This window comes from Terrapene carolina, unplaced genomic scaffold (genome assembly GCF_002925995.2).
Source record: "Terrapene carolina triunguis isolate 2854851 unplaced genomic scaffold, T_m_triunguis-2.0 Scaffold227, whole genome shotgun sequence".
NCBI classification, from domain to species: domain Eukaryota; kingdom Metazoa; phylum Chordata; order Testudines; family Emydidae; genus Terrapene; species Terrapene triunguis.
The window spans coordinates 4,477,245-4,545,529 of NW_020664578.1; the positions used below are offsets into that span (position 1 = coordinate 4,477,245).

Genomic DNA, 68,285 nt, shown 5'->3' on the forward strand with positions numbered 1-68,285 from the left:
CCTCAAAAAATGAGGCAAAATTTGGGTCATGGGCTGAGATCCTGAGCACTCTCAGCTCCCATTGAAGTCACTAGGTGTTGTACCTGCTCAAGATGTGGCCCTTAGTTATCCTGAGATTCTGTTTACAAGGGCTTCCTGTTTGAAGAGGGATGGCTTAATGGTATAAGCCTCAGTTTTGAAATAGCAGGACTGCTTGGAACTACATGTTTTAACCCTAGAAGGATTGGCATGTCCCTCCAGTCATTCTTAGGTATATAAAATGAGTTCCATTAAGATTACTGTGCATGTATTTCTTGGGCGAGTCCTTATAAGTAAAGACTCCGGAGGACCTGCATAGATTTTAAACGTTCCGTAGCTCTTAAGAGTTTAAGGCCTGTCCAGGTATTCCACCCCAAAACTTTCCCTTGCCTGTTGACCCCAACACTTGTGTGGCAATTATCCCTCTGTATTGGTGCCTTTCACCTCAGAGGTGGCTGCATTTCATGAGAACTGTGAAACTTGTCTTAAGTGGCCCACTCCAATGACCAATGTAAATCTTTGGCTTAACAGAGTGGATCTTCTAATAAATGTGTAAAAGAACTATACTCTAAATTATATTTCTCCTTGGGAATGGATGTTTTCCTTTGCCCCCTTCCATTTGCTTTGGTGTCTTGGCAGGAGGAGGTTGTGGTCTGATTTAGACTCTTTTCCAGCATCAGTTCCAAGCTTCAAGTGCTTTTTCTGTTTTCTTTAATTTAAATCTAGGTGATACAAGTAACAGAATCTCAAAGGATCAGACGCTGGTGAGTTGGAAAAGACTTGTGTTGTAATGTGCTCTTGTATTACAAGTAGCGATCAGGGTGCTGGTGTGCTAGGCTCTGTGCAAACATTAAAAAAGATACTCCTTGCTCTGGAAAGCTGCCAATCTTAAATTTTGTTGAGCTTCATCATGCTTCCTTGAGAAACTTGTAGGACAAACAAATCATGTTGAAGTTGCAACTCCTCAAAAAAAAATAAAATTGTATATTGAAAAGTGTCTTCATTTCTACCTCCTTCTTCCCTCCCTGTAGCTTCGAGAAGCCATGGCTGCAATGAGGAAGTCTGCCCAAGATGTTCAGAAATTTATGGAAGCTGTTAACAAAAAAACAAACGCCCAGGACCTGCAAAAGGGTGTGTTTGTATGTGAGGGAGTGAGAGGGCAGTCCCATTACTGGCTTAGCCATGTGCCCAGGCTTTTTATCTCAACCCAAGACAGGTCACTGCTGTTCTGAGATAGAAAGTGATTGGGAGGATTGCAGTAATCCATCTCTAGAATGTTACAGAAAGACCATTGTCTCTTCTTTGCTACTTGTCTGCTTGAAGGAACTATCAGGTGGTTCGTGCCCCAACTTTAGGTTTTGTCTCTTGACAATCTTTTCCAAACCCTAATAGAAATAGCAACACTCTCGTAACACTGTGTTTTTGTTAAAGGGCTTAGTTTACACCTAGCCCTGCAGGGTTTGCCACCCAAACATTGCTGAGCTGGAGCGTGAGAACCTGAAAGTGAAACTAACTAGCTTAGGCTGAGTGAAATAGCATAAATGATGGAAAGCTAATGAGGTTTCTAGCTTGTCAAGCTCTAAGCTGAAGTGGTTTTTAGTTGCATAGGTAAGAAGTTTGCTTTGAAAAATGATTTCTGACTTATCTTTTGTTCTCTCCTGGACAGATGGGCTGTCCTCTCCACCAATCTCTGTAGGCGTGTCCCAGCAGGTGGGCTCTGCACTTGCTGGGGGTGACCTCAGCAATGACGGTGACCTGGTGGTTGGTATGCGTATCCTAGGCAAGAAGAGGACCAAGACGTGGCACAAAGGAATTTTGATTGCAATCCAGGCAGTAGGTGAGTGAGGCCCACAGTCTTGGCTGTAAACTAGCCAGCGATGTCTCAAGGTGAATGCAACATGCTAAGCGTCATTTTGAATTTAGTGACCAACATGTGCTAGATTTGCAGTTTTCCATGTGCAGAACAAGTACAGCAAGGGGAGTAGCAGTGCAGTTTACTGCCATGTGGCCTTGTCAACTAGATTTGGACTACCATTTTATTTGACTTGCAGTGGCCTGGTATTGTATGTTGCAGTGGCAACTACACTCCCATCTGGCCTGGCTTTGAACTTGCTACCTACAAGTTAAATGCTATCTTAAGGTTTTGTGCTGCTGCATGTCACCATATCTGAGCTCTTCATATCCTTAGGGCCATCCTATCTTTCCTTCAGATGAAGAGTTTCAATACATAGTCCTTTGCTCTCCTCACCAGCTATGCATCAGAGCAGCCTGTTTGGGGTGAAAATGAGTCTAAAGATCGGTGCCAGTCCACTGGTTATTTAATGTTTTCTTGTTGCTAATACCTGATGTTGAGGAGGGTACCTGAACCTTCTGTTTTAGCATAGCTTAGCTCAGGGTTCGTCAGACTCTGGAATCTTCTCTCTCAAGAACTTGTGTCCTTGAGATGGCAGAACTATGCTGTTAGGAACATAGGAATTACTATACCAGACCAGAATAGTCGTCCATCTATTCATGGGACCTGTCTCTGATACTGACCAGCTGCTTCAGAGGAAGGTGTAAGAAACCCTTCAGGAGGCAAATGTGGGATAATCCGTCCCCAGGGAAAGTTTCTTCCTGACTCCCATTGGAGATTGTTTTATATTCTGAAGCAGGAGGGTTTATATTTTCCCCAAACTTCTGTTTAGTTTTTACTACTAGAACTGTTCCTGCAGTTGAGCTAATAGTAGTAATGGAATAACAGTGTGTGTTCCGATATTTGCAAAAGCGCTTGGAGGTAACATGGGCTCTTTATTTAAAACAGAGGAGTTTCGTCGAGATTTCCTGCAGTCTAGTCCCAGTTTTATCACGGAGCGGATGGTGGGGCAAATCGTATCTCCTCACAGTTGTGTCGGTTTTCCCCCTGTGTAAAAGGGCATAATGCTTGTGTGTCACACTGGGGTGCCAAGGTTGAATGTCTAGGTGCTTTCACATCATTGGATGAAAAGATGCTGGATAAGTGCAAAATATTCTAACTAGGGATGATAAATGATGTGGTCTTGCTAGTAATCTTCTGAATTAAACTCCTCTTAAGTGTTTCTATCTTGGATCATAGACTTGAGTGGATGTTTTTGCCGAAAGATATGCTCTAGTTCAAAGAGTAATTAAAACAGGGAAGTCCTATGATTGTGTTTTATGCAGGAAGTCAGCCTGGATGATTGCAGTGGTCGCTTCTGGCTTTATAATCTAATCTGAGGTTCTTTTTGGTAGTGGGATCTCAGTGTGAAGTGACGTGGTTCTCATTGACCGTAGCCCTCTTTAAAATGCCTTTCAGGTGCTGGTAAGAAGTTCAAAGTGAAATTCGACAACAAAGGGAAGAGTTTGCTTTCTGGCAATCACATTGCGTATGACTATCATCCCTCTGCTGAGAAACTCTACGTTGGAAGCCGGGTCGTGGCCAAATACAAGGATGGGAATCAAGTCTGGCTCTATGCTGGTATTGTGGCCGAAACACCGAACATGAAGAATAAACTGAGGTATTAAACAACCTCCTCCTCCTCCATAGTGGTGGTCCCAGTCTCAGGGACAGGTATATGTAGAATAGTAAAACTATAGTGAAGTTGAGGCTGGGTCTCAGATTCTAAACCTTGTTGTGAATTTGGGCGAACCAGCTTTTTAGTGAAGTGGTTTGGATCTTTGATGCTTAATAGCCCGAGAAGCGTTCCCATTCCAGTAATCATACAGTCAGAATTCCTATTCTGTGTGCAACTTTCTTCTGAGATAGTCAAATCGCACCTGCTAATGCCATGACCCTCCTGCTACAAGGTCAAGGAGTTAGGGTATGCCTACACTGCAACAACAACAACAAAGTGTGTTCTTAACTCAGGTTAGCTAACCCAGGTTAACTAGCAGTGAAGGCATGGCAATTCAGCTTTTAACTCGGGTTAGTTGCCAGAGTCCAACTCCATGCTCCCTATAAGCCTTAATTTGATCTGTTAAGACGAGTTGCCGTGTCTTCAATGTTGGTTTTTAACCCAGGTTAGCTAACCCAAGTTAAGAACACGCCTTTTTCCAGTGTAGACATACCCTTGGTCTCCACACAGCCCAAAGCAACTGTTGCCCTAAAACACTATGATGAGAAATATAGGCCATGGAAGTATTAATGACCAGCAGCATTACCAGTATCACTTCCCTTGAGAAGCCCTTAAGGAAAAGAGATTGTAGGCCTAAAACAGGGTACACAAATCTACATCTAACTAGGCAGGGTTCTTTCTTCCAAATATGGTTTAGGCTGAATCTTCCTTAGAGAAGATTAATAATCAAACATGACTCGGTCATAAATTCCTGATGGTGCAAAGCTGCGTGCAACAAATAGTTAACTATCTAAAATTAACTGCGTTCAGAGGCTATATTGCAAATACAACTTATTTGATAGGTGATCAGTGATCTCTTTGTAATATAACTTCAACTAGATGCTGTTGTCCTAAAACTGTTGTGTAGTGTTACTGCATGCCATTAAACAGCTACCACGTTCCACTCTATAAATCCATAGCCCCTGTAATCTCAATGCCCCCTGTCCCCAGAAAAAGTGATTCCAGGGTTTGGTTCCTATTTGGTTTTGTTCTCGTCCCCTCCCCCCAAACACAAACTATTTCTAACTGCCCCTCTGCGTACCTGAACTGCCTAGAAAATAAACTCCTCCCTCCTGGATGCATGCTCTGGTTAGGGATGGGATGCCACTCGGAGGCCATCGATCTGTTGTGGAGCACACTCTCTGATGTCAGTGTTTCAAGGGCGCAGAGGTGCTGCTAAGGAGTGCTTTTTGCCTCTGGGGAGTAAGCCCTGTCTGTGGGAACGGCTCCGACTGCGGCGGCTTCTGCTCTTGGCCCTTGTGGTTTGGGGCAGAGAGCTTTGTCCTGCCGAATGGGAGGGTGGATCCTCTCTCTGCCATGCTCATATCCAAGGCTGGGAAGAAGTCCTGGCTGGGATCCCTGCCCTGCTGTTGCTCCTCACTGCTGGGGAATCTTTGGGGCCTCTCTGAAGGAAGCGCTGCTTCTCCTTTCCTCAGCCCCTGAGGCTAAATGGGAAGGATTCCCTTGTGCTGTGATGGTGTGATATCTCCACTGCTGTTCCGATCCATGGTGAGGAAGTGGAAGTATCAGCTAACTTTGATTGTAAGCTCTCTCGGGCAGATGTTTGTTCTGTATCTGTACAGTGCCTAGCACAAAGGGCCATGACTTGGGCTCCGAGGCACTACAGTAATACAAACAGGCTGTGGGTGAGGTGTCTTCAGCTGCGTTCATGAGCACTACTCTCATCACATAAGGCAGCTTCATAGCCGTATTAAATACATGGCCCCTTTGTCACACTTAATTCCAGGTTCCTGATCTTCTTCGACGATGGCTATGCTTCTTACGTCACTCAGTCGGAGCTATACCCGATCTGCAGGCCACGTGAGTTCTCGGTTTGCACGCTCCTATGCTTTGCTAGGGCTCTAGCTGGGTTCTGACCTAGCGTTGGAATTAAACGCCTTGCCTGGAAAGATTTGCTGTGCACAAGAAGCTGCAGAACGTAACAATCAAATTATTACTAGGGCTGTCAAGCGATTAAAAAAATTAATCTTGATTAATCGCACTGTTAAACAATAATAGAATACCATTTATTTAAATATTTTTGGATGTTTTCTACCTTTTCAAATATACTGATTTCAATTACAACACAGAATACAACGTGTACAGTGCTCACTTGATATTTATTTTTGATTACAAGTATTTGCACTACAGTAATCATTCTATTATGATCCCTCATTGTCTTTTAGACTGTCTTAGTTGTCTTGTCTGTTTAATGTAAAATCCATCTGGAATATCACCGGAGAGGCTGCAGAGGAAGGTCTTTGTAAAAGCCTTCTCCCCGCCTTTTTTCTTTCCTAATAGTAAAGAAGACCTGGGAAGACATAGAAGACGTTTCCTGTCGTGATTTCATAGAGGAGTACATCAGTGCCTACCCAAACCGTCCCATGGTATTGCTGAAGAGCGGGCAGCTGATTAAAACAGAATGGGAAGGGACCTGGTGGAAATCCAGAGTGGAGGAAGTGGATGGCAGTCTGGTCAAAATCCTCTTCCTGGTATGAAAGCATTCCCTACCCTTGGAACGGGGGAAGCTTGGGTTTATTTTGTTGAGATGTTTCCAATCTGGGGCTGAGGACTTCCCTTCTCCAGTAGGTCAGGCCACACAAAATGCGCTTCTCTGCCATGGAAAGTAAATGAGAAGTGTATTGGTTACTGACCACAGTTAGAAATGGGATGCAGGATTAAATGGGCCTCAGCTCTGATCCAGGCTGGCAGTTCCTCCGTTCTGCATGGAACATGGTCCGATAGCTGTAGGTGGGCTTGGAGATGCCACCTGAGAGACTTTTGTTTAAAATGAGAGCGGGTCAAATTTTCCAAAGCACCCAAGTCGTGTTCAAAAATGGCTTCGGCTCCTAGGTCACGTAGATGCTCCTAAAAATGTCTCATTTTCAGGCTCCGTATAGGATAGATGTGTGTTTTCAAATTGAAATAGATAACACCAGTTTTGTTTCTTATTTAACGGTCTATGGGAAGCTTTTCGTTCTGGCTTCTTTCTGACTGTAAACTCCTCCCAGCGGCCTCCTGAATCCAAACATAAGAGGACGGTGCTAGTGTGAGAAAACTGGTGTGAAACTGACCAGACGCTTAAGTGATAGTCTTGCTGTCCTAGTACACTACTGTTCCCCACCCCTCCTTCTGCTTAATTCCCTTCCCTGATTTCCTGTCTCTTTCCATGCTTATCTAGGTCTCGTGTGGCCTTCATAGTATGTGAAATCCTGATGATAAACACTAACCAATTTATCCTTCAACCACCTTTTAAGGCAACAAAGTATTATTCTTGGAACTGAGACTCAGGGAGATCACTTGCTCAGCATCCCCCAAGAAGTTGGTGGCAGAGCTGGAAATAGAGTCTAGGTCTTCCTGAGTACCAATCCAGTGCCTTAGCTGCAAGGCCATCATTTAAATGAAAGCGCCTACTTCCGAATGCAATCCTTACTCCCTCTCCTTACTGTATCTTTTGCCAGCTTTGCCATCTTCTACCTTTCCTTTGCATGAGTCTCCCTCCCTTTCTAGCTGTAAAAAGCTCACCCTCTCTCTTCTGTATTGTACATGCAGTGCATCTAGAGTGCATGCTCTTCTGCACGCTTTTGACACACTTGTCCTGTTGTGTGATTCAGAGCACATTTAGTGCACTATGATTTTTAAACTCTGAGTTTTAATACACTGTGGAAATAGTGTAACATGAATGCACTTTTGTATATATACTTCAAATCTTGACGTCCCCTTAAACACATACACTTCTTGTCTTGAATCTCAGACAGATGCTGTGAGTGTTACAATATTCTCTCTTTGCCACAGGATGACAAACGCTGTGAATGGATTTACCGTGGTTCCACGCGCCTGGAGCCTATGTTCAGCATGAAAACCTCCACGGCCTCCACTCTGGAAAAGAAACAAGGAGGGCAGATGAGGACTCGTCCCAATGTTGGTATGTCACTCCCCCAAGTGTCTGTCTCAGGGCATGAACCTAAACTGCTTTCTCAGGCAGGACTCCTATGGAAGCTTTGACCAAATCAGGGCTACAAGATTGGCCCATCATTCACTAGTTTTAAGACTTGGCAAGGAAATTAGTTGCGTTCAGAGTCCAGTCTGTTGGAGATAATTGGCAACACCGGTGTCTTGCAGCACTAGAAAATGGGATTCTTGCTGTCTTAACTTTGCTAATGTGGACTTAACCCTTCTTGAGTCTACACATCTCCCACTAGCTGCAACGTTGCTATTTGCTAGATGTTCAGTGCTGTGGTTGTCGGTCTGAAGTCTTTCCAAAGAATAGATTTGATTGTTTAACAATCTGTTGTTCACAGTTCAATTGCATATTTTTCTGTGAGCGGTAACTGGAATCTACCAATATCATGTAGTTAATTAATGCACCAATCTTTGAATCATAGAATATCAGGGTTGGAAGGGACCTCAGGAGGTCATCTAGTCCAACCCCTTGCTCAAAGCAGGACCAATCCCCAGACAGATTTTTGCCCCAGATCCCTAAATGGTCCCCTCAAGGATTGAACTCACAATCCTGGGTTTAGCAGGCCAATGCTCAAACCACTGAGCTATCTTTTGGCTGAAGTAGAGATTCTCTCTTCCACCAGGTGCTGTGAGGAGCAAAGGGCCCGTAGTACAATACACGCAAGAATTAACAGGAACCAGCACCCAGTTTAAACCTATAGAACAAATCCAAGCAATGTCTCTAGCTGCACCGTCTGTTTCCCCACAGCCTGCTGAGATGGAGTAAGTATCTTATTAATTCTCTGCTTTCTCTCTCTGCTGCACCCAATAGCTCCAGTGCTTAGTTGTTCCTGGCTCCATCCCTTCCCATGGGAAGGAGTCTTCTGGTGTGGGTTTCTTCCATCACTTGGCTTATTTCTTGGTTGCACAATTGTTTTAATTCCAATGTGGGGAGACTGTAGATAAAGGCTGATGGATGAGTATCTTGGGGCGGGGAGGCTGACAGCACAGTACCCATTGAGCAAAGCTTCTTGTCCTTGTTCAATCCTAATGCTTCACACTTGATGTATTTCCAAGTTACAAAGTTTGTTGCTTCTCTGAATTACTCCCTCATGTCACGATCCAGGCATTGGCCCCCTGCTGCTTTGCATTCCTCAACTTGGATTGACCGGCTCATGGACCTCACTGACTTACAAGGCACTGAGAATTCAGAATCCTTGGTTGGTCTTGATGGTCACGGACCAGACCTGATCAAGCCAATCTCCAACCAAATCCAACGTGCACCTTTTGCCGCAAGAGGCACGTGTTGGCCACCGTCAGAGGCACATCCTAGTGCCGGAGGAGGACTTGACGAAGGAGAGAAGCAGCAGTGCAATGGAGATTGTGGGTTGGAGAATGCAGGATTTCCTGAGCACGTGTGTTGGGACTTCAAGATAAACTTCCTAGGAGAAAAAGATGCTGTCCCTGTTCACTTTTGTCACCACTGTGGATTTCCCATCAGAATTTATGGACGCATGATACCCTGCCTACATGTCTTCTGCTGTGACTGTGCCGCTTTGCACGGGGAAAAGGGAGATAAGAAGTGCCCAAGCTGTAGTGAACCAGTGCAGCAAGTTGAGCGTTACACACGAGATTCTTTCCAGACGTAGCAGCATGCAAGTAACACAGTCTCTGCCGCTGCCTGTGGCCCCGAATGCCAGTGTAATACAAATCCTTCTGCCCTGAACATAGTGGCCAACTAGCGAATCCACACCACTCTAACCCTAACGCTTTCCCAAGGCTTGTGAATCCAAGCTGTAGTTTCATTCTTCCTCTTTTCATAGCCAAGGTGAGAGTCCTACTCCCAAGTGGTTGAAGAACGCAGAGTTTGGCTTCTCATTCTCCGCTCCCAGGGCCACATCCTCAGAACAAGACCGGGACTTCTTTGCTGCCATTAAAGTAATTCGAACTGAGGAGGCTACAGGATGATAAACAGCAGCGCCACCCATAGACTGATAGTCTATTACGCTAAACTGCAGGATAAAGACTTCCTCTAGCTGTCCGAGCTCACTCTTCTGTTATGGAACAGTCATTGCAGTGGCTGCAAGACACTCTGGGATCTTAAATCTTTTTTTATTTATTTATTTATTTTTAAAGATCCTGTCTTCGACGCACATAGTTGCAGATAAGTGGCTCGGACTACAGCTGTTGTTCTAAGCCCCTTTGCCTTTAGTGTGGCAAACTGCTGCAAAGAGGATAGTTTCTAGTATGAACTAAAAACTGACTCCGGACTTGGAGTATTGCTGCTGTTCAAAGGGACATGGCTGGGTTAAAAATCCTACTCGGAAAGACTTTTAAGATTATGATTATTAAACCTGAAAAAACGGCATCTTTGCCTTGGTGTCTTGTGTACTCCTAGTTCACTGACGTTGCCTGGTCTTGTTTTGATTTCTAGTCCTTCACTTTCAGGTTCTTGTGCAATGCCACAGTGTTGGGATTGCAAGTGCTGCAGGGTACCAGTCTCTTCTTCAAGCCATTTCCCCCTGGATTTATGTGTTCACAGACATTTCTCTTGGTCCTGGATTTTAGAACTTGTTTTATATAAATGTAGCCCCTCTGCCCCCCCCCATGGTTGACATACAATGGTTGGTTTCACATATGGTGCATTCCGTCAGTCGGTGTGTAATTTGGATTGGAAACTACCATCATCTCTGCAAAGAATGCGACTTAATTGCGCTCTTCTGAGCGCCCGGCATCTTCCGGTACAGATGTTCTACTTCACTCAGCAGTTGGGCTTCCCTTTTGTAATTGATTCACACAGCTCAGTCTAGAGAGGAGACCTATATTCCCCTCGCTCTTGCTGCTAGCTGAGATGGTAAGGAGAGCATTACAACTGGGACACTTCTTAATTTCTCATTGATGCTGAAAAGTGCCACCAGTACAGATCCCGAAGGCTCTGCTTTGTTTCTGCCAGCCTAGGGATCTTTGGCTGTCCCGGTTTCTCCGAAACGCCTGAAATTAGTGGAATAGTCTCAAGCGCCCACCCCACTTCCCAGAAATCCCCTGTGTGCCAACAACATTTCTAAAATGTAGTCTTTATATTCAACCTGGGATCCCTGTATCCCTGTACGTATTCTATTGGGTTGAACGGATTATACCATCACACAGAACATCTTTGCTTGAGTTTGTTTCTGGCAGGCAGCAGTGGGCTGAGCTCTGCCATGGGGTGAGCAAGATCACGAATTTTCATAGAGTTGTAGGTGCCAAGTTCGGTGTGTTAACCCCTGCCGCTCCTGTGAGCATCTGGCCTTGAAATCGTGCATCGTTCTTCTTCCTTTGTGTAGAAGCCCCGAAAGTCAGCTGGCTCAGTCCAGAAAGCAAGTGGCCAAGAAAAGCACGTCCTTCCGTCCTGGCTCTGTGGGGTCTGGACACTCTTCACCTGCTTCTCCTGTGCTCAGTGAAACGCCTCCCATGGGAAAAGCTGCAGTGAACCAGCAGTATCGGTAAGCAAGCTCTCCTCTGGTTTGCCTTTAACATGCATGCTGCAGAATCCCTGGGCTCGTGCATATTTTACACGAGACTGCTGTTTGTACAGCGCCTAGTACAGGGGTGGCCAACCTGAGCCTGAGAAGGAACCAGAATTTACCAATGTACGTTGCCAAAGAGCCACAGTAATACGTCAGCAGCTCCCTCCCAGCTCCTGCCCACCGATCAGCACCTCCCGCTCCCTCCCCGCATCTCCGGATCACCTGTTTCGTGGGCGCAGGCGGCTCTGGGGGGAACGGGGGAGGGCACTGCAGGCTCAGGGGAGGGGGCGGGAAGGGGTGGAGTGGGGGCAGGGCCTGTGGCAGAGCCAGGGGTTGAGCAGTGAGCACCCCCCGGCACATTGGAAAGTTGGTGCCTGTAGCTCCAGCCCCGGAGTCAGTTCCTATACAAGGAGCCGCATACACCGGACCCCTGCTAGAACTGGGAATCGGGATCCATGCACAGTACCGCGTTAACGCGGGGACCGCGTTACCATGACTACCAATGTAAATATTTACATTTGGGAGCCATGTCCGTGACCGCGTTCTAAAAGAATCCGCGCTATATAGGCGCATGTTCTAGCGAAGTTCTACTGGATTAACTTCTGAAGAGCCACATGTGGCTCTGTTGGCCACCCCTAGCCTAGTACGTTAGGCTCCTAGTCCATGACCAAGGCTCGTGAGTGCTGTGGTAATCCTAATAATGAAAAGACCTGATCTCTCTTTACGATGGTGCAGGTGTACTAGGCAGCTCCCAGTATAGAGTTGAAAATCTTGTCCATCCTCAGCCACCGTAGGGTCATCCCCCTATTCCCTGTGGCTTTTTGCTCAGTGTAGTCAGTGGTGCTTCCCTTGTGAGCCTATCTTACAGTGTCTCTGAGGAGGGCTTCATGTGCCAAATCAAGCTGGTGGTGTTGCTTTTCTGCAGGGGGCGGATCCTTAGTGTATCTTATTTGCTGTCTCTCTCTCTCCCCAGTGGAAGCTATTCCAGTGGCCAGCCAGGCAGCAGCGCAGTGCAGCCATTCCACGGCATGATGGACCGGGTGCCCAATGAGCCCTCCTACCGGGCCCCGATGGAGAAGCTCTTTTACCTGCCCCACGTCTGCAGCTACACCTGCCTGTCGCGGGTCCGCCCCATCCGGAGCGACCAGTACCGCAGCAAGAACCCCCTCCTCATCCCGCTTCTCTACGACTTCCGGCGCATGACTGCCCGCCGCCGCGTCAACCGCAAGATGGGCTTCCACGTCATCTACAAGACGCCGTGCGGGCTGTGCCTGCGCACCATGCAGGAGATCGAGCGCTACATCTTCGAGACGGACTGCGACTTCCTCTTCCTGGAGATGTTCTGCCTAGACCCCTACGTGCTGGTGGACCGCAAGTTCCAGCCCTACAAGCCCTTCTACTACATTGCAGACATCACCAAAGGCAAGGAGGACGTGCCGCTGTCCTGCGTCAACGAGATAGACACCACCCCTCCTCCGCAGGTGGCTTATAGCAAGGAGCGCATCCCGGGGAAAGGGGTCTACATCAACACCGGCTGGGAGTTCCTCGTGGGCTGCGACTGTAAAGATGGCTGCAGAGACAAGTAGGTGACTCTGTACCCAAGTCCTCAAGTCTCTGGGCCACACACTGAGGAAAGGCTCTGCAAATAGGCCTTGCTGCATGGCCTGAATGTTACCAGCTCCTGGCTTGGTTGCACAGTATGTGGGTGGTGGTAAGGAAGCAAATCTCAGAGGCCAGGGCTCCCTATGGAGAACACAGTTCCCAATTCTAGGGTACTTGGCTGGAGCCTCCCAACTGACTGCAGTAGCACTGCTGTCGGAAGGTTGAGACTTAAGTTACTGTTTCTCAGCCGATTCCCAAGTATTCTAAAATCCACCTCTTTATTCCGATTGTCTCAAAAATTGTTTCCCCTTGTGCGGGTGCAGGTTAGGGTTGGAGGCCGCTTGAGTGCGGGGTTCCCACGATCCAGCCCACAATAGCATTTTGTTTGTTCTAATTTCTTTTGCACGTATCAAGGTCTCAGATTATGGCTCTGATCTCACTGCCTCAGGATTGCTCTTGACTAGCGTCCTGCATCCACTGCTGCTTTGGGGAAGCAGTGTTAGATGTTTGGGGTAAAAGTTGGCTCTGCCGTGTGGCTCAAGTCGTCTGTGCACGGGCAGCAGGACAGGGGCTCTGTTGCAAGACAATCTTTGACGGTAACCTGCCATCAGAGTAAGTGGGGGGGCTCACAGTGATGTGCTGTGGCACCGTTTACCGAGAGTCCTGCCCTTGGCAGAGAGTCCCAAATGTTCAGACCCCCTCACGTGTATGTGACTTCTCTCGCAAAACTGGTGTAAAATAAATCTTTGGGGGGGGGGGATTTGTGATTTCAGATCTAAATGTGCCTGCCACCAGCTGACAGTCCAAGCGACAGGCTGCACCCCCGGTGGGCAGATCAACCCCAATTCTGGCTACCAGCACAAGAGGCTGGAGGAATGCCTCCCCACAGGGTGAGTAGAGTGGCACTGTGCTTTCGTTACGCTGGATTTCTGGGGCCAGTGTGGTCAATCTGACAACACATGGGAGAGCTAGGTGTACACATCGGAACTCCGGGCATTTGGCAAGACACGTCTGACTCTCATCACTGTAGTCATCAAGCACCTCACAATTTTAATCTAGTTATTCTCAACCAAAAAAACCAACCCCACAAATAGGGCACGGCATCATTCCTGTTTTACAGAGGGGGAAACTGAGGCCCGGGCTTACGTGATTTGCACCTCGTCTCACAGGAAATCTGTGATGAAACAGGGAATTGAAGCTGGCTCTCCTGAGTCCCAGACTAGTGTCATAACCAGGGCACCATCCTGCCCGCAAGCAACTTCCCCATAGTGCAATTCTTCCTTTCATGTGTTGTTGCAAAACGAACTTTGCCGTAAAGCACTTTGAGCACCTCGGATTAGACTGTTCAAGTCCAAGGTATTGCTAAAGCTCCATGGAAAATTGGTCCTAGCCACGGCACCAGGGAGGGGTTCAGCGTCTGTGGCAGTCAGATGCAGCCGGATGGATATTCTGTGACCTGTTCAGATTCACTGCAGAATGTGGTGAATGCAATCAGTGGGCGCCGTCTGTCACATGGCTTAATGCTCTAACGGAAGGCACTCCGGTACCGTGGTGATGGGCACAGTAGAAGAGTTGCTAAATTGTAGTGGACCAACAAGTCAACTGCAGTTATTTTTATAGTAATGCTGTCCCTGAATTCTCCATGTACTGCTGATTTATTTATTTATTGGTATTAGTAACACAAATGCATTGGAGAAAGCAGGGGGCTTCTGCACCACAGTAATTTATGCATTATTTCATTCTACAGCGGTTCAGCCTTATTACGTGGGGTGTCTCAAATCCCCCAGTACGTCACTAGAAATCACTCACATCTTATGGCAAGCGATTTACTTTCAGATGCAGGGTTATGTCTGGACTTCTGTCCACCTCTACCTCTAATAGGGATAGGTCCAGTGCTCTTCAGCTGTGAATGGGGGAGGGATAGCTCAATGATTTAAGCATTGGCCGGCTAAACCCAGGGTTGTGAGTTCAATCCTTGAGGGGGCCATTTAGGGATCTGGGGCAAAAGTCTGTCTGAGGATTGGTCCTGCTTTGAGCAGGGGGTTGGACTAGATGACCTCCTGAGGTCCCTTCCAACCCTGATATTCTAAAACTGTCCTCAGCGGGTTTTAAATTGGTTTCTGTAACAAGCGTTACCAATGCTATGTGCCCTCTAGAGCTGAAAGTTGGGATTTCCCCACTTGTCATAATATGACATCTACAAAACCCAGGCAGTGCTAAAGTAACATGGCAAGATTCAAATGGAGTGTCCTGGCCTCAACTCTGTTTGGTGGTGTTTTAGGAGCTCAGTCTGGGCTTTGAAACTTGCAGCGATAACCATCTGCTTTCCCTTTCCCAGAGTCTATGAATGTAACAAGAGATGCAAATGCAACACGAACATGTGCACCAATCGCTTGGTACAACACGGACTCCAAGTCAGACTCCAGCTATTCAAGACTCAGAACAAAGGCTGGGGAATCCGCTGCCTTGACGATATTGCCAAGGGCTCTTTCGTCTGCATCTATGCAGGTACAGCTGCCATGGCGCAGTGGTACTGAATATCCACCTGGAAGTCCTTTGGTTAAAATGAGGCACGACTAACACAGCTCTCTCTCTTATGAAATGTCTGCTCCTACTAGACTGCGCTGCTATCGCCAGCAGTCCCAGAAATCAAATACTAACCTACCCTTTCTTAAACCAAACAAATCTTTATGTAAAATGACACCAGCATTAGGTTTTCTTTTTACAAAATGTCAGACTCGAACAGAATTGTCACAAACCTCCTCGCGTGCATGTTCAACTCATTTAAGGACGCACAGCAATTTAAGCCCTGCTTTTCCCCGTAAACAAGGAAATACAGAAACCATGGTGACTGCGATGCCAGTATTGAGAAGGGAAGCATTTGCTAAGAGTGAAGGCTTCCCTTGCGGCATTCATTCAGCAGCATGGGGCATACGTAGCTTCCTGTTCGTTTAATCAGTCTAGCACTGGGTTGCCAATAATTGAGTGTTGATGTTGCCTCCTTGCTAGTTTCTTATACGAACTTGTGTTCTTGGCCTACATGAGTCCAGATATCGTAGCCAGTATAGAGACTGGACACTCTGGCTAATCAGTCCTCTCCTCCAAGAGTCCCTGGCTGGGTAGGGCTGTCATGCAGTCATTAAAGTGCAGTAGGTTTAACAAAACAAAGAAAGTGCCTAAAACAGGGTTCTCCTTGCTGGCTTTACAGCTTGTTTCAGTGACCTGCCGGAGAAGCTCCGCAGTAGGGCTGACTGGAAATTGTGCCTCAGAGACCTCACTCGCTATGGGCTGGGCTGGGCTTCCTGGCTGTACTCTCTTTCCCATGACACACCATGGGCTCTCCTCTTGCTTGTGCTTGCATTGTGGGAGATGTAGTCCCTCTGGGGTCCCGGCATGTAGAGGAGAATGGGGACATGAAGGTCCTGAACTCCAGCTCCAATGAGGCCCCATGGCGGCATTTCAGATGAAAAGTTTTCTTTCCGTTTTCTGGTATTTGGCTTTTTAACAAAGTTGAATTTTTCCATGGAAGCCAGACACTTTTTTTTCCCCCACTTAAATTGTTGAGTCAAAACCCAATTATCCAATGAAAAATAGCTTCAGTGGAAAACTCTCCATCTCCCTGCTCCCTGATTTGGGGGTCAACCAGGGTCCGTTCAGGCACACCAAGCTGTGTTAACCCCCCTTGATTGGCCACAGGCGTAGCATGCTTTGTTTTCAGAGCACAGCTTGGGTGTAGGCCCAGGCCTTGGGAGTAGGCCCAGGCCTTGGGTGTAGGCCCAGGCCTATTTCCTTTTGAAGGGGTAACACACCCACTAAAGTTCAGGCCGCGCTCGTTTTCCAGGGAAAATCCTGACCGACGACTTTGCCGACAAAGAAGGGCTGGAGATGGGGGACGAGTACTTCGCCAACCTGGATCACATTGAGAGCGTGGAGAACTTCAAGGAGGGCTACGAAAGCGACGCCAAGTGCTCCTCCGACAGCAGCGGCGTGGACCTGAAGGACGAAGAGGAAGAGAACACCGGCACCGAGGAGCAGGAGGAGTCCAACGAGGACAGCTCCGACGACAACTTCTGCAAGGACGAGGATTTCAGCACCAGCTCGGTGTGGCGCAGCTATGCCACCCGCCGGCAGACCCGGGGCCAGAAGGAGAACGGCCTGTCTGAGACAGCCTCCAAGGACTCCGGCCTCACCAGGCAGATCAGCCACGACGAGGTCGCCGTGGCCGCCGCCTGCAAACTGCCCGTGTCCGAGGAGACCTCCAAAAACAAAGTGGCCTCCTGGCTGAGCTCCAACAGCATGTCGGACAGCTTCCAGGACAACGATAGCGCCTCCTCGTTCAAGATGAACGAGGCCAGCGAGGTCAAGGCAGGCAAAGTGGAAGTTCTGGGTGACCGAGAGAAGCCCTCCACTTCTGGGCTTGGGGGCAAGGAGGCTTTTGGCTTGGATGCCGACTCAAAGATGCAGAAGAAGGAGGTAAGCGAGAGGCTGTTGTGATGATTCTCTAAGTACATGGCATTCCCCGTCACTGGGGAGTTGGAGCATCATCACCCCTCTTTATAGATGAGGTGCAGAGAAGGGGAATGCCTGGACCAGCCATGCCACTAGAGCATTCCTGGATCCCAAGGCTGTGTTCAGCTAGGCTACGGTGCCATTTTGTACAGCCCACCTCGCCTTGGTATCTGTGAGGTAGGGAAGCATCCCCATTGCATACATGGGAAAACAGAGGTGTAGAGAAGGCAAGTGCGATGCCCAGGCTCAAACAGGGAGGCTGTGACGGAGCCAGAAATAGAACCCAAGACTTCAGTCCCGGGTCAGTGCCCCCTCTGCTAGATCAGTGGTTCTCAACCAGGGGGTCCGAGGGCCCTGAGCAGGTTTCGGGGGGCCGCCAAGCAGGGCCAGCATTAGACTCGCCAGGGCCTGGGTCAGAAAGACGAAGTCCTGCTGCATAGGGTTGAAGCCCAGGCCCTGAGCCCTGCCACCCGGGACTGAAGTCAAAGCCTGAGCCATGTAGCTTCATGGGGGCCCCTGTGGCCTGGAGCCCCAGGCAATTGCCCTGCTTGCTACCCCCTAACGCTGGCCCTGGCTTTTATATGCAGAAAGCCAGTTATTGCGGCACAGGTGGGGCGTGGAGTTTTTATAGCATGTTGCGGGGCCCTCAGAAAGAAAAAGGTTGAGACCCCCTGTGCTAGACCATCCTTCCTCCAGCAGACACGTTCAGCACGTTCAAGGGATTTGCAGCACTGAGTGGAGAAGTGTCAAAAGCCCCAAGTACTAATTTACATACTACCTAATGACTTGGCTAAGCGGCCACGAACAGGAATGTAGTGTCTAAAGGGTAGAAGCGTTGGGGGATTGGAGTGATCCAAGGGCTATTACTTGAAGGAATGGGATTAAGAAAGGGGAAGATTTAACAGGGAGCTCTGTTGGCGTGTGGAATAGTCTCCTATGGGAAGTTGAAGTGCCATATTGTAAAATACTTAATCCCCGGCGGACAGATTTAAGGCTCAAACCTGGGCTGAGCAGGGTGAGTGGACTTTATGGAAATGAGATTGAAAACTAAGCCCTTGTAGAAGGCTGGAAAGTCCCAGATGAAGGTGTATCCAGTGGAAACCAGTCCCCCGAAGAGTCTCTGTTTATAGCACCTGGGTCTGATGGCTAGTGGGTTACAGTACTTTAAGTCTCTGAGACACTAGATATATGTTCACAGAAAGCGAAATGCAGCCTGCAGAAGAGGGGTTTAACTGTCTCTTACGTTTTTCACTTTGTAGGAATCTGAAGAGCCAAACAAGCTTTCGATGTAAGTGTTGAAATATTTGAATTTGAGTGAAAGGTTGCAGCTCACCAGTGCGCGCTAGCTACCTTTACTGCCACAAGCACTGTCGCAGGTAGATGCCTCCCAGGTAATTAAGCTGGCCTCCGTGTGCAGCCAATGAGGGAGGTCCATGGTAGCTGACTGATCTGCACAGGGAGTGAGAAACCAGCTCTGTGCCAACAGAAGGGGCCGGGAAAGCTGCTGCGTTACTACCGAGGCTGGTGAAGCCCTTGCGTGTTAGGCCCTGGAACTGGACTGGCTAGATTAGCAAATTACACAGTCAGGTGTGACCGTCTCTTACCTTCTCCAGTTCTGTGTTAGAAGCTCTCCTGGGCATCAGGGCGATGCCGAGTATCCCTAGGCAGGCTGGGGAGATGGCTAGGAAGCGGCGTGGGTGACTTGTTTTGTTCTTGCTCCCTCCAGGGCATCCGAGCCCGGCAAGGTGTATGGCTATAATCCAAGCCCCATGAAACTCGAGGGGATCCGGCGGCCACCAAGCAAGACGATCATGCATCAGAGCAAAAGGCACTTGGCTCCTCCCCAGCAAACAGCTGACGTAAGAATCATGCTCTAGGGCCTGAGCTTTGAAGACTGGCCTGTGCCTTGTGCGGTTTGCACTGCAAAATTGCAGGCTGGCGTGAGGTTCTCTTTAAACTCAAGTCCTTTACGTGCTCCAGCCTGATGAAGAGCCACCCCCAGTCCAGTGGATTATGATTGCTAGTCCCTTGGGGTTACGTCTTTCCAGGGTTTGCTTTGAATTGCAGGCCCCTGTATTTGGGTTTTGAAGGTTCTGGGAAAGCAGCTGTAGTGACTTGGTCTAAATGGGGTGAGAGACCCCGCTGTGGGGACTCTTACGTGCGTGGGGTTCAGATGATTGCCAGAATTAGTGTGAAGAAGGAATTGTCCCCAGGGCATGTTGACAGGGATCGTAGGTTTCCTTATGCCTTCCCCTAGGACACTGAGCATCTGTTGGGGTCAGATAGACCTATCCCATGTAATAGATCTCTTGCAGTTCCAGCGAGCATGGATTGGCGTGGGTGGATCTTGGCGCTTTCTGACTTATTTCTTTTTGTAAGAGATTGTTCGCTCCAGGTTGGGCAGACGATCACTTGTGTTCTGTGATCCTTAGCTCTTTGTGTGTGTCGTATATTTCATACAACATTGGGCACTGAATTTGGGGTCTTTTTTCATCAAAACACTTTCTGCATCATTAACCCCTAATTGCAGAACATAAAGGTAGCTATTGTAAAAGTTGATTAAACCAAAGTTCTGACCATTAGTGGTCATTAAAGAACTTCTTTCACTGAGCAAGGCAAGGGGTATTATCTCTGTGTTCTGGTCAAATTCCACCTTGGAGTTACAAACCAGCCTCTCAGATTTCAACCTGAACATTATTCTTTTCCCATTTAATAAACTGTGGACTGTAGTGCTGCTTTGCACTGTTAGCTGCACATTTAGGTGGCTAAAATCCTTCCTGTCCAAATAGTCTTCAAGCCAAAAGGTGCTATAGACATTTTTCTGAAGTCTCTAGGCCCGTTTATCAGGGTTTCTGGGATCTGTTCCTGCCTTTTCCATGTGTGTATTTAAAATGACTTCCCAAGGGTATCGGAAGTTTTAATGAATGAAAGGGCTTTGAGGGTTGCTGAAAGGTTCTGTAGAAAGGCACAATATTTAACCTCAGCTCCTTGGAGGAAGGAGAGTTAATAGAGGCTTTAGCAGCATTCTGGAGAAGGTAAAAAGATGCTTTTGGCCTGCATTGCAACCCCTCTGAGCCGCTGGTACACGTGCGTGTTTACAGGATGTGCTGACGCTGTCAAGTAGCACGGATAGCGAGGGGGAGAATGGCCAGCCGGCAGCAGGACAAGCACAGGGCAACACGAATGATAGTGATGACATCCAGACTATTTCCTCTGGCTCAGAGGAAGAGGACATCGACGACAAGAAGAATTCCTCTTCCGGTCTAGGTAGGTGCAGCAGCGGCATTTTGCTAAGGAGTAACGGGATTGAACAGGGAGCTCTGTACAGAGGGCAGATGCAGAAGAAGAAACTGTGTTCAGAAGCGACAGGAGGTGTTAATAATGTGTCTGTAGTGCCCTGGGCAGAATAACCGTATCTACATATTACACTGGTCCCAGTGCAGCTGACTACAGACTAAATTCTGATCGAGGCCTAAAGTTTCTCAAAGTGACTGGCTTTGGGTGCCCAACTTGAGACACTTTAAAAGGACCTGACTTCAGATGAGTGCTCGGCACTTCCCGAAAATCGGGCCCCTCTTAAGATACCTCACAATGGGCACCCAAAATTACTCCGTCTGGACGTTAGGCCTGAGATTCTGAAGAAAGATCGATTTGTTTTCCTGTGGATTTCTGGGCACGGACTGGCGTTGAGTGGGGAGCCCAGGACTCCTGGGTCCCAGCTTCAGAGGGGATTCAGGATTTTGTCCCAGCTCTAGAAGCTGAATCCTGAATGGTCCATGAGTCTTGGCTGAAACAGGACAATTTGTTAGCAGGCAGTGCTGGTTGAGTTGAACTGATTTCAGCTCCCCAGCTACCACTAAAGTAACGTCACTGTCTTAGACCCCTTTAAGGAAGTGAGAGGAACTCACGCGGTGATTATTTCTCTGTTTTGGCAGGCCCCGTGAAAAGGCAAGTGGCAGTGAAGTCCACACGGGGTTTTGCCCTCAAATCGACTCACGGGATTGCCATAAAGTCGACCAATATGGCATCAGCTGACAAGGGGGAGAACATGCTAGTGCGCAAAAACACCCGCCAGTTTTATGACGGCGAAGAGTCCTGCTATATCATTGATGCCAAACTCGAAGGAAACCTCGGCCGTTACCTCAATGTGAGTTTCCTGTTCTTACGCACTCTCCCAGGCAGTGCTGCAAAGGGTGATGTGCGTGTGTCCTCCAAGAGCATCAACCGTGCTGTCTGGTTCTCAGCTTCTGTTTGAGTTGAGCAAACGTTGCACAGGAGTTTCACTTCTCTTAGGTATCCTTGTGAATCCGAATCTAGCCTCAAGTGCAACTTCCCCCTTTGCCGTACTCCGAACTTCAGCCCTGTCCTGGAGGGTTTACTCTTCCTGGGAGACCAGTGCCTGCCAGTTCTGGTGGCTGTTAAGTCAACCGCTATCCACTAGGAACTGACCTGAGTTCGGTGTCGCTTCAAACATCCGTTACTGAGCTGTCCCAGTGCAGCGTGCTGGACTTGACCTCTCCAGGTCCCGCCCAGCCCTATATTTCTATCATTTAAAGGTGGACGTTAACCTGCAGCTTGTCTGCTTTAGGTTTGTACGGGATTCTGTTGTTTGTCGCTCTGTGCTCGACTCTAGACCAGCTTAGCAAGGAAGTGAAACCTGTCAAAGAAGCTGCTCCACAACCGAGCGTATTTGCTCTTGATATTGGGTGGGGGATGGAAATGCAAGAGTTGAAGATGGATGCTAAGTGCAGCTGTGTGAAATACACGCAGTACAAACACTACAGGCTCTTTACATGTTACAAGACAGAACATTATACAAAAGCCATTCCTTTGAGTAAATGTCCCTTTCTAGTCAATCTTGGGACTTATTCCATGTAGCGTGTGTGGTAAGACAATAGTAACCCAATGGCTTAAAACTGATTCAGTGGCTTAATTAGTGATCTACCTGTTTTTAAAAACACTGCATCCCACAGTCGGCTTGTTCCCTGCCTGCCACAAGTGCCTGGTCACAAATTGGCTTCTCTTGTCCCTTTACAGCACAGCTGCAGCCCCAATCTGTTTGTGCAGAATGTCTTTGTGGACACGCATGATCTCCGTTTCCCTTGGGTTGCCTTCTTCGCTAGCAAGTAAGTGATCTGATGCTGCCCAGGCTGAGAAGTTTTGTTGGCTGTAGGGCTACGGCTGGAGACACTGGTTGCTTTTTAGTTCCTGTTGGTTCAGGAGGTTTAAAACTTCAAGACCTTTTCAGAAATTTTACTACTGGCTTATGCCATGAGGATTCTAATGGGGTCTTGTGACTAGACCTGGGACTGGGGAGTCAGGGCTTCTGGTTTCTCTTCCTAGCTCAGTCCCTCGCTTATTGTGAGCTTGGGCAAGTGACTCGTGGAGAGACTTTCAAAGACACAAGGTGCAGTTTAGGCACCCAACTGCCTTTGAAAGTCTGTGAGAGCAGAGCACCAACTCCCATTTGTGCCCTTTGAAAGTCTCCCCCGGGGCCTGCAGCACCAGCTCTTGCCAAAGTAACTGGGAGCTGCAAGTTCTCAGCTCTTGGGGGGTGGGGGGGAAGGTGCGGCCAGTTAATCGTTGGCGAAATTGCACCTGTCACAGGTTGTGAAGCTTAATCTCTCAAGTACTTCTGTGGCCTCCATTACTGTAGCACATGAGCACCTCAGCTCGTTGAGGAGGTAGAACAGGGCTGTTCTGCCCCTTGTACAGATGAGGACGGAGGCCCAGAATGGAGAACAAGGAATTAAACCCAGGTCTCTTGGGTCGCAGGCTAGGGCTCTAACCGCTAGACCGTCCTGCCTCTGAATCCTATAACGAAATGTACTGGACCAGCCTTCACTTTCTGTGGCTTTCCGGAGTCTTCCCAAAAAGCGCAAATGCAGCACCACTGTGACGTTCTGGCCGTAGCAGGGAAACCTCTCGGTCCATAGCCGCTGGCTACGCCGCCCTCTCCCCATCCACCTCTCGTCACGCAGGCTGCTTCTGTGCAAAGCTGGCGAAATGCTTATCTTCTGTCGAGGCTGCGGGCGCTGCCAAGGCACGGAGCTCGCTGATGAGCAAGCATAAGCTTTGCGCTGTGTCTGCTGGCAGCTACCCTAATCTCCCGGCCGCAAGGCCAGCAACTGCGTGCGCCAGCTAAGTAACACATGTGCCTCCCTTCCTTCTCAGGAGGATACGAGCCGGGACTGAGCTGACCTGGGATTATAACTACGAGGTGGGCAGCGTGGAGGGCAAGGAACTCCTGTGCTGCTGTGGCGCTATCGAATGCCGAGGCAGGCTGCTCTAACCACGCTGGTGCCCGCATCGTGAAGGACATGGGCTGCTGGCCCTGGATTCCCCAGGGCTCCAGTTGTTCTGAGCCAGAAAAAGGTTGATTCTCAACCACAGGCATTGTCCCTCCCCTCCCCGCCCAACCCTTTGTCTGTGAGGGTGACGTACTGTAGTTCATCTCGAGCGGTTTCTAATTACACTGCGTTTATTTGTAAGTGTAGCTGTTACAAAGCTGGTTACAGTAACTTGGAGTTGCCCTGTTCACTTGAAAATATGCCCACAGGTACACAGACCACAACACGATCAGGCTAACACAGGGGTCGCTTGGCTTTGTGTGCAGGGCTGAGATGGACAGCAATGTTCCCAGCATGCTACTGCTTTGCTGTGGATCTCGGTCTTCACTGGGTCATGCACTGATCAGGCATTCAGCTAGCTGTGAGACTTAATAGCGGTCAGCTCAATTCAAGTATGAAACACACTAGGCAGGCATTACAGAAGGGTCCCCTGCTTTGCCATCCTCCAGCCAGCCTCTGTTGCACCCAAGTCTGCCATGTCAAATTCCCCCATCCCCAAAAAACTAGGGCAACTACAGTTTAGAATTGGTGCCCTCTTCTTCTCAAAGGGAAGCATTTCAGAGAGGCCAGGGGTAGATCATCCAATCCAGGAACTGTATTGGGATTTTCCTGTGGTATTGCTGAACATGCTGTTAAAAAAAACAAAACCTGGTGGCTGTTGAAAGCAATAATGGATGCTTTCCTTAAAAAAAAAAAAAAAAACAAAAATAAATACCCCCACCCTGCAGTACAGCGTGAACTTGAAAGTGGCTTGGGGCCTGCTTGTGGGAAAGCATCACTTCCAGGAGTGGATTTAGACAGAGGCAAGCTGGGGGCTCAGGTAGTAGGCGAACAGGAGTGAGCACATGGGATCTTGCCTAGGAATTGGACACTGGGACCAACAATCACTTGTCGGTTAGTGAACAAACCCAGGTCTTTAAGGCACTGCCAGCGCCCATTATGGCTCGTACGGCGGGAGGCTTCTATACAGCTGCTCCCAGATGATACAGAAGTGGAGGGAATAAGATCAAACTTAATTGTAGCAAGGGAGGCTGTACCTACTCACCGCAGGCATGATTAACTCCGGCCCATAACTCCTCTGACTGCAGTAGACCTAGACCAAAGCTGATAAAGACGGTTACTTGCTGTAACTGGAGAACCCTTTGTAGTAGCCATGTTGGTTCTAGAGTATGAGCATGTCAAGGCAGGTGAGGTAATATTTTATGGGACCAACTTCTCTCACCTTGTCTAGCTCGAGGAAGCAAGAAGGGTATGAAACCAGAGGTTCAGGAGACTGGTGCTCAGTCACACAGCTGCAGATGCTTAGATTGTTCTAGGGCTAAGTTATAGCTCCAGCAAATAGCAGACTAACATCTGCAGCGCCAGGACTACAGCATGCTCTTCCCCCTGCCAGGTGAAGGCACACTACCTCTTAGAGCTTTGCATGACAACTGCCCTCCTCAGGGCAGTACATGTCAAATTCCTTCGCCCAGCCTTCCCTGCGGCTAGCGATGCCAGGGCACGTAGCTCACAATGGAAACCAATCTAAAAATATCTGCTCAGAGAACAGTGCATCTAATGGCAGCTGCAGGTTTGCATGAGGAGCTTGATCTCCTGGGGCTGGAAACAAGCCCCAAAGAGGCTGCTGCACCCCCTCCACACAACCTGGCTTTAGCAGGGTGAACAATCACAAAAAAAACAGCTCATTATGTCTGGGGCACTTAATTTATTTACATATGTACCCAAGATACAGAACAGTGAGCGTCTTAGTTTTAATGAGTCGGTCTCCTCCTAAAACGCTCTTCAAGTAGGGTATCTAGCGATGGAAACTGAAGTGGTAAAATCCAAGTCACTTTCAAAGTGACAGTAATTCTAGTGGGGCCTGGGCTGCTAGAGGACATACCTGCTGACACAGGCGGGAGTAAACTTGGACCTGCTCATGGGGTTTCTCAGGGGCCAGTCTAAGCTTTCCAAAACCAAAGGGTTATGGCTGCGGGTGAAGCTAAAAGTTGCTCCTTTCCTTAAAGCAAACACGTGATTTTAGGCCTCTTTTTGCAGGTGGAGGCGCTGTAGCCTGTCCAGGTCCCTGCACATCCAAAGGGGTTGAGTGACTTCCTTGTAAGGGGTCTCTTATTAAACTAAACCGTGCTTACAAAGAGATGCACTTTACCCTCCTAAACCTGTAGCAGGTTCTACTCAGCGCAGCATGTTTAGCTTAACACACTTTGGACCGTGGGCATTGTCACCACGAATCTGCCAGAATCAGCACATGGCATCTGCCAGAGCCTCTAGAGGAGATCCCTAGGCACCAGCTGTCAAACCGCAGCAAGGGGCACGGGCAAGTCCGAGTTCACAGTGAGCGTGACCGAACCAAGCTAGGGGAAGTAAACTCTTCCAGTTGCTCCCTCTTTCCAGCCTGCAGCAAGCCAGCTCAGGGCCAGACTGTCACCACCCTGCACGGCACTGAGCTACAAAGAACAGGCCCTTCTACTGAGCTAGTCAGAAATGAATGGGTCATGGGAACGGAGGGTCCCTGGACCAGCAAAGGGGGTCACTCCTGAGCAGAGAAAAGGAACTCCACCCTTGCTAATGGGGAGAGAGAGTTTGACCATGGCTTTTAAAGTGTTTTACAGTAATTACCTTTCCTAGGACATCTGAAAGCTCCTCTGCTCGCTGACTGTCCATTTGAGGGGCTGCATGGGAATCTTGCAATGCTAATGGAGAAGTGCTATGAATAGCAGAGTTAAATCAGTGGCTCCTTCCTCCCAAGCTGCCTGTAGGAACAGCTGCCCGTAGCCACATTAGTATTTCAACAGTGGAGCCTCAGAGGGGGTGGAGCAGGTGGCTTTTCTAGGAAGTGGGAGGCCAGTTGTGTTTAAAAGTAGGGCAGTAGAAAGCATGTGAAGTTCTGAACCCCCTCTCCAAGCATGCAACACCCACACTCTGGGCTTGGTTCCCCCAAGTGTTCAGGCTCTTCAATAAAGGCCAGACTTTCAAAAGTTCCCCACACCTCCCCGTGGGCCTCATCCAGGTTTCTAGGAGACCTCAAACCCCAGCAGGCTGAGTGAGCGCTTTTGAAAATCTGGCTGCTTATTTTGATGCCTTAAAAACGGGAGCTGATCCCTGCTAGCTTTGGGATGCTTGTAGTGAGCACGTTACCACCACAAGAGGACGCTCCTGTGAAAATCACACCAGCTCAAGTCTGGCAAGAGTAGCACAGCTGATATGAAAGCTGTCCCATGTGTTTCATACTGATCCAAACCCCTCAGATGGGGGGGTGGGAACAGGGTCACACTCCAACAGAAACCACCACGCCTGTTTTTACAGAAGTTTTAGTTTTTATTTAACTTTTAATAAATTTTAACTTTTAAAAAACTCAACATTTTGGTCTGAAGTTAGGTTAATGGTCCTTTTCTCCAATCCCTCTGTCTAGCCTGGAAAGTTTTATTGCCTTCAGCATTTCAGCCCCCACCGAATCTGTTTTTACATGAAAGACTCTCTGCGGTCCAGTTCCTTTTTGTACTTAGTCCTAGCTTTAAAAAAAAAAAAAATAAATAGAAAAAAAAAATCAGTTGCAAATTCATTTGTCCATTCATAGCCTGGGCGGAGGGGGGGGGAAAAGCACATTAGAAGGGAAGTGGAATAGATCGTTCTTAAAGGTGATCAGAACCAATTCTTATAGAGCAAAACAATGGGATGTATTAAATCCCCATCGAAATAGATACTAGGTAGTGTGTCTAAACCACACAGCTTCCTTCCAGCAAGTATCAATAGTGTTGTCTAATAAATCAGCCAGTAATACCCAGACGTTCATCTACTTAACTTAGCCTCCCCCATGGTATAACGAATGTCACCTGATCCCACAAGTCTGTTACTGTGGTGGTGAGCTGTAAACCGAGCACAAATTCCTTCTGGCTGCTCTTCCTTCCTGCTCCCCAGAGCAAGTCAGTGACTTTGCTCCTCATATTCCTTTGCTTTGCTGGGTGCAATGGGCACATCTCGGTCATGCTGGGGAGCCAGCCGCCAAAGCTTTGACCTCCATTCACTAACGGTGGCAAGTAGCAAAGCCAAAATGGGGACCAGGCCCTTCTTTCAAAACGAGACCCGTCCATCTTAGTCCCCGAACTCCTTCACTCCACAGCGGAGCGAAAGGCTCCCAGAAGGGCCTGAACTGCAGGAATGGGCTTAGCTGAAATTGACAGGATGGTCTCTGGCCTGCCTAGGCTTTGATTTCATGCCTTTGCTAGTACCCAAGAAAGCAAAATAAACTCCATGGAAACACTTATTTCCTCTACAGCTGGAAAGGAGTTTGGGGAGAGGGCTTGCAGTCGTTTCCAAAAAACCCAACAACAAAGGGGAACGAGCAAGTCTTTGCGATTGAATCCAAGCCCTCAGAGGACATTAGAGTTCTGCTTTTTGTGCGTTATTTCCACCAGCCACACAGCTAGGGGATTCCCTTCCAGAAACTCGAGAGGCGAGAACAGAGCAACTCGAGAGGCAATGAAACCATACCTCACCACTAAAACAGATTGGGAAGGAACTGGCACCAACTTTCTCTGTGGATGTGTGTGTGTGTGTGTGTGTGTAAAACACAAAAACAGAGAGAGCAATTTGCCATCTCTCCCTCATGTAGCAGTCTGGCTGTGCCTTCCACTGTCCACCTAGAGTTTGGGGATGGGGCCAGATAGTCGTGGAGAAGGGAATCCTTGCGTCCCAGTTTGGTTTTAAGGCAGCTGGGTGTGGATGCAGAGAGAAAAGACACTACTGTATGGTGGTGGCACAAGGCACTACCACCCCTCCTCCCACAAAGTTGGCACATTTCCATCTGCAGCGACAGGAAAGAAAATTGACCTCAAATGATGTATTCTAAGCACACATGTAGGGTTGGTGCTGGCACTCCAGGGTCCATTCCTTTAGCCTCCCCCCTAGATGGGTCAGCTATTTCCACTAGATCCGTTTTGAGGAGAAGAGGGAGAGTAACTATTTATAGGGGACAGGAGGGAGACCCTGGCACTACAGTCGGTGGCAGGGTGGAAGCTGAAGTTCTCTTGACGTTTTGGCCTCAGCTGATGCCCATGGTGGTGGGGCCGGGTGGCAAGCTGGCGACACCTCCACATGCGCCTAAAATCAATCGGTTTTCCGGTGGTTGTTGTTCAGGACGGGGTGCCCATTGGAAAGGGGCCCGTTCTTCGTCACTTCCTCCTCCTCCGTGTTGTCGGTCTCTTCGCGATCACTCCTCTCGTCTTCCACCACCTGGAGGGATTGAAAAGAAAGGGGCTTCACGAATCAAAGTGAAACGGGGCGAGCGGGGCGTCAGGACTCCTGGGGTCTGTTCCTAGCACTGCCACTGACTTGCTGCGTGACCCGTTTTGCTTCTGTGCCTTAGTTTCCCTGCGGAACACCATGAGCGGGGCTTAGTGAGGCCCATTCCGTCCACAGCCCTGCCCCTCCTCCATTAGTGCCAGCTGCACAGGTGGCTTTGTGAGCCAGGCACTTGACTGGGAACTGGGTGAAATCCTGCCACACATCTCACATGGGGGCCACCGCACACACTTCAGATGGTAACAGATACTGCCTGGAACGGAGCGGCACTCACCACTGCGATGTGAAAGGCCCCCTCCCCGTTTACCCCTGCGGCACACAGGTCCCACTGACCCCCTACTGCCTTGCCTTCCCCAGAGATGCTCCAGGACTTCGCTACTGAGCTCTGGCTTCTCCCTGCTCCATGCTGTTGCCCTAGCAAACTTCTCCCGTTCCTAGAGCACCAGCCAGCACGTGGCCCTACCGGCCCCGGATGCACCACTGGAGCCTCAAATCATGCTGCTGCTTAAAGCCCCAAGGCCCAGATCCTCATTGGGATTTAAGTGCCTAATTCCCATAGGACTCAGTGGGAAATAGGCGCCTGAATTCCTGAAGATTTGGACCAAAAGCTTTTCTCTATCCTCAAAAAGGCAATAGAGCCCCCAGTGCTCACCAACAACCCCCCCCCCACACACACACACCCCTCTGCTCCTCTGACGGGAATCTCTGCACTGTTGCACCACAAACAAACGAGCAACCCTACGATAAACACCCCTGTCTGCATCCTGTTATTTGTCCCCATTAATCAAGACGAGAAAACGCCCCCTGGCCGGTCTTAAAAATTGCTGATCTCTTCCACTTCCCCATCCTCCCCGGAGCGGTGGCTTCACTTTGCTTCCCTCCTGGCCCCCGGGTTCCAATGTAAGTGAAGGGTGACCTGGAAAAAACAAAAACACCCCCTCCTCCCTCCCTGCCAGAGAAAGTGAACCTGCCTTTCCAGTTATGAACTTGTGGGCCATGCGGATGATGAGATACGCCCAGAAGACATGCAGCGATTGCAGCACCACCATCATGAAGTTGAAGAAGTAATAGCCGAAGAAGGGCGGGTACAGGTCCAGAGGATAGACCACCGTGCAGTGCATGATCCTATAGGAGAGCACAGGAGACCTCAGACATGTTCGCTGTACTGAAAGTGGGGCGGCTACGCGACCCTCCTGGCTCGCGCCGCTCAGAAGCAAAATTGGCAGCGTGGCCTAGTGGCTAGAGGGCCAGACTGGCACTCAGGAGCTCTGGGTTCTATTCCCAGCTCTGCCACGTAGATGAAACTCCTGGATCATCCTCCAACAGCCAGCTTTTCCCGCCCCACCACCCGCAATGCTGTCCCAGGCCTAGGAGTAGCAATAGGCCACGGTCAGAGGCTGGGGCGCTTGCTCACCAGAAGGGCAGGATGATGAGGCGCGTGACGATGAAGACGGCGGCGAACACGATGAAGATGTTGTTGCAGGTGTTCTTCCAGCCGGCGTAGTTAAACATCTTGGCAGACTGGGGGCGAGAGGCCAAGGCCACAGTAAGTGCAGTGCCTCTGAGGCGTGGGAGATGTGAGCTGGGGGCAGAGCGTGGGCCTCGGGAGACTTGGATGAGTCATTGCGTCTCTCGCGGGCTCTCCCACTTGTCAAATCCTGCCTGTCTCCCACCCTCGTCAGTCTCGACTGGGAGCTCCTTGGGGAAGGGGCCGGGTCTCGTTCTGTACCTACAGCACCTTGCACAACAGGGTCCTGCCCTTAGCTGGAATCTCTAAGCACTAAAATAGAGCAGCACTGCTAACAGCAGCTGCATGGTTTGATTTTCAGGTAGGGCTTGCGTCTGGAGAGCAGCCCCCAGCTCCCAATGACAGATGTCTCAATGAAACGCAGTCATCCATTTCACATTACGTGTATTGCTGCAGCACCCAGAGGTCCCGGTGTGCCAGGTGCTGCCCAGTCACAGAGTGAGACGCTGTCCCCGGCCCCAAGGAGCTGAGAGTCCAAGTAGACCAGGGATGAATCACAGAATCTCCGGGTTGGAAGGGACCTCAGGTCGTCATCTAGTTCAACCCCCTGCTCAAAGCAGGATCAATCCCCAGACAGATTTTTTTTTTTTTACCCCAGTTCCCTAAATGGCCCCCTCAAGGATTGAACTCACAACCCTGGGTCTCTGGACTCCAGGGTTCTGTGCCGGGCTCAGTGGGGCAGCCCCCCCACCCCATGGGAGTGAGTCCCACTGGCTTCACGGGGACGCCAGGGATTCTGCTCTCACTGGCATCGTGGTCGTGTGGTGCATCAGCCATGGGGAAGAGCCACGGGGACCGGGTGGGGGGTTGCACTCACCTCCAGCAGGTAGTCGCAAGAGTCGTGCAGGGCCATAATCAGCGTCCCCGCCCGGATGTAGTTGGCGAACCAGGAAAAGCTGATCAAGATGATGGTGGCCACGTGGTGGATGATCTGCTCTTTGAAGTCCTGCCAGGAAGAGAAGGGAGGGGAAAGGAAGGGGTTAACCCCCCAACAAACAAGAGGAGGGGTCAGACCCCAGCCCAGCCCCTCCTGCCCCAGATACACCTGGCCCTGCCAAACCACCTACCCCTCCCCAAACACACCAGACCCTCCCTGTCCAGCACTGCCCAGACACCCCCAGCCCTGGACACAGAATCCTCTCTTGGAGGGAGGCAGATGTGCCCCCCCTGCGATATCCCAAAGGGGGGCTGAGAGGGGCTGCCTGGGGATCACCAAGCAACTACACCCATGTCGGGGGGGGCGGGGGGGGAGGGCCACATTCCTAGTACCAGGGCTGGCTTGGGGGCCATTGCTCGCCCTATGGAGCTAATGGAGGCAGCCCCAAGCAGAAGCCCTCTGACCCCAGCAGACCCTCCCCGCCCATGTCCTGGAGGCCTAGGACTGATCAGGGCACAGGGGATTCTCTCCAGACCCCCGCAGGGGCGGCAGGGCCAGCCCAGAGCCGCCAGATCTCTTCCCCATTCAGCGGCAGTCCGGGACTGGGGACGCACATGGATCTCCATCCATCCCCCCTGCACAGCCAGGCACGCGGGAGACAGCCTACCTTGCGCTTCACGTCCGAGGCGATGCTGAAGAGCAGGGACCAGTAGAACGACAGCTCGATCATGTAGTACCAGTACTGCGACGGCAGCGTGGTCTGCAAGGAAAACGGGACCAGAGAGCTCAGCGTAACAATGCTCTGCTGAAGCATGTGCGCGCGCCCTCTGCTGGATGGGATCAGAATGGCACTGCTGTGTGCCATAAGCCCAATTCTGCACAGAACGAATGGGGATTCTCCTGTAGCTCAAGCGGCAGAGACCTGAACTTTGGAAGCAGGAGGATCGGAGCCTTGACATCACCCTGGATTTCCTAGGTGGCCAGAGGCCACGTATCCCAGCAATTCCTCAGAACTCCCTCCAAGGAGATGTTAACCACCGAGTAGTTGCCAGGTAACCATCCTGACTTCGGAGCACGGGCACCGATGGACGTGCGTCCCAATGAAGCAGGGAGCCCGTGCTGTGTTTCATTGGCTGACCAGGCAGCTATGCTGGAGGCTGAGACGAGCCAAAACTCTCTCCGTTTGTGGAGCTGAAGGAGAGAAACAGCCGGCTCTGTGCAAGGGCGCTAATCCGACAGCAGGCGCGCGCTGGACTCACCTGGATCGGGTACCCTTTCCACACTTCCTTCAAGTCGTAGAACCAGGGCTTCTGTGAGGAAAAGCGGGAGGGGGGAGACAGGGCAGGGGTTAGCAGGGCAGCTTGGCCAGGACGGGACGAGAGACCGGGAAGGGGTCGAAATGGCAGATCTTACTTACATCCACTATGACGGCCATGCCAGCAATGAAAGCAATAAGGTAAAAGGTGAATCGCCAACTGGAAAAAGGAAGCAGATGGTTCTCAACAGAGGAGCACGGGGCGGGGTGAAGGGGAGAGAGAACACGTCATGGGAAGGGCAGGTAGGGAGCCCCAGACGCTGGGAGCTCCAGAGGGAGCCGGCCCAGGGGACACAGGGTTGAAGTGCCCGTCTGGGTCACCGGGGCCCCTTTCTGTGCCTATCTCGTGATCTAGCAGGGACGGAGCCTTGTCCTATGCCCTGTGAGAAAGCGGGGGCAAGCTAGCCTTGCAGCCGCTGGGCTTTAAGAGTCCCCTCAATCCTGTCACCCTCTTGCCTTTCACCTTGAAGCTGGAGCTGTGCTCAGAGCCCAGCTGGTCTGGGGAGGGAATAGGCTCCTCCGCTCCCATGCACTCCCCCCCACCACCAAACCTGCCTGCTCAGCCCAGTCAGTTCTGATGCAGCGCACGGGGGCAACAGGGCACTATGGGCTTAAGGGGATCACCCCAAATGGAATCCCGGGGCCCCCTCCGCCGCCGTTCCAGCGCTCACAGCCCACAGACGCTCCCTTCACCACCACTGGAGAACCACCCACCCGCCAACCCCTGCCAGGTCTCATTACCGTGAGAGCCCCAGGTCCACCCCACGGTGCCCAGCTCGGCAGAGAGCACAAGGCGGTCCCGAGTTCAAAGGGAGATGGGCTGCAGGGGGCGCTGCAGACACCAGGGTGCGACAGGGTCGCCGTTGCACGGCTGGGCGAGCGGCACCAGGCTCTTACCTGGCCTCCCGGAACTTCTTGAGCAAGCTGGGCCTGTCCTGGTTGCGCCTGCGTCGGAACCAGCGCTCCACCTGCCGGACCACGCAGCCGCTCTTCTTGGAGAGCATCTCGATGTCGCCCTGGGAGGGGAGAGACCCGGGGGTGGTTACCAGGGCGACCCAGGGGCTGGCTGGGCCCCAGGACCAGACGACAGGGTGGTCAGTGGGAGTCAGGAGCCACATGTGCCGGGGGAGGCAAAGGGTGTCTGCCTGGCAATCAGTGCTGTGCAATGGCGGCTCGCTTTGGTCTCATGAGCTCAGGTACTGGCCATAGAGAAGGTGCCAGGTGGGGGCATCTAGCCCGTGAACAACTCTCCAGGAGCCCAGACGGGCCCTGAGCCGGTGCTGCTGCAGCTTCGCTGCTCCTGAGCTAGCTAGATCGGGTCTGTCTACACCCGCTGCAGCCACAGCCCGCTGTTACCGTGCAGCCAGGCCCAGAGACAGGCTGGGAGCTGCAGGCCCAGGGAGCCGCAAAGGGGTTTGTTTTGAGCTTTCAGAGCCAGTGGCCACAAGGGCTGGGGGGCGCTGGTGCCAGAGAGAGTGAGAAGCTGAAAGCACACGGGCTGAACCAGACAAGTGCAGGGTCCCAGCTCCTCTGCAATCCTGACCCGCAGCCTGTTATCCTCGCACACACCGCTCTGCCGGGGCCCCTCAATCCTAACCGGTACCACCCTGGCTAGCCCAGCTCTGGGTTTGCCCCACACAGAGCTCTGCCTGGGCCCCTCATTCCTGACCCCCATCCCCTGCTATCCCAACTCCTCACACCCCCAGCTCTGCCGGTGCCCCTCACTCCCACCCGGCAGCCCCCTGCTATCCCAGCCTTAGGCCCATTAATCCCAACCCACATCCCCCCTGCTAATCCAGCCCGGGGCTCCCCCTCTGCCCCAGCAGCTGTGCCAATGCCCCTCAATCCTGCCTGGTACCTCCTCCCTGTTATGCCAGCTCTGGGAACCCCCTGGGCAGAGGCTGCCGCTCTGGCCAGCGACCTACTGGGGATGAGGCAGAGCGCCTGTAATGATCAGGAATGGACCCCCCCCCCACCGGGGGGAAAGACCAGTGCTTTAGCCTCTGCATCACTAAAGCCGCATGCAAAAGCACCCCCGAGCCCTAAATGCAGCCACTTAGCTCCTCAACTCGCCTCCTGGTTTCTTCCAACACACAGAGCCAGATTCATTTAATACCATCACATTAACGCCCCAGGCGCCCGGCTAGCCCCATACAGATCAGCTCCCAGAGGTGGGAGAGGGCAGCCCGGGACGCCTCGCCCGCAGCACCCCGGTGCAATCCCAGCGCCACGCTTGTCACAGGCTGCAGGCAATACAGCCCTCCCCCTCCCCCCGCCGGTAGCATGCACTGTACCTGCTTGGGGTGTTTTGTGGATGAAGCGTAGAACTTTTCTAGCACGGGATTTGGGGTGGCTTTTAATCGGATCTTCTCCTTGACGTTCAAAAGCCCGGCTAGTGGGGTAGCCACATATCTGGGGGTGGAGTGAAGGGGGGGGGGGGGAGAGGAATGGGGAGCACAGGCACAAAACACATGGTTAGAATAATGCTTTGGAACATGGAGGCCCTTCCCTTTGTGGCGATCCGGCGTTGTTATAACCTGGGGCCAGAGTCTGGAAAAGGGACAGCACTGCTGCTTTCCCCCATCTGTGCAAAGGGGAGGAGGATACGGCTCTCTAGAGTACAGCAGTTTGCCATCTACTGATGGGAAGTGCCACGGAAGAGTTAGGAGGAATTATTAGTGTGCGCAGCACCTGGCACAATGGGGCTGTTAGGTGCTACCATAATACGCCTAATTATTAGGTTATAACTCTTCAGGGCAGGAACCGTCTCACCCTACATTTGTGCAGCTTCTGGCAAAGACACATCCGTTACTGCTCGGCCTGTAGGCCCTACCATAACAAATCCATATGGACAATCAATTCCCTCAATCAATCAGAACTCCAAAGCCGCCTGTAAAGTCACTGACAAGAATTCTGCTGGGCAGTGGCCATTAGGTGGCAGTCAAATCCACATGATAGAGCAAACCTACCTGGGCCAAAGGGGTGCAGCTATGCCCCGCAGATGGCCCGGGAGGAATCTTAACATCCTTCCCATTTTACAGATGGAGAAACTGAGGTATGGAGAAGGGACTGGACTCACTCCCGCGTCATACAGTTGGTGAGAACAGAATCCAGGAATCCTGTCTCCCAGCCTCCCCATCTCTAAGCCCACTCCTCTCCCAGAGCTGGGGACAGAACCCAGGAGTCCTGACTCCCAGCAGTTGGAGCAAAGAGTTAAAGTCACCAATGTGGGTGTTTTGATCAGAAGACCTGCCAGAATGGAGGTGACTGACAGTTGCAGGGGAAGTAAAGGATTAAAAATCAGAGTGAGGGATCTGAAATGATGGCTGGGGAGACAGAGCGAAAGAAAAATGAATTGAGGGAAGAGAAGAAAGGCTCAGGGAGAGCGAAGTGAATGATATGAAAGCAAAGAGAAAGACTGAGTATGTCTAACTGAGGGGAGAGGAAAAAAGAAAATGGGTGAGAAAAGATAGAAAGAAAGAAAAAGTCAAGGGCTGTGAATCTTCCCTTTGCTACATAGAAAAGAAACATCTCCAGCCCCCTACTTCCCAGTCCAAGGCCCCTGCTTTCACCCCACAGGGGTTGGGCATCCAAGGTGGTTTGCTGACAACATGTGGGGAGACATCCCCACAGAAACCCAGCCCCCTCCTCCCCCAGCTTCACGCTGCTCCTCCCATCCAGCTGCGATCACAGCAAGATGCTCACAGGCATAGAGCACCCAGGGCACACGCACAACACGGGCGGACAGCTCCCGATGGAGCTCTGCCCACCCACCGTGCCCGATCCTCCAACAAAGCCAGCTCTGTTCTCCCGTCTCCATTTGTCACCACGACGGTGGTTTATACAACAAATTGCTCTTTAGTGCCTCAGCCCAGCTGTTCCTGCCTCAGCCCCCAGCATTGCTGAGATACTCGGGATCGGGGGCCGGAGTGCACAATGCGAGCGTTTGTGCCGTGCTGCCTGGGACGGGTGCATATAAATATACGCCACATGCTCCGTATTCCTAGAAGCTAGGAGGTTAGAGACCCTCTGCCAAGCTCGCTCTCATTCCCTCAGAGGTCAGTGCAGGTCGCAGCCTGCAGTCCGTTGCCTGCTGTTTTATGCAGTCTGGGTTTATGACTTTTTAGTATTTGGAGGGAGGGACAGCGTGTGTAAGACGATGTCTATACTGTGTACCTTAGCTGTGCCGCTACAGCTGTACCCTTGTAAGGTACGCAGTGCAAAATAACACCACCTCCAATGAGGGGCAGTAGCTTTGTTGGCGGGAGAGCATCTCCCACCGACAAAGCGCTATCCACACCGGCGCTTTTCATCGGTAAAACGTTTGTCGGTCAGGGAGATTTTTCACACTCCTGCCCAACAGAAGTGCAGTGTAGACACAGCCCACGTGAAATAAGGAGATTCTCCCCCTTCATTTGTCCCATCCCACCCAATCAGGATTTGAGCCAGTGTCCATAGAGCCTAGAAGGCACCCCTGACCCACACACTGGACTGGGGGATTCAGGACTCCTGGGTTCTGTTCACAGCTCTGGATGGGGAGTGGGGTCTAGTGGGTTAGAGCAGGGGGCTGGAAGTCAGGACTCCTGGGATCTAACCCCAGCTCTGGGAAGGAGTGGGGTCTAGTGGTTAGAGCAGGGGGCAAGGAATCAGGATTCCTGGCTCTGGGAAGGGAGTGGGATGTGGGGATTTGAACTGGGGCCAGATTTTCTAGACCGCTCAGGCACCTTAACGAGATCTGGGTTTGCAGACGCGCCTAACGTGCACCCAGTGTTATGAAAATCTGCCCTCAACTGTCTGACGTTAAAGACAAAGCTTCCCCTAGGGGCTGGATATTCCCTCACTGTCCACCAGGGGGAGCTCCTTGAAGCTGGCTCCAGCCAGGCTGCAGGAATGGATGCTGACCTGGCCTCCCCTAGGTACTCACATTTCGAAGAGGTGCCTGACGATGAGGAAGAGGAAGGCTAAGGGGATGGTGATGTAGAGGTCCGAAGCCTTGGCATAGACCCGCCCATCCTTGTCTTCCAGGTCCGACCATGTCAGGTTCACCGGCAACCAGAGCCGGTCCCACCAAAAGTAATTGTATAACGTCTGGAACATCCTGCAGTGGGAGACAGACAAATGGAGTGACTCATTCATGCTCCAGGGCTCCCTGCGCCTCCTACCCATGCCCCTGGGCAACGGTGGCCAAGGCCCCCGCCTCCATCCTCGGATTCCCAGCACCCAGCTACAAGGAAGCAGCATGGACACACGACTTATCACGGCTGCTCCAACCCTCGCAGCCCCGGGATCCCACCGCTCATCACAGCACAGGCCCCCTCCTGTCCCAGAGCAGAAGGAGAATCACCGTAAGCCCTATAGTGCTAAGGACACACAGGGAAGTGGTGAGAACGTAGCTGGCACAGGGGGACGGAATGCTGCAGCTGTTTAAACACCGCACGGCAGTTTAGCAAGGAAAGAACCTTGTATGTGACTGAAATCGCAGGGGAAATCCAGGGAAGCCAACGTGAAGGCTCTAGGGTTGAAAAGCACCATGGGGTCTATAGAGGCTGCAAAGGGTCTGGGTTGGGACAGATGTACAGCAGGTCACATGCCACGTTCAAGTCAAGACGCTCTCTAAGTATAGATGTGTACATCCTTCGAGGCCGGGACTGGCTTTTTGTTCTGTTTGTACAGCACCTAGCGCCAGGGGGTCCCGAATGGCGACCGGAGGTGCTACCACGGTACAAATCAACAGCATCAGTAGGAGGCACCAACAGCACAAATGCACCCAGCTCTGCATCTAGCCTTCGCTCACTTCCATGCAGAGTTCCAGCTACTAGTCCCCCCCAGCCCATCCCGGCCACACGTGGGAGATCCAGTTACATTCTGCCTGGGGCTCAGAATAGGGGAAGCTTAGCGAGTGATGGTGGCTTTCCCAGGATGACTGCAGCACCCAGCTGAAACACACAGGCTCCTTGGCAAAGGGTCCCTGGTTCTTTGCGAACAACTCTCACCTCAGACCTGACAAACTCACTACACCAAACATGTCTTACAGGATTTTTATCCATCAAGAGTAAGCTGTAAGGCAGGGGCGGGCAAACTTTTTGGCCCGAGGGCCACTTCTGGGAATAGAAATTGTATGGTGGGCCATAAATACTCACAAAATTGGGTTGGGGTGCAGGAGGGGGTGAGGGCTCTGGGGTGGGGCCAGAAATGAGGAGTTTAGGGTGTGGGAGGGGGCTCTAGGCTGGGGAGTGAGGGGGAGGTGAGGCCTCCAGCTGGGGATGAGGAGTTTGGGGTGTAGGAGGGTGCTCCAGGCTGGGATTGAGGGGTTCGGAGAGCAGAAGGGGGAATCAGGGTTGGGGCAGGGGGTTGGGGCGCAGGCTCCAGGCAGAGCTTACCTTAAGCAGCTCCCAGAAGCAGCAGAATGTCCCTTCTCCGGCTCCTATCCAGAGGTGTAGCCAGGCGGCTCTGCATGCTGCCCTGTCCGCAGGCACCGCCCCTGCAGCTCCCATTGGCTGCGGTTCCCAGCCAATGGAGCTGCAGGGGCGGCACTTGGGGCGGGGGCAGCGTGCAGAGCGGAGCCCTCTGGCTGCTCTTACGCGTAGGAGCCAGAGCGGGGCCATGCTGCTGCTTCCATGAGCCGCGTGGAGAGGCCCCCAACCCTGCTCCCCGGCTGGAGCGCCGGAGCAGGGCAAGCACCAGAGCCCACTCCCCAGCGGGAGCTCAAGGGCTGGATTAAAACGGTTGGTGGGCCGGATCCAGCCCACGGGCCGTAGTTTGCCCACCCCTGCTGTAAGGTGTCTAAAGAAAGCTCGTAATTTGTCAAGATTCACAATTGTCCGGGTACTAGCAAGGACTAATGTATTTCTACTGACAGTATGCTTTATGGACTTGCAGTAAAAAAAAATCAGTCACCAGGATATAGGTCTCGGTGACGGCCCACGCAGGCAGGAGGGAGTTGTCACCCCTCCTCTATTTAGCCAGTGATGCAATGCAAGGCTCCATTGTCTAGCCTTGCACCATACAATCAAAACCTCTTAAAGGTGAAAAAGGAGCATTGCAACAAGACCCGGGCTCGCCCAGGCTGTGAACAGGAACAAAAAACTGTTTCAGTGTCAGAGGACGGAAGGGTTCTTTAGATCTAGTCACGGAGGAAACCCCTTGGGGAGCAGGGGTGTTTTCACGAACGTTTGGATCCTGGTTCTTCTGCAACAGGCTGAACATTGGGGGGGAACCCGACTTTATTAGCTAGGAAAGGGAACTACTGATATGTGCTGACCCAGCTTTGCATTGTGTTTTGTATCGCAACCTTTTCTCTCCACCGCTCACTCTTGTTTCTAGTTAAATCTCTATTCTCTCTCCGATAAACTGGCTTTGGTTTTATTAAAAGTACTCACAAGCGCAGAGTGGTTTATGGTAAACTAGGGCACACTGCTCCCGCGGGGGCAGAGGAGCTGGGATTTCTGTGAGCATCAGGGGCTGGATATCCCAGGGGAACGATTCAAAAGGGCCTCTTGGACTGGGGTGCATCTCTTGTTCACCAGCAAGGCGAAGATAGGGCTGACATAGCCTGGAAGAGTGTGCCTGGGCGGCAGAGAGGCTGGTGGCATACGACCAGCCAGGCATGGCCAAGACTGAAACTGGAGGCAGGGGGTGTGAGGGCTCTCAGTGCTGACTGTCAGGTTGGCTCTCTGCTGCCCCCCAGCCACAGCATGTGCAGAGGAAGACCCTCCAGATCAGCCATGGGGCTGGCTCCCAGGGACAGGGCTACTGCCCTGCCACTCTGACAGCAGCTCAGTGCAAGCAGAGCGGATGTCACAGATTCCAGTCCAGCCCGCTCCCTGGCAGTGAAGCCAAAGAGAGGAGGCTGCCCCAGTGTCTGGATCGAGGCCCATCTCGGTGTGAGCAGCTTGTAGGAAACAAGGCTGAAACCCGCCAAACAACTCCCCTCCCCCATGCGGCTGCATAACATGCTGTGCAATCTGGCACTGTGCTCCACCCCAGAGATGGCTGCCCTTCATCAGTGCTGGAGAAACACAAGATCCACCTTCCCCCCTTCTTGCATGGGCAGGGCACTTGGGTTCTATTGCCAGCTCTGCCACTGCCCTTGGACAAGTCATTGCCCCGTATGCCTCTGCTTTCCCTCCCCGCCTTTGCCTTGGCTATTCAGACTGTGAGCTCATCAGAGCGGGGACCGTCTCTCACTCTGCGCCCAGGCAGGGTCCCAATCTCTGTGGCTGTTGTAATACTCCATAGCTTAACAGGGAGCATGGAGCACTAAAAAGCTTAATGGTGACCAGATACTCAGCACAACATTCACAACAAGGGGGAGGGAACACAAGCCAAAAGAGGGACAGAACAGGTTAAAGAATATTTAGCTAAGTTAGTCAAGTATTCAAGTCAGCAGGGCCTGATGAAATTCACCCTAGGGTACTTCAGGAACTAGCTGAAGCAATCTCGGAACTGTTAGCAATGATCTTCCAGAACTCATGGAGGAGGAGTGAGATCCGAGAGGACCGGAGAAGGGCAAACATAGTACAGTACCTGTCTTGAAAAGGGGAACAAAGAGGACCCAGAGAAATATAGACTAGTCAGCCTGACTTCAATACCTGGAAAGATACTGGAACAAATTATTGAACAATCAATTTGTAAGCACCTGGAAGGTAACAGGGTGATAAGCAATAGTCAAGAACAAATTATGCCAAACAAAACTAATTTTCATCTTTGACAGGATAACTGGCCTAGTGGATGGCGTGAAGCAGTAGATGTGGTAGATCTTGATTTTAGTAAAGCTTCTCTCAGTCCCACATGGCATTATCAATTGCACACTAGGGAAATGTGGTCTAGAGGAAAGTGGGTGCACAGCTGGTAGAAAGACCCCACTCAAAAATAGTTATCAACGGTTAGCAATCAAACTGGCGGGGGGGGGGGGGAAACGGACAGATTTAGTGGGGTCATGCAGGGGTCAGTCCTGGGGCCGATACTATCCAATATTTTCATTAATGACCGGGATAATGGACTGGAGGGTATGCTCATAAAAGCTCCAGATGACACTGAGCTGGGAGGAGTTGCTGGCACTTTGGAGGACAGGATTAGAATTCAAAATGACCTTGACAAATTGGCCTGAAATCAACAAGATGAAATTCAATAAAGAGAAGTGCAAAGTACTTCACTTAAGAAGAAAAAAAAAAATCAGTTGCACAACTACAACGTGGGGATTAAGTGGCTGGGTGGTAGCACTGCTGACAAGGATTTGGGGGTTATAGTGGATCACAAATTGAGTAAGAGCCAGCAATGTGACGCAGTTGCGGAAAAGGCTGGTATCGTTCTGAGGCGTGTTAACAGGAGTGGCGTTTGTAAGACATGGGAGGTAACTGTCTGGCTACATTCAGCACTGGTAATGCCTCAGCTGGAGTACTGCATCCAGTTCTGGGTGCCACACTTTGAGACAGATGTGGACATATTGGAGAGAAGCCAGAGAGCAACAAAAATGATCAAAGGTTTAGAAAACCTGACCTAGGAGGAAAGGTAAAAACCTGGCCATGTTTAGTCTTGAGAAAAGGAGACCGGGGATTTTGGGGGGGGTGGGGAGAGGAACCTGGATAACCGTCTTCAAATACGTTAAGGGCTGTTACAAAGGATGGAGATCAAATGTTTTCCTTGTCCACTGGGCATAGGACAAGAAGTAATGGGCTTACTCTGCAGCAAGGGAGATATTAGGAAAAACTTTATGACTCTAAGGTTAGTTCAGCTCTGGCATAGGCGTCCAAGGGAGGTTGTGGAATCCCCGTCACTGGAGGTTTTTAAGAGCAGGTTGCACAAACACCTCTCACGGATAGTCTAGGTTTACTTGGTCCAGGGTCAGCGCAGGGGGCTGGACTAGGTGACCCCTTGAGGTCCCTTCCAGCCCAACACTGCTATGATTGAGCTTTTCTGGAGTTTCTCCTAACTGTGGGATTCAGGCACCAGACCCCACTAGTCTGGGGCATATCTAGTGTCCAGTTGACTTGATCATCTCAAGCAAGGCTCCCAGCATGGGTTTGCTGGGGGACAGGGAGGAGGTACAGGATTTTCCACCCGCCTTCACACCTGCTGCATTTGTAGGGCTCCCTGAAACAAGGAGCGGACGTTCCCAGACCCATGTTAACTACTAGCTATTCAATAGCACCAGGAGGGGGAGGGCTGCAGGCATTGGTAGATTGGAGCCAACTTTGCAGAGAGACGGCGTGGCCAGCTGACTTGCGTTCTGATTATATTGCGGGCCTGGACCAGGGGGACAGGGGGGGGGGCGGGGCGCCTGTTCAGTGGCTCTTTGCAGGGCAGCTAACCTAATGCCGTCCGGTAAACCTTGGATCTCCAGTCACCTCATCTATCCCATAGCTGGGCCTGAGCGTAAAGGGATGCTTTGAGGTTTTATTCCCACCTCTAACAGACCCTAGGGAGGTTGCTCCCTGCTTCTGTGCCTCAGTTTCCCAGCCTGTGGAACAGTACTAACACTTGCCACATGGGAAATATGGAAGGGACTACATTCAAAGTCCTTTGAGCCCCTCAGAGGAATAGGACACTAGGGTGTAGCTTAACAGCTGCCCCTCCCCTTCCCAGAGGTGGTTACATTTTGGTGCTGGGACGGCAGAATGCAAGGACAAGACAGTCACTCACCCCATTCCCTGCTCCTGGCCTTGGGCAGCCCAGGCCCTTCTCCTGGTCAGTTCTCTTGTCCAGACAGACGCTGAGAAGCAAAGGACCTGCCCAGCGCAGAAAGCGGGTAACCAAAAAGGCCAATATTCACCTGGCTCTGCCTGGAGTCAACTCACCAGAGTCTGGTGTGCACCTGAGACTGACTTTGCTACGTGGCACCCTGCCTGGGCCACTGGACAGACTGGCTCGGCCACACCACCAACACGCAGTCCCTCGTGCTGGGGGCAGACTCAAGCAAGGGGGACCCTCCCTGCAACAAGTTGCCTCACCTGCCAGAATGCCCCCCAAAAAGGCTTGGCTGAGGTGTGGGTGAGACAGAACCCAGGCAAACGGACAGAGTGGGGCTACGGCCACAGGGTGCGCCTGTTCAAGAGGAACCAGTCACGCTCTGCAGCCTGGCGCAGCCCAGTGGGGGAGGGAGCAGAGCGCATGGGGCGTTAGAGCACCAGTGAACCATTTCCTAAGCACTTACCACTCCCCGCAGCACATGAGAGAAGGAATCCTGCCACGAATGCACCACTGTGAACCATGGTGCTGCTACTGTGAGCGTGGGCAGCGTCCATGGAGCACTAAGCATTACTGCTGTGTCAGCGGGGTGGGCAGATTCGCTCGGAACCATCAAACAGCCTCTTCACGCACGCACACGAGGGTGGATTTTATCAGGGCTAAACTCCAGGGTAAATCTGGAGTCGCGCCACCAGCCTCGGCATGGCAGCTCCCAGCACTGCCAAGAGCAGTGGCCGGCCCCGCGCCTCAATCAAAGCCCGTTTAAAAATATCATCGACCCTGGAGGGGACTGAGATCGAATCTATAGAGCACAGGGGGCTGGGGTTTTCACTCCCCCTGCACCACTGACAGCCCAGACACCAACAGCTGGGCTGGCCAGTTTCACTTCCTGGTTCTCTCCCCTCCTGTCTCCATCTCCCTGCCCTACCCCTAACCTGCCCATCACACTCCTCCTCTGCTCTCTTTCCATCCCCTCATCCCCCCCCCATCTCCCTCCATCCCCTTATAACCCCGAACACAGACCTGAGACCCGGTATTCTGCCCTACCCTGTCATTTCCTCCCTATCCCACACCATCCCCCTACTCCCTGGACACCCAGCCGCTGGCCTCTCCCATCAGACCGCCAATCCCGTCTCCCCACCACTGGCACCCACCCATCTGAATGATACAAAAATATAAAAGGGAAAACCCCAAGCAAATGGATGATTCAGGTGCCAAATAACCAGCCCCCCTCCACTACCCCAACGCTGATTAGAGTTGTTGCCCCGTCAAGTGGCGTCTCACATCATTAAAGGGAAACCTGGGTGCTGATCCGCATTAAAACTTGCTCAATAGCACAACAACTGCAGATCCAACACACGGCCCCCGGCACAAACACCACCACAATGTGCTCAACCAACCAGCAAACGCACCGTCAACCACACCATCCCAACGCGCAATGGCAGCCAATAGCCCAACCCAGAGCAGGTGGCGACAGGTATTATGTGTATTACAGTAGCACTCTGGGACCCAAACTAAGATCAGGGCCCCGTTGTGCTGGGCACGGCACAGACACAGACACAGAGCGAGAGACAGTCCCCATCCCAAGGAGCTTGCAGTCTAAAGAGACTGAGCAGGTGGAACCTAATTAGGAAATGGAAGGGAAAACTGAGGCAGAGACGGGGCAGTGACTTGCCAAGGTCATCAACAGGTCAGTGGCAGAGCTGTGAATAGAACCCAGGCATCCGGAGTCCCACCCCAGAGAAGCAGTGTGGGATGCATGATCTTTCACAGGGGTCATACCCTGCTCCCATTCCCTCCTACAGACCCTTCTATCCCCATCCTGTGCAACAGGCAGTTCAGAGCACACACTGCTAGGGGCCGGGAGCTGCCAGGTGTCCAGAAAGTGCCCATAACCCCCTCCCCCACCCCCCAACGCGGCACTAGCTACAGTCTTCACCGCACGCTCTCTCTGGGGCAGCCCGTGAGCTCTCTCTCGAGGCAGGCACTTGGTCTGATGTGCCGTGCCCAGGAAACTAGAATAGCCACCACGGCAGCAGCGTTGCAATCTGTTGATGCAAACGTCCCAAAGGAGACAGCATTCCGGGCATGGGCATGGCCTCACACCAAGTTCCCAGCCCTCGGAAACCAATGACACAGCCCCTAGTGTCGGGTTCTACATGCCACATCCCCTGCAGGCACAGAACTCAGAGCCCTCTCGGCCCTCGGTGATCTATGGGGCAGAGCCACAGCTGGGGTAAGCCAGTGCAGCATGGAGAAGAAGGGCACTAGTCTAGGACTTGGGAGAGTCGGAATCAACTCCCTGCTCTTCCACACTGCCTATGTGACCTTGGCACAGTCACTCAACCGCTCTGTGCCTCAGTTTCCCCACGTGTACTGGATAACAGCACTCCCCCGCCCACAGGGGGATGACAGGATAAACACACTAAAGAGCATGAGGTGCTCAGGTACTAAGGAGACGGGAGCCTAACGACGTCCCATGACGTTCCAGCTGCACTGAGGTCAGTGAGAACACACCCATTTACCCTAGCAGAGCATCTGACCCTCTGTTTTCCAAAGGGCAGAGAAGGGTACAGCCGGGGAAGCCCTGCACAAGGAGGGTAAGTGACCCGCTGCAAGGCCACAGAGTGAGCCAGTGACACAAATGGGATGAGGACCCAGGAGTCTTGATGCCCAGTCCCCTGCTCCAACCCTTAGACCCCACTCCCTCTTGGTTAATTTTAACCTGACTTTCCCTTCTTTGCAGAGTCCCCTTGATTACAGCAGTGGGTCTCTACCCGGGCACACAGCCACGGAGATCCTCTCCAGCTGATGAGCTCTGTGTTCACCCTGCCATTCTAGGGACTGCGTGGATTGGGTTCAGGGGAGGGTTGGGCACAGAGGCCCACCCAGGGTGCATTTGGGCACCTTATTGCCCAATCCCCCAAGTGGCTGCATGTCCCGTGGCAGGTGCAGGGCATCCTCTGCTCCTGCCAGTCAGTGGGGGGCGAAGGCTGCATGGCAACCAGGAGGATCGGGACCCCTTACAATTGTTGCAGAGGGCAAGCAATAAGGCTGCAAAGTAGGGCGGAGGGGAGGATTCCTGAGCACAGCCGAGCCGGGGACAGGAAGCTGGGTTGCTGCTGCCACCATCTGTCAGTTGGGTTGGGACGGCGGCAGCATTGCAGCGTGGGCTGTCCAGCCCTACAGAGCAGCAGCGACACAAGGCAAGGCTCTCCCCATCCCCACCGCCACCTGCGGGAGCCTCCTTGTTACCTGAGCACCCCACCCACACACACACGGAGACCTGGGAGATGGCAGCCACAGGGGAGGTGTGACAGGGTGTGCTGAGTCAGGGGCTAATTCAAATCCCCACCAGTCTCTTAACTAGAACCTAACCGGAAGGAAGACAGGGAGCTGATAGAGGGTGCCAATTAACTGAGTAGAGCTGCAGCTGAGGGCTATGTGAGGGGGAAGCGCCCCAGCAGCTAGGGCTATCTAAGGAAACAGGCAGGAAGTGCTGGGGGGAGCGGGGAGCCTGACGGAAGGCAGCAGTAGGCGGGACTGGCTGCTGCAGCAGACACAAGTGGGGAACCTGGCGCTGACTAGAAACAAATATAATAGAGCATGGCATGGTCAAGACCACCGGGGTGGCTGTGGGCTGCGACTAAGGCTGGAAAGGACTGTCAGGACCACTCCACGACAGGATGCTTCTCCAGCGCTAGAGGCAAGGGGGCTTGCAACGGGGGCTGAGCCACCCTGGCATCCGAGAACTGGAACGGGCTGCAGTGGGTGGGGAACCTGTGTTGTTCCTTTTCTCTGCAGCCGGAGCCCACAACAGCTGATATACACAGAGCCCCAGATGGTCCTGGGGTGTGTGTGGGGAAGAGCCTGGCTCCTAGGGGTGCTGAGCAACAGCAAACCCAGGACAGCTGCAGACTTTGCCCCTCTGAAAATCTAGGCCCCAGGTCAAGTACTCCCTGCACAGGGAGCAAGAAGCCTGCCCAGCTTGCACATGGCCCCTCAGTCCTTCGCCCCATCGCTTCAGTCACGCCTCGAGCCCCTACAACAATCAGATGGGAGCCCGCCAAGCCACTGCGCTGCTGTACGCACACTGCAGAGATCAAAAGCAGAGCGGCAAACCAGGGCAGCGATCCCAGCTTTCACGCTGCCAACACGGATGGGCTTTTTCTGGGAAGGAATGGGAAGGGGGGGGCTCATTTCCACTGCACAAATGCACCAAAAGCCCTGGCCTGCAGCCCAACCAGAGATCTCCCAGCGGTCCACCATCATGAATCAGGTCCAGGGCATCCAAGGTACATGGTGCAGCTGGTAACAGCGCTGGGGAAGGGAGAGCGGGCTTGGAAAGCAGCCACAACAGCCCTGCCCAGGCCTCTATCAGAGCTGTGCAAGCAACATGTGGAGAACGCACATGGGCTAAATGAATACCCAGCGCGGCCAGAGCCGGTGCTCAATAGGGCTATTCAAAATGGATCTGTCTTCAGCAGCTGGGCAAGAGAAAGAGCGATCACTGCAGGGCATGCCTTCATGCATACACACTCAGGCTGTGTTATCGTGGGGGGGTGGGGAGGGAAGGGCTCACCAAAAGTCCCCAAATTACAAGCGGGATGTCCCTTATTTACACAGAAAATTGCCTGTCCAGTACTCAATCAGGACACCTTCTAGTATTTCAACAGCAGGTGGCCAGGACTCATGGGTGCCTCTTTCCACTCCCCTCCGGCCCGGGTCCTTCAGTGCTGCTGCACAGGGAAAGCAGGCAGGGCGCAGTCAAAGGCCAGGCCAAGGTTGGGAGGGGAATGGAAAGGTGCACCCATGAGTACTTGCCCCCTGCTGACTCCAGCCCTTGAGTGCAGCCCCATCTGCTTTCCCTGCGCGGGAGCTGTCTGGCAGGGCAAGTGGACGGGGCGGCATGCCCTGGAGCTGCACTGAAGGGCCCGGGTCAGGAAGGGACTCTGTGGAGGGGGAGAGGGGGGATGCAGTACTCCCAGGGCGTAGCCTCCCCACTCGCAGTCACTGCCAATGTCTCCAGCAGAGGAACATAACTGCTGGTTGGTGGCTGGCTAAGTGCTGCAAAAAGCAGCAAGAAACACCCCAGTCAAACATAGGTAAGTACTGCTTAGTACTACTATTATTATTATTATTGATGATACCGAGAGGAGGGGTGAGGCGGGGGTGCTAAGAAAACGGCCCCTTATTTTTGAAATACAGTGTTGGCAGCCTTAGTGGGGGATGCCCCTTCCCTCACCCTGTGCCTGTCTGATCTATTTAGACTGTAAGCCAGGAGTGGCCAACCTGTGGCTCCGGAGCCATGCGGCTCTTCAGAGGTTAATATGCAGCTCCTTGCATAGGTGCTGACTCCAGGGCTGGAGCTACAGACACTAACTTTCCAATGTGCCCGGGAGTGCTCACTGCTCAACCCCCTGGCTCTGCTCCCACTCCACCACTGCCCCCAAGGCCCCTGCCCCTTCCCCAGAGCCTGCGCATGCAAAACATCTGATGGCGCTGGGCAGGAGGCCTGGGGAGGGAGGGGGAGGTGCTAACTGGTGGGGCTGCTGGCGGGCGGGAAGCGCTGGAGGACGGGGGAGCTGCTGAGGTATTACTGTGGCTCTTTGGTAATGTACATTGGTAAATTCTGGCTCCATCTCAGGCTCAGGTTGGCCCTTGGGCACTGCCGTAATTAATGGGATTAATCCAAAATTTAAAAAAAGCCAGCCCAACCCAAATGAGTACAGAAGCAGGCACACCCTGCAGCAATCAGTGGAGCTTCACGCTGCAATTGTATTTGAACACGCATCACACCCCCGCCCCACCTAAGTGTCATTTGCCCAAGATAAATTTAAGCAACTGTAGAACAGACCGGGGAGGGTGGGTAGGACAGCGTTCTGTAGGATCGGTCAGGACCTGAAGGAGAAGACATGCTGCGATAGATTTTGCTTAGACAAGGTTGCAGAAACAGTGCAAATGTTTGCTCTGTGCCTGAACCCTGATGGGAGCCAATTCTTGACACAGATTTGCTCCCTGAGAACTAAGCACTGGCTCTCCGCTGAGATTCCTGGGAGAAGGGATTGCTCTGTGTGCTGTTTGACGACCCCTGTTCCAGGACTGGTGTACGTGTATAAATAAAACAAGTGACCTTTCGAATATACCCAGCCTCGGCATCACAGATTTCCCCTCCGTAGGGAGCTGATCTGCAAGGCCCCAATATCTGGTGTTAGAGGAGAGGCAACAATACACAGAGACTATATAGTATCGCACCATTTGTTCCCACCCCTCGTGCATTACATACACTCAGTAACCCTTCTCCAACGCACTCCTGGTTTGCTGTGTAACCGGGGCAAACTCGCTGCTAGTGTAATGCTCTACCAGTTCACACCAGCAGAGAATTGGGCCCAGCGTGTGCCTACTATCTATTAACATGGTTGGTTGGTTTTGCTGAGGTTAGTTGAATTCTTTGGCTCTTCTACGGGTAGAAGTCTCTCTCTCTAATGAGCTCATAGGTTTGTTCAGAACATGAATTTGGAAGGTATTTTTAAAAAGTGGATATCTTGGGCTTGATCAATAACAGACAGTCACAGAGCATAAGGTCAAGAGGGATCATTATGATCATTTAGTCTGGCTTCCTGCATCACAGGCCAGAGAACCTCATCCAGCAATTTCTGCATCCACCCCATAACTTCTGGCTGAGCTAGAGCAGGTTTTAAAAAAAAGGCACCCAACCTTGAGTTACAGACTGTTCGTGATGTAGAATCCCCTGGGTTAGCTGTTCCAAAGATCAGTTCCCCTCACTTAAAATTTAGCACTTTATTTCTAGTCTGAATTACTCCAGTTTCAGCTTCCAGCCTTTGGAGCTGATTGTCCCTTTGTCTGCTCACTTCAAGAGCAGAAACCTTCTCCTGATGTTGGTGTCTATAGACTGTGATCAAGTCGCCTCTCAACCTTCTCTTTGATTACAGCAAAGAGGCAGCTCTGCTATACATAAGTTTGAGACTAGGGGCTAGTTTATACTAGAAAATTAGGTCAACCCAGTGACATGGCTCAGGGGTATGAAAAATCCACCGCCGCCGCCCCCCCCCCCCCCGAGTGACATAGTTAAGCCAATTTAAGTCCCCATATAGACAGTGCTAGGCCAACAGAAGAATTTTTCATGCAACCCAGCCACCACCTCTCGGGAAAATGGATTGACTACAGTGATGGGAGGGTTTCTCTGGGGCAGCTGTAGTGTTGTAAGCGTACACATAGCCCAAGTTACTGTTCAACAACCAGGTTTTCCTAGTGCTCTAAAATCCACATGCTGTCTCACATCTTCTTGAAAACTCCTGTGCTTCCTGGGGCAGGGTTAGTGGTCCAAATTTGGGCTCATTTGAGCAAGGGATCCCAGAGACATAAGCTAAATTGATTGAGCTGAAGTCTTTCACAGGAAGGAACATGAATGGTCTTGTGTTGCTAGCACCCTTCACCCCCACGCATAGGCGCCAACTTTCCCCGACGCCAGTGGGTGCTTGCGCCCCCCCGCCCCGACTCCACCCTTTCTCCGCCACTGCCCCGCCCCCCCATTGCAACCCCTTCCCCAAAGTCCCCGCCCCCTCCCTGCCCCTATTGGACTCCTTCCCCAAATCCCTGACCCGCCTCTTCCCCTGGTGTGCAGCGTTCCTCCTCCTCCCCCCCCAGCCGCGCAAAACAGCTGTTTTGCGGGGCAAGCGCTGGGAGCTAGGGGAGAAAAGTGGGCACATGGCACACTCAGGGGAGGAGGTGGCCTGGGCGGGGAGCTTGGCTGCCGGTGGGTGCAGAGCACCCACCAATTTTTCCAGCCCCCGGAGCACCCACAGAGTCGGCGCCTATGCCCCCACGTGACTGCTCGACAGACCCTTGGCCTTGCTTTAGGCTAGATTTGTGTCCCCCACTCACAAGTAGAGGGGCTGGGGAAGGGGCTGCGTTTCAAGGCTTGGAAGCTGCGGGATTTAGAAAGCAGAAGAGCTACTAGTCCAGGTGGTGAGAGGACAGGACGGAAGTGGTGCATGCACACCCACCCCCTGCCCTTAGCAGGTTTAGCAGATTAGGAAACTAACCGTGTCAGGACTTGTCTTAAATACCATCCATGGAAAACAAATGATGCCGGGTGACCCCATGTCTCCAGAGCAGAGCAGCTCCTCCCAGGTTCTCCCACTGCTGCATCTCTCAATGCGGAGCTGCAGCGGGGCTGCAGGCGCTGGGCCCTGTGCATGCTGCTGAGGCTCGACGGGAGGGGCAGCCAGACAGCGCAGGCCGTTGTGGAACAGCTCTACAGCACGAGTGCCTATTGGCCAAGCAGATTGGGCCTCGCCGTGCCGGGTGCTACAGAAACACACTGAGGGAGAGTCCCTGCAGCTGCACTGACTGGTCCCACGCTGATGTGCTGCATCTCACACACACACACACGTGTAGGTGAAGCTGGATGGATCAGTTTGTTCTATCTCTGTTCAGTGAATGCACTAACACCAAGGCTTTCTAGGACACTTTGCATCTATAGATCTTAAAGGGCTTTGCAAAAGTGTCACGCCCCTTCAGTTTATGGGCGGAGAAACAGAGGCACCGAGAGGCAGAGTGATTTGGCCAATGAGTTAGTGGCAGAGTCAAGAGTGGGACCCAGGAGTCTTGACTCCCAACCCCCTCACCCCAACCAGCAGACCCCACTTTCCTCACAGAGCTGGAAATAGAACCCAGGAGTCCCAACTCCCAGATCTCCTGCTGCTGCTGATCACCATGCAGAGGTACCAAGGAAACGGATACTGCAAACGCACCTTGTCACAGCCACCTGGTCAGCCGGCACAGAGGAGCACATCTCCCTCAGTCCCTCTGCAGCGCCTGCTCCTACGTTCCAGGGTGCCCTCGACAGCCCCCAAGTACTGCCCTCAATGCAATAACCCCCAACGCCAGGCAGGTCACAGGTGTGTTCACCCCACATGCAGGGAGCACAAGAGGAACGGGGGCCCTGATGGCTGCGTGGGGAATGGGATGAGTCGAGGGGGCTCCCAGATCACAGCAAGCAAGAGCAACAAAAGCCCCCCATCCCTCAGCCTTTTCTTCATAGGATCCCCCAGTCCAGGGGTGGCCCTGACCCCAGAGGGATGTGCTATGGACCAAAGCCCTTAGGCAGACAATAGCTGGTATCTCCTTTAATCTGTAGTCCGGATGCGGGGTGACCCCTGATGGCAGGGATGCTGAGCCCCCACACTCAGACCCCTGGAAGGGAGCACCAGGAAGCAGGTTGGCTCCCTGCGAAGCCAGATGGATCCTATCGTTGAGTGCACAGCATCCTGAGCATGGCCAGCTTCGTGCACAGGACCAAGACATGGCTTCTGCCCCGCAGGACACTGAGGTACGTGGGAGCAGGCAGGGTGGGACAACTGAGCTGGGCGCACACAGATGGGGGGGCGGGGAAGTGTGGAGTGGGCGAAGGGAGCAGAGACATGGGCAGCACATGGAGATCTGGAGTGCGGGAGTTGGGGAAGGGCGCAGATCTTGGCTGCAGTCACAGAGACAAGGCTGTGCCCAGGGCCCTACCCCTCCACCCCCCACAGCTATTGAAGTGCTGCTTCAATGCATCTGCTGAGCAAGACCCTGGAAGGAGACTGTCCCCCTTCCCAGGGCAAGGGCCTAGCTAGGAAGCCCAGGACACAGGGAGCTGGGGAGGGGTGTAGCTGGGCAGGCATGTGGCAAGAGCCAGGGACACCCAATGGTGCAGCTTGTCACAAGCTGTGGTTTCCTCCTGAGTCACATGGGGTGTTCCAGGGTGGGGTGGGGCAGGGACTTCCTCAAAGGAAGTCAGTACTCCTTGCCCAAGCGCATTGCGAGTGTCCACAGAGGTGAGCCAAGAGGCTCACGTTTGGGAAATAGAGGGGAGAGGTTACCACACAGTCTCACACACCCAGAGCACCCCGTGTGCACAGCTCACTCACACACACCCCCCAAGCCAGGTGCTCGTGCTCTCTCTCACATACATTTGGATTTAAGAGCACTGCAGCAACACAGCAGCAACAGCCAAGCCATTGGAAATAACTCAGTCATTCAAGAGGAAGAGCCACGTGGCGAACATACCCATGGGGAAGACCCACTGTGTTTGCAAGCCAACCAACCTAGCTGCTCTCAATGCAACGTACACAAAATAGACACACAGAGACTGCAGCTGAAGATGACAGTAGCCAGGAGACGCTAGATTTCGCCATTCTGGGCCTGCTGCGGCCTAGCTAATAAGAGACAAGTCTGCAAATGGGGACTCCTGGGTTCCTTTACTGGCTGTGGGAGCAGATCTAGTAGTTAGAGCTAACAGGACTGGGAATCATGACTCCTAGGGTCCATTCCCAGCTCTCTCTCTCTCTGACTGGCTGCAAAACGCTGGGCCCTCTCTGCCCTAGTTCCCCCTCTTCAAACCAGGGACGTTGATCTTCCACCCACCTCCATAAAGTACCAAGTTTGATGGGTACAGAGCACTATTGGGAACAGTGCAATTTTGGCCACATCCGAATGGGAATTGGAAAAGAAGCTCTTCCCCGCCCCCCTCACTCTGTGCTGAACTGGGACCCAGACTCCGCAAAGCAGATTGTGCCTGGTTCTCAAACCCGAGGTCTTCTACCCCTCACAAACATTCGGTGGGTGGAAGCCCCATAGTTAGAAGCAAAGCACAGACACTGGACTGGGCCCCAGCTGGGGCAGCAGACAGGTTTGCTATGCCATGGCCTGGTGCAGGACAGGCATCTCAGGGAATCGCACAAGGACTGAAACGGCTGCTGCAGGGAACACAGACACAAGGGCTGAGCAGCTTTGCAGGCATTAAGGGAGGGCCGGGAAGTGACTTAAGGTCACACGTTTTGGCTCAGGCTAGGCGGGGAGACAGCACGCAGTGGAATGTGTGGGGAGTCCCCCAACAAAGTGACGCATCCAGTCCTCAGAAACAGTCCTATCGCTGTAGCTTTGCTGCCCCTCTGGATTTGTCGTTAACACTGCAGTGTGATATTTTAATAAGCCACCCACCAGGAAGGGCTGTTTCCTGATTCACAAGCATCTATGTGCTGTCATTGGGGAGCGGAAGGAAGGGAAACTGAGGCAGCGGACACATGGCCTGACCCCATGAAAAGGTGTATAGCTGCTACTGCAATATAAGCAACAAACTGAAACAAGACAATGCACCAGTTTGTTCAGTATCCCATTCCTGACACCAATTCATACCAGTCAACCTCCAATAATGCTCCAAATTCTGCAGGAATGGTGGGGGCAACACCAGTTGGTAGTTCAAGCAATGGCCAGATGCATAGTTGTACCTGGGATTACTGCAAGGACCCACCACATCAAGGAACGCATATCACCTCCTACCCACTCTCCAATGTTTTCTAAGCTACTTTGCTGTTGCTGCAAGTTCCATAGGTCAGTAAACCTGTGCTGATTCAAGCCAGGCTGGCCAAGTGCACAGCCCGTTCCACTTCCCTAGCACTAGGCATTCCAGAATCTGCACGCGTGTTGTGATGCCATCCCTGTCCCCAGGGTGTTCCAGTCAACAGCTGCAAGGAGATGCTATGTTATTAGTAGCCACTGGGCAGGGTTGAGAACAAGTCACAGAAACTCCCTGAAGGAGCCAACGTGCCTTTCTAGAGAATGGTTCTTTGGCCAGGGCTGGTTTGTTATAAAGACAGTCGAGGAGCAAGATGCCTAAGGTTTGATTTATGAACTCACTTTTGCACCCAAGGGCAAAAGAAGCTGGCAAAGCCCTCGCGTGTCTCAAACGGTCCCTGCACATCAGACTTAATCACACAAGTGGGTTGTGGTCCTTGGCTGGAGGCCCTAAGCAATACCGCAATGCACATAAATAATAATTACAAGTGCCTACAAACACCAGCCAAGATCAGGGCCCCATTGTGCCAGGCGCTGCACAGACAGAGGACAAGAGACCCAAAGAGCTCATTGTCTCAATAGATAAGCCAGACAAATGAAGGATTATGATCCCTATTTCACAGATGAGAAACTGAGGCCCAGAGATTCATGGCTCCATTCACATTTTTTGTTCAGGTTTAACTCAGTTGGTTAGGGGTGGGATTTTCTGCCACCATAATTAAATTGGAACAACCTGTGGACGCAGTGATACTGGTATAAAGGCACTCAGAAAGGCTCATGCTATGGTGCTGTACCACTTTAACTGTAGCAGTTTCTAAACCAATGTAGTTAAAGTGCTGCATGCCCTTAAGCATGTGCCTAACTTTAAGCACAAGCTTCAGTCCCTCTGAAGCCAGGTTTAAAGTTAAGCATGGAGCTTACTTACTCAGGGCCTCAGCCAAAGGAGTGGCAGAGCTGGGAATCGAAACCCAGTCACCCGAGTCCCAGCCCAGGGCCTTCACTTCTCCGGAATTCTCTGCTCCTTTATTCAATCTGAAATACACAGCCAGGTCTCACAGATAAGGAGATGCAGAAGATGGGTGCTGTAAGATCTGATTTCATCCTTCCTGATCATTTTGAAAGCCCCAAATCCTTTTACAAAATTACAAGCCATCTACACCAATTCCCTTCAGCCACTATAAAGATGCAGCCACCTCTGGGTTGGAATGTGGCAGCTGCTAGTGCTTAACAGCCACATGGTAACACTACACAGCACTTCAGGATAGGAACTGGTTACTAGTACCTAGCTCTTATCTAGTGCTTTCCATTAGCAGATCTCAAACTATTTTCAAAAGGAGGTCAGCATCATTACCCCATTGTACAGATGGGGAAACTGAGGCACAGAAGGACATGACTCACCCATGGTCACCCAACTAGGCCAGAACAAGGAAAATTCTGCAAGCACTTAAAGCAACAGGAGAGCTTCAGGAGGGGAACCGAGGTTACCCTATTGCAATCCAGGTTTAGAACAAACAACAAATATATTGACCAAACTATGACAGCAATGAGGTGCGGAGGAGTCATGTGACTTATAGACACTGCTGCCAAGTCGGGATCAGCTGCAGGCTGTCATGGAAATCCACACCTAGCCCTTGAATCAGCACCCCGCTAGCAGCCGGGGATGGGCACTGGGGAGGTCTTATCCGCCAGATCGTTCAGCAAACATTCTCAAGCCCACCTGACCCAGCCAGTCACCACAGGGTTGTGAAATTATTGTGCTGCTGGCATGTTGGCCAAAGGTTTGGCTCAGGGACTTTGCCCTCATTCTGGAGGGTCACAGAGAGATGATTAACCTAGTTCTGCGACCCGAGACCTGGGGTAAAAAGACTCCCTGAGTGCTGAAGAAAAACCCAACAGGATCTGCCTTAGTGGGAACTGCTCTCCTCGCTGCATGTCTAAGGGTCAGATTCTGATCTCAGGGGCATGGGCAGAAATCCTGGGTAACCCTCCAGACTCTCAGCAGTGCATCAGATCCAACGCTCCTCTAGCGCACAGATCACACCCACACTGCCGAAGCAGCCATAGGAAGTGGCAGGCGTTTGCCTTGAGGACATTAGTTCTTGCCAAATATCTCCCCACCCCACCCAGCTGAATTATTCTTCCAACCCACCAGCACACTCTGGCACCAGGGTCTCCCACTTTGAACATTTCTTGCCTCCTAACAGGGATGAAAAATCCCCAGGATACAGCAACAGGGCCATGGAACGGGCACACCTTTAAAGGGACACTGTTAAAAAAATAAAAATAAACGGCAGCTTCCTCCACTCAACCAGTCTACTCAGGATGGGGATGCACAGCCACAGCCGCAGACTTTAAACTCAGACAAGCGCCTTACTGGAGGCTTGGTCTACACTACAGAGTTAGGTCAATGTCGCTCCCGCTGATGTAAGCTGACCACTACACCAACTTAATACCTATTGCATTACTTACATCGCCTCTTGGCTGTTGGCCTCGGGGCCGGGGGCTCCAACTGTCAGTGCCCCACACAGTTAAGTCGGTGGAAGCACTTCTGGTGAGGACGCACACCATCGACAGAGCAGGCGCAGTGTGGACATGAACACCGCAATAATTACTGCAATGGCTGGAAATTGACCTAACTTAGGTCAACTGAATTTTGTAGTGTAGAAAAGACCTGTCACTAAGGGCATTTGCGTGTGTATAATCAATGCAAAACCCCAATGTAGGAGCTCTGCAGCAGGTAAAGCAGGCTTACGCCATCCATCTTATTTCCATATGAGACCAGATTAAATTGCTCCAGGATAAGTGTTTGCATGGGCATAACTACACTGATGCACCAATGCCAGCATTAATTTTTTCTTCCATTAGTACTGCGAAGTCTCAGCACAGCTGTGGCAGCAAGAGCCAGAACAAAATCTAGCTCATGCATCAGAATTAACTAACTCTGATTGCCTGAGGCAGAAGAAGTCCTAGTCTTCACCCTCAAGAGTCCAGAATGCAAGGATGACAGAACAATACCCCTCACCCAATTTTTACTCGTAAACTAAGCAAGTTCAGCACGGCCAACATTCATGATTTTAAGGGAAAAAGCAAGTCTCACAATATTTTGTGAGACTTGCTTTTTTTCCTTAAAGCCCCATCTCCTGGAGTCCTGTGATCTCGGCACAATTTTAAAAAAAGAAGGCAAGTTTCTAGCTAAAATGATGGTGGAGAAAAGCTTGGACAATTGACCCTATAAGGGTCCAAGACACAGGAAGTAAATAAAAACAACCCATTATTAAGATATCATAATTTTTTTTTTTAAACCACCCTCATCAGATTTGAGCACTCCGGGGGGTTGGCAGATTCTCTCCAGAAGACATCATCTAGCTATTTAGAGTGTAGGCTGTTCAGGGCAGGAACTGGCTCTCACTGTATCTGTACAGGGCCTGGCACAACAGGACCTGAGCTGAAATCAACAAGATGAAAGATTACAGTGGCTACCGTAACAGAGCTAAGAAAACAACAGTCAATATGGAACCCCATGGTATCATTTTTAATAGAGCAATGCTGTATTTTCAGAAAGATTTCATACCTGTTAGAAAAGGACAAAAATAATGGTCCTGAAATCAGCACACCGCTACCTCGATATAACGCGACCCGATATAACAAGAATTCGGATATAACGCAGTAAAGCAGTGCTCCGGGGGGGCGGGGCTGCGCACTCCGGTGGATCAAAGCAAGTTCCATATAACGCAGTTTCACCTTTAACGCGGTAAGGTTTTTTGGCTCCCGAGAACAGCGTTATATTGAGGTAGAGGTGTACATCTTAGCCAGGTCTACACTAGAAAGGGTTTGCCAGTGTAGCTATAACCAGCAAAGCTTCCTAGTGCAGATGCATCATATACTGGCAAGAAAGGGCTTTTGCCAGTATGGCTTAGATCAATCAAAATCAGTTACACCAGCAAACCCACTTTCATGCCGGAATAACTGCGCCTGCACTGCGGTTTTGCTGGTACAGAAGAGATGTTAAATAAATAATCAGTCCCTTAAGCTACATTACTATACCAGCAAAAGATTCTAGTCTAGACCTGGCCTTCCAGTAGTGATATGACATTTGGGGAGGAAGTTGCTGTAAAACTATTTCTATTTATTAGGTGTATTACTGCACCTCTCAGCCCATCATGAATAGGGACCCCATGGCGCAAGGCACTGTACAAAGCACAGAACAAGACGACAAGTCACTGCCCTAAAGCTATTCCAATCTACCCATCAGCAATGAGTGTGGGGAGTGGATTCCACTCATCTCCTCTGCTGTGACAATACCCTGAACTGCATGATAACCCCTAAATACACATAACAGTGCTACTTTAGTGTGTGTATTATGGTGGCACCCAGAGGTCCCAGCTCAGGTGCCAGGTGCTGCACAAACATAGAGCAAGAGATGGGCGGGAGAAAGGATCTCCATTTTACAGATGGGAACCCAAGGCCCAGAGAGATCATTTAACTTGCCCAAACAAGGTCACACAGGGAGTCGGTGGCTGAGCTGGGAATCGAAACCCAAATCTCACGAGTCCCAGCCTAGCACCTTCAGCCCCAGACCATTCTTCCTCTGTGTTTGCTTAGGGGATTGCCAACCGATGCTCTGGTATCCCCTCTGAAGGAATCAACTGACCACTTTGCAGGGATCTCTGGCCTGGTCAACTGGGGATTCATTCCCCAGCATGGTTGCTACTGCTGTAAATTCCCTAGCGTGGACACCGTTTGTGCCAGGTTAACAGCACTGACGGAAACTGTGCTGCGCTGGTGTAACCCATGTACACATTAGGGGTTTGCATTAGTGCAGCTACCCCAGTGCCCGATATCTGCAATGTAGAGCAGGTATTTGTCCACCTGCATGCACTCACCTCCTAGAGGGATGCCAATAGAAACCCTAGCACTTAATGCTTATTCACACTGGCATCACCAAGCCAACGTTTAACCATACATGAAGCCCCAGTCCCTCTCCACTGAGATACGCATTAGTTCCAGTTTTATAGCTAGGGAAACCGAGGTACAGAAAGTGGGAGAGTCTTGCTCAAAGACATAGAGGTAACTCAGGACATCCCAGCTCCCAGGTCTGAGCTCTGGCTGCTACAGCAGGCTGCCTCTTGGCAAGCGGAGTAGCTACTCTTGATGCTAGAGCCATAAAATTATAGAAAATTCGGCCTGGAAGGGACCTCGAGAGGCCATCTAGTCCAGCCCCCTGCACAGAGGCAGGACCAAGAATACCTAGACCATCTCTGGCAGGCGTTTTTTTAACCTGCTCTTAAAAACCTGCAGCCACGGGCATTCCACCACCTTCCTTTGGAAGCCTATTCTGGCATTTAACTAACCTTATAGTTGGAAAGATTTTCCTATTATCTAACCTAAATCTCCGTTGCTGCAGATTAAACCCATTACTTCTTGTCCAACCCACAGTGGACCTGGAGAACAATCTAGCACAGCCCTTACCATATTTGAAGACAGTTATCAAGTCCCTCCTCGGTCGTCTTTGTTTCACGACTGAACATGCCCAATTTTTTTTACCCTTTCCTCCTAGATCAGGTTTTCTAAACCTGATATTTTTGTTGCTTTCCCTGTGGACTCTCTCCAGTTTGTCCATATCTTGCCTGAAGTGTGGCACCCGGAAGTGGACACAGTCCCCCAGCTGAGGCATTACCAGTACTAAACAGAGTGGGACAATTACCTCCCATGTCTTACACACAACACTCCTGCTAACACACACCAGAATGATATTGGCCTTTTTCAAAATCGCATCATATCGTTGGCTCAGATTCAATTTGTGATCCACTATAACCCCCAGATCCTTGTCAGCAGTACTACCGCCTAGGCAGTTATTCCCCATTTTGTAGCTGCGCATTTGATTTTTCCTTCTTAAGTGAAGTATTTTGCAATTCTCTTTAAATAATTTCATCTTGTTGATTTTGAACCAATTTGTCAAGGTTGTTTGGAGGAGAGGATTAGAATTCAAAACTGCTAACAACCCGTCCCAGATGGGTGTCATCTGCAAATGTTATAAGCATACTCTCCGCTTCATTATCCAAGTCATAACTGAAAATATTGACTAGTACTGGATCCAGAACTGACCCTTGTGGCACCCACTAGATATGCCATCCCAATCTGATAGCGAACCACAGATAACTCCTCTTTGACAATGGTTTTTCAATCAGTTGTGCACCCACCCTATAGTCGTCGTCTTCTTCAGCTATCCCTCGATGCGAGGATGATGTCTGCCGAGGGGGGTCATCGGTGAGTTTTTAAGTGGCCGAGGAGCCCAATTCTTGCCCTGCAGATTTCCCCACAGAAGTGACAGGTGTAATCTTAGAGGAGACATAGTTGTTGGCTGGAGTGTTGTGCCCTCTCTTTCCTCCTTTGTCGCTTCTCTGTCTCATGAGCATGTCTGTTCTCCTCAAAGTAAGCTGTGGCTTGGTGTATGGTGTGGCATCACTGTGTTCTGTTCCATGCCGAATCCTCCCAGTTTGTTGGGTTGATGCCTCCCTTTTTAAGATGTACTTTCAGTAGGTCTTTGAAACTCATCTGCTGCCCTCCGCAAGCCCTTCTTCCCTGACTTAACTGAGAGAAGAGCACTTGCTTCAGGAGGCAAGTGTCAGGCATACGTACAGTGGCCAGCCCAGTGGAGTTGGTATTTCATGACCTGTGCTTCTATACTGCTGATGTTGGCTGCAGAGAGAACGCTGATGTTAGTGCGTCGGTCTTCCCAGCTGATGCTGAGAATGCTCCTGAGGCAGAGTTGCTGGAACCACTCCAGCCGCTTGAGATGTCGTCTGTAGGTTACCCAGGTCTCACATCCATAGAGAAGGGTGGGGGTGACAACTGCCTTGTACACCAAGATCTTGGTACCTTGATCCCTACCACTGAAGACTCGTTTGAGTAGTCTTCCAAAAGATGTGCTGGCACAGCGGATCTTGTATTCAATGTCTGTGTCAATGCTGGCTGTTTGGGAGAGGTGGCTGCCAAGGTATGGCAAATAGTCCACTTTTCTAGGGGTTCTCTGCTGATGGTGATTTGTGGAGTATGAAGAGTAGTTTGTGCAGGTGAGGGCTGGTAGAGTACCTTGGTTTTCCCAATGTTGAGAAAGAGACCCAGGCTGTGATGGGCATCTGCAAAAAGATTTAGGGTGCTTTGCAGGTCGGCCTTTGTGTGTTCAAGAATGACACTGTCATCTGCATACTGAAGGTCAGAGATGCCAATTTTTGTGATTTTAGATTTTGTTTGGAGACTTTGAAGATTCAGGAGTTAGCCATCCAGATTCTGTCAGGAAGGCGGTCGCAAATGAGAATCAAGATCACAGCAAGGTAAATAGAGAAGAGTGTTGGAGCAATGACACAGCCCTGCTTGACACCGGTGCGAATGGTTCGGTCTCTGAGCTGTTGCACAAAATGGTGGCAGTCATCTCATCATGAAGTAGTCTGTTGATGGAAATGAATTTCTGTGGCCAAAACCTACACAGCACCTTCCATAGGGCATCACGATTGATAGAGTCAAAGGCCCTGGTTTGGTCGATGAATGCCATAAACAGTTCCTGGTGTTGCTCTCTGCACTTCTCCTGAATCTGTCGTGCCACGAAGATCATGTCGGTTGTGGCTCGGGATGGCCTGAAGCCACACTGATTCGGGGAGGAATTCATCAGCAAGGGGAAGGAGACAGGTTAGTAGGATCTGGGCAAGAATCTTCCCTGCAATTGAGAGGAGAGCAATACTGCTGTAGTTCCTCCACAAAGATTTGTCCCCTTTCTTGAATATTGTAACAATGCTGGCGTTCTTAAGGTCAGGTAGAATTTCTTCAGAGGTCCAGATTTTGTCAAGGAGTTAGCAAAGTTTGTGGTGGAGCATTGTTTCACCAGCTTTAAAAACTTCAGCTGGGATGCTGTCTGGGCCTGGTGCCTTGTGATTTTTTGTCTGGGTGATGGCATGCCAGAGTTCCTCAGAAGATGGGGGATCAGCAAGGTGTTCCATTGCTGAGCGTGGTGGAATAAACTTGATGGTGTCTTCAGAGACCGTGGATTCGCGGTTTAGTAGGCTCTCAAAGTGCCTCTTCCAGAGTTGTTTAATGGCTGCATTGTCCTTGAGAAGGGTGGAGCCATCCTGAGAATGTAAGGGGATTGGGCCTTTTGAGCTTGGCCCATATATAGCTTTTGTTGCTTGAAAGAAGCTTCTCATGTCATCCTAGTCTACGAAACCCTAGATCTCAGAGGCCTTCTCTTGTCACCACTTGTCTTTGATGTCACATAGCCGCCTTTGGACTCTGGCTTTAAGCAGGTGATAGGCCTCATGTTTTTGTTTGTTAGAGGAATCATTTTGCCAGTTACAAAATGCACCTTACAGTAATTTCATCTAGGCCACATTTCCCTAGTTTGCTATTGAGATTGTCATGTAGGCCTGTGTCAAAGGCCTTACTAAAAATCAAGATATATCACACCTACTGCTTCTCCCCCATCTACTAGGCCAGTAACCCTAATCTGTTCTTGACAATTCCACGGTGGCTATTAATCATCACCCTATTATCCTCCAGGTGCTTACAAATTGATTGTTTAATAGTTTGTTCCAGTGTCTTTCCAGGTATCCAAGTTTGGCTGACTTGTCTATAATTCCCCAGGTCTTCTTTGTTCCCCTTTTTAAAGAGAGGTACAGTACTATGTTTTCCCTTCTTGAGTCCATTCACACCTCAGCCCTCCTCCATGAGTTCTGGAAGATAATTGCTAATGGCTCTGAGACTGTTCCTGAAATACCCTAGTATGAGCTTCATCAGGCCCTGCTGCCTTGAATATATCTAACTTATCTAACTATTCTTTAACCTGTTATTTCCTTATTTTGGCTTGCGTTCCCTCCCCCTTGTTGCTAATATTAATTGTGTTAAATATCTGGTTACAATTATAATATACCTTTCTAGTGAAGACTGAAGCAAAATAGCTCTCCTTCCCTGCTAAGTAGAGAATCTATGCTTTCATCCGCCTTTCTCTTGCTCCTAATGTATTTAAATAACCTCTTCTTCTTGCCTCTTATGCCCCTTGTTACGCAGAACTCATTTTGTGCCTTAGCCTTTCTGATTTTGTCCCTACATGCTTGTGCTATTCCTTTGTACTCCTCTTGGCAATTCATCCCTATTCCCACTTGTTGTAGAATTCCCATCTTGTACCACCAGCCCAATAGTCTATGATGCCACTGTAGTTACCTGCACTTCTACAACGTTGGCAGAGCTGAGGTGTGGGGGAATTCAGGGCAGGAATGGCAGTAGAGGCTGCGAGTTAGGATTGAAGCAGCAGTGATGTGGGAGTGTGTAGACGGGACTGGAAGAGCGAGGAGTGCTGCTGGCTGAGGTTTAGCAGAGCAGTAGCACTTGTCCACCCTATGCCTGGGTGACATTAGCACATCCTCACTTCCACAGATGCTAAATTCCCAGGCTTCAGCCTTCCTAGGGAAGGCAGTGCTGGGTATACAGCTATGCTGGCCGCCCTCCCCCTGCTGCAGAGGAACCAGGGGGACAAAGAAGAAGGAAAACAATCTCACAAAGCAGGATTAGGCACTAACACAAACAGGCCGCACTCTCGGGTTTCACTAAGTAAAGGACATTGGATGACGGAAACCAGAGCTGAGGATCAGGGAACCAGACCAGGGTCCTGATTTTCCTCAGTTCAGGGTTGAGATTTCCAGAATCAGGGACCTAACAGGAGGCACCTAAATCAGTGGTCTGATTTACAGCTGTCACTGGGAGCTGCGGGGACACAGCACCTCTGAAAATTAGATCCTCCCCTTGCAAAAAGCCAGTGCACAGACCCCTCCCCACTTAAATCCATAATCTCTGAGTTCAGGCACAAAAGGGCACTTACAGGATGTCTAAGAGCTACCACAGTACAAATCAAAATGCAACCAGGGGAGATTTAATCCTGTAGCACCCAGAGTGAGGGGAGGGATAAGATCCCAGCTCACATGGGGTATGTAACCCATTGCACTAATACAGATTTAATAGGACCATCACACAGGGAGGTAGCACGGGCTGGGAGTCAGGAGACAGGAGTTCTATTCTCAGCCCTGACCTTCGGCAAGTCTCTCCATTTCCCCTCCCACTTCACATCCATTAGATGGTTGACTGTTTGGAGCAGGGACCATCCCCTAGAGGGTCCATCGACACTGCAATAAAAAACCCAGAGTCTCAGAACTTAGGTCAACAAGGGCTCGAGCTGCGAGGCTAAACAATAGCAGCGTAGACATTCTAGCTTGGGCTGAACCCTGGGCTCGGAAAACCCACTGTAAGGGGTGGGTCCCAGATCCCGGGCTCCAGCCCAAGCCCACTGAAACAACTACCAGCTACAGGTCTTTTATTGCAGTGTAGACTTACCTTATGTGAATGTACCACATCTAACATGATGGGGCCCACATCTCAGTTGCGGCCTCTAAACACCAATGGAATGTTATATATTTGTAAAGTGTTTTTAGCTCTCCAGGTGAAAAGCACTAGATAAGAGCTGGAGGGTTGTGTATATACACCGCTCTAGCTCTTGCCTACCAATTTTCATCTGGAGATCTCAAAGCACTTTACGCAAGTGGTCAGTCTCATTATCCCCATCCTATAGATGGGGAAATCGAGGCACGGGGAGGGGAAGCAACTTGCCCAAGGTCACCCAGCAGGCCCACGGCAGAGCTGCGAACAGAACCCAGGTCTCCTGAGGCTCTATCCGTCAGGCCACAGAGAGAGGATGAGCGAGAGGGGAGGAGCAGAGCTGTCCCATGAAAGGATCTTGACGTCCGGAATTACAGGTTTGAATGACAACCAAGAACAGGCTCCCACTGGCATGACCCTCCAGCCTTGGGAAATCAGTGCCTCTGGCATCTTCGCTGTACAATCAATATTTTACTTTCAGTGAAACAAGGGATGAGTGCGCCAAGCCCCCTGATTGACCTGCTGGCTCAGGGAGGTCTGCCCTGCCCCGTGCCAGAGCTAATATTAGTTTGTCTACTTAAAAAGATTCAATAGACTGCGGGGGAGGGAATGACACTTCTTCCAAGGAACTTGGTTTCTATTTGCCTGTCTCCTCACCCTCCTCTTCAGTCTTGAAGCTTTGCTAAGTAAGGAAGATTTGTAAGGAGGAGGGAGGGAAAAGAACAGCAAGAAATCCATGCTGCTGCTAAAACAAATGGGAGCAAGGGCTGTAGTTGGCATGGATCAAAGCTGCCATGTGTCAGCTGAGACCATCTGGGGTGCAATGGAGGAAAAATGTCCCAACTATTAGCATAGTTAAGCACCAGAACAGGTTACCAACAGGGACGTGGAACCCCTGTCAGAGGTTTTTAAGAACAGGTTAGACAAACACCTCTAAGGGATTCTGTAGGCTTACTTGGCCTGCCTCAGCGCAGGGGACTGGACCAAATGACCTCTCCAGGTCCATTCCAGCCCTGCATTTCTATGATTTGATGACGATCAAAGGCACAAAGGGCAGGTAGGTGCCCCATGATGCTACAGCCCTACTCCCCTAACACCTTGCATTAGAGCAGGGGTTGGCAACCTTTCAAAAGTGATGTGCCAAGTCTTCATTTATTCACTCTAAAATAAGGTTTTGTGTGCCAGTAATACATTTTAACGTTTTTAGAAGGTCTCCTTTCTGTAAGTCTATAATATATAACTAAACTATTGTTGTATGTAAAGTAAATAAGGTTTTTAAAATGTTTTAAAAGCTTCATTTAAAATTAAAACAAAACGCAGAGCCCCCCGGACCGGTGGCCAGGACCCGGGCAGTGAGAGTGCCACTGAAAAATCAGCTTGCATGCCGCCTTTGGCACATGTGCCATAGGTTACCTACCCCTGCATTAGAGGATCCCAAAGAGCTTAACATTGATTTGGCCTCACAACCCCCTCGTATGGGAGGAAAATCCCATTACCCCCATTTTACGGATGAGGGAAACTGAGGCACAGCAGGGAAGCAACTTGCTCAAGGTCGCCCAGCGAGTCAGTGGCCGAGCCAGGATTAGAACTCAGGGGGTCCTGGCACCCAGCCCACTGCTGTGCCCAACAGACTATGGTCTGGTTTAGTAGAGGAAGGTGGGTGAGCATTATCTTCTCTTTATAGATGGGTTAGATTAAAAGCTTTTTGGGACAGGGGCTGTCTCTCACCAAGAAGGGGAAGTGACCTGTCTGATGTCACATATCGAACCCGGTGACAGGAACAGAACCCAGGAGTCTGATCTCTCAAATGGCTCTAATCACTACACATCACTCCCTTCATCTCTAGCTCTCAAAGCGCTTTACAGAGGAGGTCAGTATCCCTGTCTCCCCATTCAACGCACAGGGAAACAGAGACAGGAAGTGACTTGTCCAAAGACCCCCAGCCGGCCAGTGGCAGAGTTGGGAATAGAACTCCGGGCTCCAAGACCCAGTCTAGTATCCTACATACCAGGTCACAGGGCCTCTCATCGTATTAACAACAATGTAAAGGGAGATTTTCCAGAAGCATCAAAGGGATTTTTAGGTGCACAAGTGCCATTCAAAGTCAATACGACTTGGGTCCCTAAATCCCTGGGGTACTTTTGATCACCTCCCTCCTTATTGCTTGGTTTGTTTACTAACCCGTACAGCTAATCAGAAGTATTTTAGTTTTTAATGAACACTGTGTGAGATTCCCTAGATCGCTAACAGAATTTTTGCAAAAATAGCTACTTACAAAATATATTTAAAGAAAGAGCCTAGGGGGGGGGGGGGAGAAGGGGAAATCAATCCCTTAGTTACTCTTCTGCCAATCCCTTTAGCTCAAGGGAGTGCAAGGGTTAACGAGTGCTGTGGTCCATTTTAGGGATGGGATGACTAAAGCAGCATCATTAAGTCAGTTAATATGCTTTTCAGCTCATTTTTCATTTATAGATTCATAGATTCCAAGATTGTGATCATCTAGTCTGGCCTCCTGAATAGCACAGGCCCAAGAACTGCCCCGAATTAATTCCCGTTTGAACTAGAACTTTTCTTCAAGGCTTGGGGTGTTTTTAAAAGATAAACATCCAACCGTTGTATGGCTCTGGTCCGTTCCAATTGTCCCACTGCCACACCTGGCTGATGAGACATTTCCAAAAGTTTGGGCAGCAAATGGTTCAGACACTGGACAGGAACTCAAAAGACCCAGGTCTAATTCCCAGCCCAAGTCACTTGGCCTCTCTGTGCCTCAGTTTCTCTTCTAAAGGGAAGAGAATAATTATTTCTTTCTCCCACCTTTGTCTAAGGAATTCAGGCCAAGGACTTTGTCGCACTACATGCATGTTGGGTTGGTTTAGAGTTTGGGTATGTTTAGTCTGCAGAAGACTGGGGTGGGTAACAGTCTAAGTACACAAAAGGCTGTTACAAGGAGGAAAGAGAAAAAAATATTCTTAACTTCTGAGGATAGGACAAAAAGCAATGGACAAAAATTGTAGCAAGGGCGATTTAGGTTGGACACTAGGAAAAACTTCCTGTCAGGGTAGTTAAGCACTGAAATAAATTGCCTAGGGAGGTTGTGGAATCTCCATCACTGGATATTTTTAAGAGCAGATTAGACAAACACCTGTCAGCAATGGTCTAGATAATATTGAGTCCTGCCTTGAGTACAGGGGACTGGACTAAAAGACCTCTCGAGGTCCCTTCCAGTCCTATGATTCTACGTATAGTACTGATCACAATGGGACCCT

General features: G+C 51.0%; 2 protein-coding genes across 3 annotated transcripts; one reads left to right on the top strand and one right to left on the bottom strand.

Moving 5' to 3' along the window:
• The first annotated feature begins 520 nt into the window (after positions 1-520).
• On the top strand, positions 521-24,884 carry SETDB1 (SET domain bifurcated histone lysine methyltransferase 1). The gene is made up of 20 exons (XM_026656244.2): positions 521-529; positions 693-782; positions 1,050-1,149; positions 1,685-1,855; positions 3,329-3,530; positions 5,374-5,447; positions 5,928-6,118; positions 7,422-7,551; positions 8,213-8,351; positions 10,892-11,050; positions 12,048-12,656; positions 13,450-13,566; positions 15,015-15,184; positions 16,518-17,149; positions 18,445-18,473; positions 18,912-19,044; positions 20,287-20,452; positions 21,121-21,332; positions 22,223-22,311; positions 23,360-24,884. Exons 1-20 carry the CDS (start codon positions 521-523, stop codon positions 23,475-23,477), a joined length of 3,540 nt encoding a protein of 1,179 aa, XP_026512029.1. The 3' UTR covers positions 23,478-24,884.
• A 3,203-nt stretch (positions 24,885-28,087) lies between these two features.
• On the bottom strand, positions 28,088-55,549 carry CERS2 (ceramide synthase 2). Of its 2 annotated transcripts, XM_024212735.2 has the most exons (11): positions 55,529-55,549; positions 37,481-37,654; positions 34,851-34,968; positions 33,454-33,572; positions 32,659-32,716; positions 32,501-32,551; positions 31,909-32,001; positions 31,182-31,310; positions 30,251-30,357; positions 29,808-29,961; positions 28,088-28,767 (listed from the first exon to the last, which is right to left on the bottom strand). In XM_024212735.2, the coding sequence occupies exons 2-11, from the start codon at positions 37,651-37,653 to the stop codon at positions 28,642-28,644; spliced, it is 1,128 nt and encodes a 375-aa protein (XP_024068503.1). In that variant the 5' UTR covers position 37,654; positions 55,529-55,549; the 3' UTR covers positions 28,088-28,641. The 2 variants fall into 2 exon arrangements, with proteins under 2 accessions (XP_024068503.1, XP_024068502.1); XM_024212734.2 differs by lacking the exon at positions 55,529-55,549 and having other exon boundaries at positions 37,481-37,702.
• Between the last annotated feature and the right edge of the window lie 12,736 nt (positions 55,550-68,285).

What these genes read in the sequence shown, in the direction of transcription:
- CERS2 (XM_024212734.2), bottom strand. Translation starts at nt 37,692, where the DNA reads ATGAATGAGTCACTCCATTTGTCTGTCTCCCACTGCAGGATGTTCCAG. An exon ending in GGAAAGGGTACCCGATCCAG is followed by an intron (nt 32,002 to 32,500) that starts GTGAGTCCAGCG and finishes TTTTCCTTGCAG; the next exon opens with ACCACGCTGCCGTCGCAGTA. An exon ending in ACAAGTTCATAACTGGAAAG is followed by an intron (nt 28,768 to 29,807) that starts GCAGGTTCACTT and finishes CAATCCCTCCAG; the next exon opens with GTGGTGGAAGACGAGAGGAG.
- SETDB1 (XM_026656244.2), top strand. An exon ending in TCTCAAAGGATCAGACGCTG is followed by an intron (nt 783 to 1,049) that starts GTGAGTTGGAAA and finishes CCCTCCCTGTAG; the next exon opens with CTTCGAGAAGCCATGGCTGC. An exon ending in GAGGAATGCCTCCCCACAGG is followed by an intron (nt 13,567 to 15,014) that starts GTGAGTAGAGTG and finishes TCCCTTTCCCAG; the next exon opens with AGTCTATGAATGTAACAAGA.